This window comes from Paramacrobiotus metropolitanus, unplaced genomic scaffold (genome assembly GCF_019649055.1).
Source record: "Paramacrobiotus metropolitanus isolate TYO unplaced genomic scaffold, Prichtersi_v1.0 Parri_scaffold0000056, whole genome shotgun sequence".
In the NCBI taxonomy this organism is placed as follows: domain Eukaryota; kingdom Metazoa; phylum Tardigrada; class Eutardigrada; order Parachela; family Macrobiotidae; genus Paramacrobiotus; species Paramacrobiotus metropolitanus.
The window spans coordinates 117,925-187,355 of record NW_026570276.1 but is presented as its reverse complement, the minus strand read 5'-3'; the positions used below and the strand labels follow the sequence as shown (position 1 = coordinate 187,355).

Below are 69,431 nucleotides of genomic sequence, written 5' to 3'. Positions count from 1 at the left end.
TTTAACTTATTTAACTACTTTTTTTAGCTACCCATTTTCGTCCGCTAGAGCGGTAGCGGAGGATCGGATTTATGGTATCGGAAATTTTGGTATCGGCAATTTTGGTATCGGCTTACCGATGCCAGCACAGACAAGGAGGCCGATGATTATTTGAACACAATGTTCGCGCCATGTCCATTCACCGCCAATCGGACTAGACGGGTGAGCTGCTGTCACGGTATCCTTTGGCTCCTTTTGAGAACGATCAGATTGTTTTGCATATCCTTCTTCATGGTTTTCCGTTCCCGTAGATAACATTGTATTTGCATCTGTAGTAAAAACTGCTGCAGTGAAATTTAAATTTTCGAACCATGAATTTAATACTACAACCACGGGGACGGGGTATAAGGGATATACATTGTACACCATACACCTTGCTGCAACCGTTCAACGACAATTTCTCAGCGGGCACCAGTGAAGTGGTTTATGTAATCCACCTGTACCACAATAAAGCGATGTTTGATGGTTCGTCGGTGACCGTTGCTGAATTTCCTGACCGCTATCTCGATCTTGCTGACTTAAACGTGATGACGACTTATTGTTGACCGACAAAATGTTTACCCGACATTTCGATAAAACGATGATCCGATGATCGACAGGTTGTTAAACGACAGTTTACTGAACCCTGGCAATTTGCTGACGACAATCTGCTGACTTAATAAAACATGAGAAATCGTAACCAAACATAAGAAAACCTTAAGCATACACAAGAAAGTATAAGAAACATAAAAAATAAAAAAAGACCCATCCTGAGGACATCTTCTGGATGGAGAAAGCATGAACATTTTTTTTCTCGAATGGAACCGGCTACTACTTACCTGTATTTTTGTTAAAAATGTATGGATTTTGTCAGAAATTTCTATAGTGATTATGTAAAAAACCAAATAAAGAAAATAAAGCGTTAAATTATTAGTAAATACTTTTTAAAAAATAAGACTAAATTAATTACCCGTGCACGCAGCCAACACCCGTGTTTATCCGCGCACGCAGCCATAATGAAAACATTAACCGATATAGGTAGCGGAACGGAACAAAAGAGGAACATGAGGACCTAAGGCAAGCTAGGAAACCAAGGCGAGCCAAGAAATCCAAGAAAAAACACCCAAAAGGCCAAGAAACCTAGAAACCAGACCGATAGGTAAGCTGTTAGTCAACAAAATAGTTTCAGAAAACTTCGGGCACCAAAGTTTTCGAAAAGCAATTCTTCGCAGGCTGCATTATTCAGAAATACCGGTTTGTCGTTCAGCAAATTGTCGAGCAACAAAACGAGGTCAGAGAACTGACGTGTTATCCAAATTTTGCCTAGTTAAAGGACAAACGTCGGAGCCCTTAGATCAAAAGGCAACAGGGGAAACATCTTGCGCTAAATTCTCACCAAAATCTGTGAAAAGCATTTAAACTATAGTGGGTCGTTGTGCTAAAATGCTTATAGCCACACTCTGCCCAAAGTCGATTTGCAAGAAATTTTTCCAGAAACTGGACACACTTTTAAGAAGCTCTGGAAACGCTGAAACACCCTCCGTAGTCCGTGGTCGTACTATCATCATATATTCATAATTTAAGAATTATCATACGTGCAAAATATCGTTACTCACAATGCTTCCCTTCGCATATTTTCGGGTCCACCTTTTGAAGTCTCTTGCATGCACCCAGTGAGGACATCCCAGACGCGAGCTCCTTCAAAACTGGCACGCTAAACGTCTGATTAAGCGCGTTGATCATGTAATAACACTGCAATATAAAATATAAAAAATGTAAAAACAAGCATATAAAATTAAATACAAAGTAAAAACACTTACGAAAAGATGTTCCTCGGTTAACTCTGCTGCTTTGCAGGCGGCATTCACTTCCTCTTCGATGACGCTATTGGGACTGAAGTGATTATGGATCCCGAGGGTCGGGAGGCGTTTGCTGATCTTTTCCAATATACTCACACATCCTATAAGTTTTAAAGTAAACTCAAAACTGTAAAGCTTTGCACTACATGTTTTGCTACTGAATGAAGCTAACGCTAGTGACTAGCGGCAAGATAATTAAACTACACACCAGACTTTGCCCATCTTTTGGTTGGGCTGAAAATTTTCCCCATCTTTTCCAGCCCATCCCTTTTTTAGATGAAATGGGGATGGGATGAGGACAAGCAGCGGATGGGCTGAGATGGGCTGATAATGTTGGAAGATGGGATGGGATCAAGAAGAACGATTTTTAAATCAATTTTTTAAATTTTCATGATTTTCTTAGCTAAACTCACGGAAATTCATATTTTCAGTCGAAAAAAATAAAAAATTTCCGCGCTTCCGCGCGGATTTTAAGCTGTTTGCGGTTTAACATTCTCAATTCGCCTGGAATTTCTGCGCTACGGGTTGATTTTTACGCGTTAATTTTTTCACTTTGGTTAATCTTCAACAATTTACAGTACTAAAAGTTTTTAAAAAAATGGGCTGAAAATGGGGCCTCAAAGCTGGACAGGGCTGGTGAACTAAGGTGGCTGGAGATGTGCTGGGATGGGAGTTGCGCACGACAGATGGGGATGAAATGGGGATGGGAAAAGTCGAAGATGGGCAAAGTCTGCTACACACTTACATTACCTGAACCATATGTTACCAGATTGGCATTCGCTGAGAAATACCCTCCTACGCTAGAAAATGACAAGCTAAAGGGCACCATATCAGAAAATTTTGTATTCTGAAAGTACTGTACATCAAAGGAAACGCAGCCAGGCCACCTTTTCATGCTCTGATCAGCTTGGCGCGCATTGATTACACGTGGCCCCGTGGGCAGTTGCCAGCTAACTGAAGTTAAAATTTTAAGGTCCATCGACCGGACCGTAGCAAAGGTCTTCTAAATTCAGGACAAATGCAGAAATGTGTCTGTGCCCGTTACCGAAGTAACAGCTATGACGTCACCTGTTACGAACGTCACAGGTATGAAGTCGCTGCAGCCGATATGCATGACGTTATCAATGGCTATTAAGACGTACCGGGAGCCCGGCACGTACGACGTACCGGGAGCCCGGCACGTACGACGTACCGGGAGCCCGGCACGTGCACAAGCGCACTGCAGAAGCTGATCTGTTTTCCTTGCGGAAGGTTGTTACTAAATGACAGCCCAAACGCACCCGTGGAACAAGAGATCCTTTAACATAACTTAGAACACCGTAAGAATGAGTGCGTAACAGAAATTACAGCAGTACTTTCACTGAACTTTACATTATCCTAGTCATAAACAGGTGCATGCAAGTCAGCTGTGAACTCGGCCGGAAAACTTAAATGTTTACGAACACGGATGAGGGAATATGGACTACAGAGCGAGAGAAAATGTCCGTAAGAAATACAGTACAGTAACTAGAAAAATGCACCGACATGGGAACTGGTAGAACGGAGCGCAGATCCTATTAGGGTTAAAAAAGGGAAGATGGCTGAATTGGAAAAATTTGTTTTTCAGTGTGCAGACAACACAAGAAATTCAGTAGGCGGTGACGGCAGGCATAATTTAATCTATTCTTTTTTAAATTTCTGTCAACAAAACTCGCGCAACGGAAGTATCAATACGGTAAAAGACCGCTTGCTCTCCGCAACTTTACCCATGAAGCTTTTTGGCTAAGTAATAATTACGAGTACTTCTATACTTTACTGGCACCGGCGATTACCTAATAAATTTATGATATAAGCGTTTGTCTGCTACGCTTCGCTACGTACCCACCATAAGCGAGTGCTATTTCCTAGTACATCCTTACCTCGGCATTTCCGTTCTTCCTTTTTACTGTGAGCTGACAATACAGTTATAATCAGCAATCCAGCAAGAAAACAGATATTTATAAACGATTTGAAGAGATGCATTATGGCAGAATTGAAGAAGACGTTACACCAATAAATTACTGTGATTATGTGGAACAGCACTCGGTAGTAAAATTTCATTTACTGAGTGAGAACACTTACTCGATGAGTAAATGGCTGTTCCACAGGTGATAAGAGTCACAGAACCACATTAAATAATGAATTAGCGATCAATATACTATATTCGCATATTGATCGCTATTTCCCGTAATTAGTCCCCGCCAGCAATAAGCTCCCATCCCTCAATCTCCCTAAAATTATTCCCCAGGGTAGCGTTAATAAGTGCCAAGCGCAACGATAGCGATCACGATCTGCATACGGAAATCAAATTCTAATTATGGAAACCATTTAAGGTACAAAGTACCGTAAATGGTTTCCATAATTAGAATTTAATTTCCGTATGAAGGTCAGTACTGAACGCGAAGCCCTGACAAATTCGATTGTCACCCAGTATGTCACGTACGTAATTACAGCATGTCAAGCAAAGAACGGATCAGCTAGATAAGCCGATCAATAAAATATAGGAGGGAATATAGGAGGGAGCCGCCAGCAGCTCATGCCTCATGTACCGAGCCGCGTAGCTTGCACGGCACGTCCCCACGCCAGAGGGATCCGGTTGCCACCGTGCCCGTAGTTAAGCACCACTTCCAAAGATTTATCGGATTCCAGCGGAAGACTGTCGTTCTCCAGTTACCGGGCCGCCACGGCCGCAGACCGACCCATTCTTACACAACATAAACATCCTAAAACAGACAGCAAAAGTCGCACAATCGGTATGTATATTCCCGACACAACTTTCACCGACGATACAGTAATATAGGGGGGAAAACCATGTCAGTCGAACCAATTCACGGCACTGCTGCCGTCACCCAGCTGGAGTGTGACGTTACGGCAGTACATACCGTTTAGCCACAACGTAACGTACGCACCATGTTTAGCCACAACGTAAAACTCCAGCCGGCTGACGGCAGCAGTACAGGAGAATGGTTCGAGTAGACTGCTTTTTCCCCCTATATCTCCGACGGAGAAAAGTATGAAAATCAAATCCGTACGGTATGTTAATTAGTATAATACTTCGATGATTTTCGCAGTAGAAACGCTTTCAAATTTGACTAGATTATGAGAAACACTCAGCTGCATTAGTATTTATTAGTCCCTCTCTGTAGCGTTCGGCAACTTGAACAACAGCTGAGCAGTTGTATGTGTAGGTCATACATTTCATATTCAAGCGTTATATTTTACTGTACTTTTGCACTTACTCAAAAAGCTGAGCTTTCTGCAGAGTTGCTGTAAAACATTATCCCATGGAAAATTATTTTTCTCTTGGGTGAACGTGGAAATCATCACGGCGGGTGCTTTTTCATCGATCCTTGACAAAGTCATACAGCAAAAGCTTTCCCAGTGCAATATCCTTCTTATATAAATGACTGTATATAAATGGACTGCACTTTTAGCGATGGTCTTCCTGTTTACCTGTAGTGAGGGAACCGCCGCACAGCAGCGCTTCTTAATGGCCACCGTCTCTTCCGGTCGCACAGCCGTCTCCCAGTCTTCCGGTTGGCGGTGCCACCCAGGACCACCGTCTCGCGGTTAGGGTAGATGTACGTGCTGCTCTCGACCATGTAGAATTCTTTCACCCACGGGGCATCCACCCGCACCAGTTGTCCGCGCACCGGAATAACGGTCTCATCTTCCACCAGGGCGCGGGCGCCCAGTCAGCTGCAGTTGACCACCACGTCGTAGTCGTGCTCGGACAAGCCGCTTAAATGCAGTAAGGACAGGTTGTCCAGCGTGCCGCCCTTCTCCAGGAACTAGGTTTGGTCAGATAGCGCAGGTACAGGGAGGTTTCGACGATCAGCGTGCCGTGGAAGGAGCCGTAGCGCCAAGGACCACCGTGGCGGTCCAGTTCGGCTACGAGGTCACGGTACTGGGCGGCGCCCGGCACATCGGGGTCGTTGTTGAAGAAAATATAAGCTGAAACCGTAATACTGTAAATTAAACTAAAAATTCATCCACGTTGAAACTGAAATTTTTACTCAACATTTCTAAAAAACATTCAGTTAAAAAAATTCAGTTATTTCTAAAAAGACATTCAGTCTCTATTTCTAAAAAACATCTAGTAAATTTATAATAAAAGAATTTATCTGGTGACATATTTTTGCAAGAATCAATAATAAAAATCGCGATAACTGTAAAAAATAAAATACAAGACTTTCGTTTGCCGCCCGATTGTACATGTACAGAGTATATACAGAGTATTCGTACAAATTTTATCAACAAACAGGTGCACCTTATCATTCTGCTGATGCTGTTTAAATTCGAATATTCTTCCTTCTGGAGACGACAAGACCGATTTTTTCTCGGTAAAAAAGTTGTTTGATAAATACATTGTTCAAAACGCCGACTTTGTTGATCGTCTGGGGTAGGGATTTCGTTCTGATACGTCATATTAATAGTGATCTGATGGACGCATTAGGCGCGTTTAGCCGAACAAAGGGAGACTCGAATGACCGCGGATGGCTGAACAAATGGACGTACAACGATCACAAAAATGGATTTGTACGATTGTCGAACTTTCAGTTGTACAAACACGCTCCATGTCAGAGATTTGCCACTGACGTCAGCGATTGAGGAGCCGCACCAGCGGCGCATGCATTCTGTTCTGACTAGCGCTGATCGGTTTGATGTGACATTAATGACAGGATTTACAATGTCGCTTAATGGTGTGTTAATGGGGTCGATCGGGAGAATGTATTACGGTACTATGTCAAGCATACCGCTTAACGGGAAGATGCCGGTCTGGGCGGCATGATCGCTGACGGATAATTCGGCGTAATGCTTCCACGAGGCTTCGATCCATTTGCCGGTATCCGCTGGGATGTCCGCGGTATATAATTTTGTACGGCGGAATAGGCAGGGCGGGCAGGCGCTCGTTATGTTGGACAGTTGGGGAACACGTGCTCCGAAAAAATTGCCGGTGGGCGGTGGCATGCGTTCATTTAATTAAAATTTGTCATTTAGTATAATAATTTCATTAACTACACGAAATACAACGTAGACTGCATTGTGCAAGCGAATGCATTTATTTCTATATGCATAATTTATTATACAATAAGTTTACCACATAAAACGCGAGCATATACCAAATATAAAGTAACGAGGACAACTTGATTCCTATGTTATAGGGAAAATATGTAAATTGCAATTTTAGAAGCACAATAAATAACAGTTCAATGGGATAACTTAATGACAGTAATAAAAAAGAGATGAAATTTAAAATGAAATTGAAATAACATCATTCAAACTTAAAATGTAACAAAAGAATTTCCCGTAAATGCCGCTTGTGCTTTGCTCAGTGCTCAGTTCCCGGGGAGGCATATCCATAAACGGAAATTAATGTACGCTGTATTTATTCAATATTATTGGTAATGGCATCGACTGCGGATTCAGTTATTCAGAGAAAATTTGATTCAAAAATTAAGAAAAAAGTCATACAAAAGCTTCGCCATTGTTACCTGGTAATCCGACTGTTCATTCTACTTAATTGCGGACCGCCGCCATGAGCCCGGCGAACGCCACCGCTACGTACCGTTAGCATGGTAAATCACGCAGCTAATATGTCTCAGCAGCGTGTGTAATTAACAGTGTGTTATTTTCTTCGGTTGGCTTGTGAAACATTTGCTGCTTGGTGCAACGCGTCTGCTAATTTGTTGAAGATGGCCTGCAAAAAGCTGTATAACCGAACGGGAGAAAGCCGCTCCAGTTGTTTTCTCTTTCAGTGTTTCAGTTTGGAGATTCTACGTGATTATACGGTAAATGCAAATGCTCAGTGTTTTGGGAACTGTGGGTTGGTTTTGTGCCTGGCAGATGGAGCAGATTTTTCATTTGGATGTTGTTTATGTTGGGGTAGCCAGTAAGCGTACAGAATAAAGTCATTTGATGTAAGTGTACCTACAAGCCTCCCAGCAGTGGCTTTAATTATGCGAAGCTGGATTCCTTTGTACCGTTATAGAGCGTGAAGCGCCTGCACATTCTGCTGCTTCCGACACGCAGGCGGCTTTGTGATTAGTGTCGTATGTACCTTTATTACGGTATATCAATAAAAAGACGCATGACCCCGTACCCAGATATCCGTACGAATGTGTCAAGTGCACTTGACACAATACCATCAAACCAGGTGCGTCCCATCACATTTTCCATTCCATAAGCAAAGCATGCCCATTCCTGGTTAAAAGTAACTCTGTCTTGACAAAAACACTTAACCATTCCAGTGTAAAAAACAAACTGCTTCAAATTATCCAGAGCAAACGAAATACTAACCAAATGGTTGCTCTAATTAGTTAATAAGGTGCAGATACGCTTCCTGCATGATTTACTAATCAAGACGATCGGCACTTGTACTAATCAAAACGACGCGGAAACAGCACTCGTACAGTCTTTCCATGTGGCGCTATCGATCTTCATCGTCGAACTGCACCGGCCCTGTTCAGCGACGCCGTTCTCAAAACGCCCATACAATCCCCGCCAAGAGGGTCGCGCTGAACCAGTAACGCTGCATCACCACCACATGGCTCGCATTGGAGTGCAGCCATTCGTACAGACGGGTGGCCGCGTAAGTAAAGTTCGGCAGCGACGTGGGAAACGCACCAGAGTTCGGATTGTATAGCTGACCCTGCAGAGTGCGTTCCATCTGATCGTTATCTTTTGCCAAGTTGCAACAATATTTCACGTCCTGCATGGAGCGCTTTTCTGACTATTGTAATATCTGGAATAAAGAAAACCTGCCATCCATTGCGTGCAAGGGCCGCCAGTTCCGGGTGTGGTAAACCTGTTAGTAATGCGGACAGTTAGAACAAGCTTAATTTTTCAAAAATTTGCAGTGTTAAACGGTATTTGGATGATTAAGGCAAGGAAAATTTGGAAAATAATTTAGGTAGCGAAAGCGAACAACAATTCATACTGGTGTAATTCTGTCCCTGCAGATCGGATTAAACCCACGATACGAATCTGACTGTGGAAAGCAAACCATATTGCGGTATACCACATCTAAAGCACAACTTTATAAAGGCGGCAGTAAAGTCGATTATCGACATCAATTTTTCCATAAAATAATTCGGATCGGCGTTTTCTTCAAGTTGTAATTGTGAAGATATGAGAAACGGACTTGCTTTCCGATGTGTATAAAATGTGTTTTCATTGAGGTGGCTTTTGACGATAAATTAAAGTGCACAAAATCCTCGTTACCAACAGCTACCAAAAGCGACTAAATTCGTCTACACGAAACGTTAAAAACCACATTATGTGCGATGTCGCACATGCAATCATTCACATATGGCACGGTTAGTACACGTTTAAGTTTTTTGGGCATGTGTTTTTAGCTGTATCCACAGTATCCCACCGTATTCCACAATATACAGATACTCTGCATATTTTCATGTATCCCCTAAATTTTATAGTTTATACTTTGTCTTGGTTAATGCAGTATCCCACCATATCTCAGCAGTATCCGCATGTGCATACCGAATGTAAGTGTTATCCGGATACTCGATGGATACAGTAAGGATACGTTAAGATACGTTGGGCTACTGCAATTACGGATGATCCTTAAACTTGCATTCAAGTTTTCAACAGGTATCAGGATACATGAAGGATACGTAAAGGATGTGGGATACGGTGGAATACTGGCTACATCACTTAAAATGTATTCTGCACGTAATACAATATTGTTGTTGTGGTCATTCCTTTTAATTAGCGTATCCCACAGTATTCCCACGGTATCCTTGGCGTATCATCCATGGATCCCGTGATTATGATTTCTTAGTATTCTTAGGTTTTTGTAGGTTACTTAGGTTTTTTAATTGGGTTCATGTGGGATATATAGAGGATACTGCAGAGATACGGAAGGATAAGGCAGCAATCGAACAGAAGTCAAAAAATTGTAAGGATACATTAGGGATACGCAGAGGATACCGCGGGATACAGCGGGAGACTGTGGGTACAAGCAAAAAAACATGCCTCGAAAAATATAACGTGCACTGAGTCGTCCATATCTAAATCATTTAGATGCCAAACCGTAGAAAAGAGCTGCCTGTCCTTCTGGAATGGAATTTTCACCTGTCCTTCAAATTTTAAACTACCAGTACCGCATCAAAACTTTTGAAAAAAATAGTTTTAAGTTCATTAAATTATTGTTATTTTATGATATGAATTTCAACGTCGACAAAAAATTTCTGGGTACCTCGGCAATTGCCAGGTTAACCCGGTAAATCAGATCACTGCGAAAGTATGCTGCTTATTTTCAGCGGAACCTGCACGACTATGCAGTCTGCATGTGCGCAGGCCGTCTTGCAGCATGGATCCAAACAGATCGGGCAATATTAATGTCATCAAATGTCCCATATTTACCTTGTGCGTGTTCTTAATGTCGTTGAAGCGCAGCGTCACCACATACTCGCTCCCGTGGAAGTACTGGCATCCGTACAGTCCCGTTGCCGCGTATGTAAAGTTCGGCAGCAGGATGGAAAACGCACCCTCGACCAGATTGATCATTTCGCCTTGAATCTTAAATTCCCCCGGACTGCAATCTTTCGTCCAGCTGCAACCGTAATTTGCGTCCTGGAACCGCTCCATGTCCACCTCGATACCATGAATAACGAGAACCGGCCATCCGTTACGTGCGAACGCCGGCAGATTCCGGATGTTGTAAGCCTATTAGTAATGCAGCAGTTAAAGCATGCTGTATTTTTTGGCTCGCAATCGTTATTAGGATGATTAGAGCTAAGAAAATCTGATTCGGGAAACCAAATTAATACGAACACCTAAAGGGCAACTTTGCTAGATTTGCTAGATTCTGAATTGCTAGATTTGCCATAACTAAACCGACGGTGCGAATCTGACTGTGGAAAGCAAACCAACTTGTTCACCAGGCAAGCGACATAATACATTAAAATTGCTCTATTACTACCAAGCACAACGAATGGTAAACAAAGAGCACAGAAGAGGGGACAGCAAGGTAATCAAGTATTCACTGTGTCAGCAACCAATTTCTTGCCACACTGTACCAAGTATTAATCAAGAATCACAATTTCTTGCGTGAAACTGGACTATACTCCTATTATCCATAACGAATGACGGTTTAAACCGGTAAATCGGCTTATTGCGTAAGTATTCTGCTTATTTTCAGCCGACTCTGCATGCGCGCCCGCCGTCTTGCGGTATGAAGTAACACAAATCGGGCAATATTAAAGCCTTCAAATGTCCCACACACCTTAGGCATGTTATTAAGGTTGTTGTCGCAGGGCATCAACAGCGTGCCACCATCTGGCGCTCGAATGACCTCAGTCCCTGCCGGCCATTCCGCGATCGAATATCCCGGAAGCGGGTCCTGCAGATGCATGGTTCTGCTCCCGTTACGTTGTTTCGTTCCATTCAGAACCTCGTTCACTGCGCGCAGAAACTAGGTTCAACGGAAAAAAAACGAGCGCAGCAAGTGACAACTGCAGACTTACGATTCTCCAGACCGCTTTGAGCCGGACAACTGACAATGCCTTGTACGCAGAGGGCAAGCACAACCACGGGAAAAACAGCGAAAGTATGACCCATTTCTACTCTAACTAATCTTCACTGGCCAGTCTTTCCTCGTAAGATTTTTAAAGCGATGCAAATTTGTGCATAATCTAGCGTAGCTGAAACAACTACTAAAAACCTTAATTTTGCCGACAGAGCTGCACACAGCATTAACGTACAATTTAGAACAGTTTATAATAACGGTCGCACACTCCCATACCATTCAGTACGCATGCGGCGCAACGCACTTGTACGGGATATTTTGATTAAGCCGTTCTGACAAAAGAAGGTGGAGACGAAAGGCCTCTCATGGAAAGATAACCAAAGGCCGGATGTAATCACACTCGTACCATGGAAACGGCTCCCCGTTTCCATGGTACGATAGTCGCTGGCTATGGACGTGACCTGCGTGGACATCGGACTCCCTCGCCGCCTCATACATCGATTGCACCTCGGTTAACGTCGGGAGCCGCAGCGGAGCACGCCGAAAGAAGGCAACTGACGAAACACAGCTGGCTTCAACCTCGGTATAACTTTATGGCGGCATCATTGGGAATTTACGGACCGTGGGGAGACATAACAAAAAAGCTTGTGGATAAGATTGGAAGCAGTATCGCCAACACTACAGGCCAAAAACGTGCGAAGGAGTTTTTTAGACAGCAACTCTCGATCCAGATACAACGGCGGAATGTGATCTGTGTAATGGGTGCAGTACATTTCCCGATCAGGATAGCACTGAGAAAATGTTTCTATTATAAATTTTTTCTAGTACTAACAATTGTAAGTTTTATTGGTTCCATTACTTCCATGATACCATAAACTTACTACAGAGAAGGTAGGCGAAAAAAACAAAATAAAATTTCCATTTCGCCGTTATAGAAAGCAAATTGGAGCCACCATTTAGCGTGGCCCTACAAATCTTTAACGGCAAGCAGCTCCTGTACCAGCCGCGTAGCGTGCACGGCACAGCCCCACGCCAGAGAGATCCCGTTGCCGCCGTGCCCGTAATTATGTACCACTTCCAGAGATCTGTCGGACTCCAGCGGAAGACTGTCGTTCTCCAGTCGGATACTGGGCCGCCACGGTCGCAGACCAGCCCATTCCTCCACAATATGAGCATCCTGTAATAAAACAACAAAGGTCAGATAATCGCTTTGCACATTCCCAGCGCAACTTTTGCCGGCGAGATAACGGTATAGCCAATGCAGATTAAGAGTTTGCAAATTAAATGTATTCAGTATACATGAAGTATCCGTATAATGTTACGAAGTTTTTCGTTGTAGAAACGCTTTCAAGTTTCACCGTATTGTGAGAAAAACTCGCCATTAGCTAAATTACGAGTATTAGACCATCTGCTGCAGTGGTTACAGTTCAGGCCTTTTATGTTCACGCATTAATTTACTGTAAGTTTCTGAAAGTATATTTAAAGGTTACTGTAAAGTATTAGCCCATAAAAAATTAATTATTTTTCTTGCGAGTAAACGGGGAAATCATTGTCGAGGGTGCAATTCTACATCAAACTTTGTCGAAGTCATATAGCAAAAGGGTTTCCAGTGCAATATCCTTTCTAATATATATGGTTGCATTTAACGATGGTTTTCCTGTTTACTTGTAATGAGGGAACCACCGCACAGCAGTGCTTCTTAATAGCCACCGTCTCTTCCGGTCGCACGGCCGTCTCCCAGTCTTCCGGTTGGCGTGTGCCACCTAGCACGATCGTCTCGCGGTTAGGGTAGATGTACGTGCTGCTCTCGGCCATGTAGAACTCCTTCACCCACGGGGCATCCACCCGCACCAGTTGCCCGCGCACCGGAATAACCGTCTCGTCCTCCACCAGGGCGCGGGCGCCCAGACCGCTGCAGTTGACCACCACGTCGTAGTCGTGCTCGGATAAGCCGCTTAAATGCAATAAGGACAGGTTGTCCAGGGTGCCACCCTTCTCCAGGAACTGTTTGGTCAGGTAGCGCAGGTATAGGGAGGGCTCGACGATCAGCGTGCTGTGGAAGGAGCCGTAGCGCCACGGACCACCGTGGCGGTCCAGTTCGGCGCCGGACAGCTGGCGGAAGTTTGGTACGAGGTCACGGTATTGGGCGGCGGCCGGTAGATCGGGGTCATCGCTGGATAAAATATAACCTGAAACCGTAATTAATTACATTAAAAATAAATCAAAATTGAAATGTTTGTGCAGAATTTCTGAAAAACAAACAGTAAAATTATAAAAGTAAGAGCTTATTTATTGAAATGTTTCTGTAAGGATCACTAACAAATTCCGATAATTACCTACAAAAAAAATACAATATTTTCGCTTGCCGCCTGATTATACAAGTGTATATAGATTGTAGCAGCGAACACGCGCCTTTTACCATTCATTTAGCCACTTTTCTACAAATCACTACTTGTAGCTGTTTAAAATAGAATATTATTCCCTTCCGAAGACCAGACCGACTTTTTTCCTCGATAAAACCGAATTTGTTTGATAAATACATTAAAAGCTGATTTTTGTTATTATTATATTAAAATTAAGTACTTAACTGTTCTAAACAAAAAATCCGTCAACTGAATTATATCGACTATCGAGTCTACTAGTAGGGAATTCGTTCTAATAGTGATCTGAATGGACGCAAGCATGTGTGACCGAACAACGGGGAACGGGGAACTCGAATAATCGCGGATGACTGAACAACTGGACGTACAACGATCTCAAAAATGGATGTTTACCATTGTTTAACTTACAGTTATACAAACACGCTCCATGTCAGAGATTTACCACTGACGTCAGCGATTAAGGAGCCGCACCAGCGGCGCATGTACAGCATTCGGTTCTGACTAGCGCTGATCGGTTTGATGTGACATTAATGACAGGATTTACAATGTCGCTTAATGGTGTGTTAATGGGGTCGATCGGGAGAATGTATTACGGTACTATGTCAAGCATACCGCTTAACGGGAAGATGCCGGTCTGGGCGGCATGATCGCTGACGGATAATTCGGCGTAATGCTTCCACGAGGCTTCAATCCATTTGCCGGCATCCGCCGGGATGTCCGAGGTGATGTTGTACGGGCGGAATAGGCCGGGCGGGCCGGCGCTGGTTATGTTGGGGTAAACATGTTCCGATATCACCGTCACCTTTAAAACGCCGGTTGCACGCGATCAGTTATTAAAATTATCATCGTTTCAACTGTTATTTATTATAGATTACGTAATAAATTAAAACGGATTGCGTAAACCATGCATTTGCATTCATGCATTTTTTATGAATTGTTGAACGCGCTGCATACTAAATAAAAAAAGAAACGAGGATAATCGGATTTGCATACATCAGAAAAAAATAATATATATGCACTGTTACGCAGTTAGCATAAGCAAATTAGATTTGAAAAATTAATTATCTTAATAAAAAAGAACGAAATTTAAAGAAATTAAAATTAATTTAATTTAAAATGAGATTGAAAAATGTAATAAAATATTTCCAGAAACAGCCGCTTCTGCTTTGGCAACCACGGAAGTGCCCGGAAGGCATATCCATAAAACGGAAACTGAATTATGCAGTGTATATTGATATTGCCATCGATTGGATATACAATCAATCGGCGAAAAAATCGTTTTAAAATTTCTAAAAAATTATAATAAAATTCCGCTATTTTTACCTGGCAATCCGGCAATTCCTTCTGAATGCAGACCGCCGCACTGAGCCCGATAACACCGGCCCCCACCACCGCTACCTTGGGCATGGTAAATCGCGCAGCTGTTTGCTGTCAGACGCGCGTGTAAAAACGTTGAGTGTTTGTCGGCAAAACTGACAAACTGAATGTACACTCACTAACACAAAGCCCGCAGCAGCCGTTTACTGCCCGCACCAGCCGGGAATGTCAAATACTGGCAGACGGGAATATTCCCTTACAGGCTTACACCATCAAACAGCAGCAGACTCTGATTACACGCTGTGCCATACTACGCATTATGCACTGTACCACGTCTTTATTTACATCTCCCACACCGCGACCAAGTGTCATAGACACCACATGCGGTCGCCGTGTGTGTTTGTATGGGTAAATATTCGGGAGATAATATTGGAAGAAATACGAGTGGGCTAATCGGAATTCACTGCGGCCGATTAATCGATAAACACACCAGCTTCATTAATCGACATGGAAAGTAATTGCGTGCGATGGGCTGCCAATCACAGCCGCAGACGGCCAGGGTAATTACGGCGCAAGGGGTTGATTCGCGGCAGAGATTGTATGATGTTCTATGGAGCGTCTACTGTTGCGGTGTCGATAAGCGATTATTGATTTGTGGCTCTCCATTCAATCGCGTGTGTGTGCATGTTCAAGAGTCTGTTGTGATCGGCTATATCGACTTGTACGTACGTACGTGCGCCGGCTGTGCACACACCGATAAACACAGCTGATATCAATAGCGGAAACACGGAGGCGGATCTTTGTCCGTTTGAGTGCGATGATCATGCAATAGACGGCGAATGGAGAAATTGTGTTTAATTTTAATTATTGTGTAAGCCAGCCGGCGATGCTGGCGTGAGGAATTGCTGCTTGTTATTGTTGCCGATTACGGCGTTTATATAGATTTCGTGTTCGACTTCCGCTTTCCGTTTCCCGGCACAATTTAATATACAGAGTTGTACACACGCTTTTAAAGGAATTAATTCTCTCTTGAGATCTTGTCAGTTTTGTTTGCCGCACGATAAACTTTGCTTCGGAATTTTCTTTGTGGTAACAATTTCGAAGTTCTAGAATTTTTTCAGTTCTAGATAAATAAAATTCCAAGTAATCCAGTTTTAGGATAATTATTAAAAATATTTTTTGACCGACAATAAAATCGAAAACATGGAAAATTGTTTTAACAAAGTCGAATTAGGTAGCAGCGATAAAATGAATATTCAGTATAAATAAATTGTAAACAAATAGATAATATAAATCAGTATAAATGAATTACTGATCAATTCCGATAATTAATTGCGACCAGTTTTGAAAAACGGTTTCATTACCTACACAAAAACTAAAATCTGATAATACTGCGTAAACTACCAATGGTAGCTATCTGTACGTAACATGGGATGGCGTTCTTTATTTATTTTTTTATTGTATTTGAGCGTTGCATACATTTTGCAAATAAACATTGAACAGAATTACAAAACAAAAGCACCGAACAGATAAAAAACTAATAGTCATTATCTGCATAAATAATTACTGCGCATTGCCAAGGAAGAATAAATCGGAGTGATATAGCCTTGAGTTGGAATAATCGTAGTACTGCGATGTCCTGCAAGACAACAGCAAGCGGTTATGTAACGTAGTTAGTCATTAACCGAATTCCTTCTCTTAATTTAAACATTCATCACGATTGAGAAGGCGGCCGATTCATTTTTGAATTCATTAAGAAAATAAAAGAAGTACTTAATGCAGTTAATAAACATAAATAAGCTATGAATTTTTTGCCCTTGGCCTCGACCGTTTCTGTCAACGCCAGCGTTCGCGGAACCGGTCGTAATCAGGATTCTCTCACGCGAACGACCTTTCACCGGTCTGACCTTCTTATGACCGTCAGCACTGTGTCATACCGATCACCTGTCTCATGGCATACTTTTGTTCGTTTCTTAAACTTGCACAGTTTTCTGCTGATTATAGCTAGCTTTTTACGAAAGCTTTCACCTTTTATTAATCGAAAATAATTCTAACGCAAGCGTAGAGTTAGTGGAATCAAATTCGAACGAATACCGCAAATAATTATTTGCGGTATAATTTTGTGCACTCAACTTATAAGTTGAGTGCACAAAATTATTTACAAATTATTATTATTTAATTATTTTTTTATTTTAAATTAAATATTTTTAGTTATCATAAAATTCAAAAAAACATAAGGCATTTAACAAATTTATCTACAGTTATTTATATTTCTAGAAAATCTACACCGTCAATTAACTGGTTTATATACAGTATGTATAACTCGTAAATATCCAATACTTCGTACATATCGCCGATATGTACGAAGTATTTGATATCGGTATAAAAATTTGTGGTAACAATGTTAAATCTTGTGTTCTTTTTATTAACGCTTGAGTAATTAGACCTTACCTCGAGCAGTCCACGTTGAAATACCAGTCGCACGTTAATGTGATTTGGTTAAAGAGCTGCATGCAAAAAAAGATTAACGTTAAATTTGTTTTCCAGAAACTCGAAACGGAGATACAGTACTATGTAACGATTGTAGACAAATCAGTCAACAGCATATTTTTGCATCAACGGCATATTTTGCAACCATACCGTAGAATTCGGGCACAAGTAATTCCATTTCAGTCCGTTAGCATCGCACCGCCGGATAACCTGGCACTGCGCTTCCGTATCGGCGTAGTAGCCCGGTTGGTTGACGCTTTCACAGGAAAACTTTGTGCTGGGTACGTAGCTGTACGTGGGATAATCGGTGCCGGGAATAGCTCTGGCCAGGATTTCCTGCACTTCACCGGCAGACAGGGTGTCGCGTCCACGCAGTTTGTTCAGTTCATCCCACACATTGCCCTGATTGTTGACCGTGGTCTGGTCTTTCCAGTCAGGATGAAATTGGGTGCCTGAACAGATTATTAAAATTTTGATAACACTATATCGATATTTTCAAAGAAAACTAACAACATTTATTAAAAATTGACACGCAAACTTATAAAATATGAATTCACAAAACGAAACAAATCAATGTAGTATACCATAAAAGTCCATAAAAAAGCACCAACATTAAATGAAATCAAATCAAAAAGGATTAAATAAAAATAATGATTTTATTTTAAAAGTATGTTTTTACTTATGTTGCTTGTTTCGGGTGTTTAAATTTTAATTCATATAATTCAATCTCGAAGCACGTTGTAATATTACTGATGACCTTTAGACCGGGCTCACCTTGCGTGGAATCCTGTTCACCGGCAACGAAAATCGCACCCGGCACCTTATAACTGCTGGGCTTCTTCGCGATGGGGACCGTGACCTTTGCCGGTGCCGGAGCGCTGGCCTGGAGCAGCTGCACGTTGTTCTTGGCTGCTTTGCCTTCACGCTGATTGGGCAGGCTGGATTTGTCATTCTGTGCCGCCCATTGGGAGGCCTTCTTGGCGTTGTAAACGGGACGCGCTGGCGCCACCACCTCCTTGATGGTAGGCAGCGCCTTGACGGGTGGAAGCGCCGCGGTGGATTGGACTGAGGGGCGGAACGGAGCCGGCGCCGGTGTTCCTTTCTGGGAGGCCTCGCTCGTCAGGATTTCCCGTTCGGTACTGGTCGTGATGTCGACGACGGCTTCGGTCGTGGCGGTATCGGCAGTGTTATCGGTCAGGGCGGGGCTAGCGGTGGTGTCTGCGGGTTGGGCACTGTCCGATTTGGAGTTGTCTACAAAAATTTATTTGACGACACACGCTATATTGAAAAATTGGTTGGTGTGCGCAATATATACCTCCGTCGGAAGTGACTGCTGAGGGCGGAGCTAATACACATCCCAATCCCTGACGAGCATTTGCCGGCTGTAAAGGATCAAGCATAGTGTGTCATTGTTTCGGGAGCGAGCACAGTAACAATCAGTTAGGCTGAAATAAAACGATGAGCAATATGTGTAAGGGCAATATTCGGAAACCAAAAGTTTAGATCATGAGTTGGTACCTTCTGTGTTAATTAACTGGTGCATGTGTCGATATAATAGAAAATAAAAATTCTGGGACAAAATTAATACAAACCGTTAATATGAATTATTATCCCTTTGACTTAAACAATGCATACTTGAAAAAATTTTTCGGAAACGAAATTATAATTTTTGTTGATTTTATTTATTTAAATAAATAATAAATTTAGGTGACAAATCAAGCTAGTTTCAAATTCTGTAAATCGACAGTGCGCGATTATTAACGGATATTTATCTAGCTACCGGTATATCGGTCAATACTGACCAAACGCTTGTGTGGTAGCATAAACATAGTTTTTGTGGCACTATGTTAAAACGTGAAACTTCAAACCTGCGAATATGTTGACCAATCATGCTACTTTTAAAACAAGCAAATCCACAACCAAATTAAAATTATGTTGTTTAAATTTTCGATATAAACGCTAGTATAATTTTTTTTAAATTTTAGATGCCTTAGGAAGGTTGTTTTAATCGTATTCGTATTAATGAAAATCGAAATAAAGGTAGCCGATAAGGACGTCATTCTGACCTGTTGGGATTGGGATCGCACGGTGTGCGCTATAAGAACAATCACCGCCAAATATTTATATCCAAACATGATAGGCCAGGGAAATTTGCCTCCGTTTAAAAAACTGCAAAATAACCGCAGCACTTAGTACCAACCACGCTAACGACTATGCACCAAGTAACGAGAAAATCAATCAGCAAATTAAATGACCGGTTATATCATAACGAGGCATCGGAACACCGAATAGCGCTGATTACCCGTTCTTAGCGCCAACGAGATCGCGTTAATACCGCCGTCACACCGGATCAACAGACCAACACGATAATGCAGTAATGTAACCAAATGAAACCACCCGGCACAAATGAACTCAAAAATCAAGCCACCGGCTTTAAATAGCACTGCGTAGAAACGCCGCGGTCACACCCAGTGGCGGCCGATTTAAATAACAATTAAACTGGATGGTTAATATGATTTATATGCGTCGCATTTTCAATGAACTGGATCAGGTGTGCAATAATTTTCAATGCATTCCTGTCAGCGTAAATTGTGATGAATTTCCAAAAATTTGGAACCTGATTTCTTGGAGAAGCGGAACGGTTGGAACGTGTATGCAACCAGAATATCGGTTACGCGGTTTTTCTTGTTGGCAATGAATTGCGGTTTGCCGCTTGGTTGGGCTCGATTACGAAATTTATGTTTTGCCGGTGTGAGAAAAAGATTTTTGAGATGCGGTAATCGTTGCCGGTGTTCTCATCGTGTTGGCATGCAAATCAATGATTTTACAGTCCATTGTTTGGTTGCAGATGTTGTTCTTCGGATTAGCTAGAGTATATTGTACGTATAGCGATCTTCATGAATGTCATGTTTACGTAAAACGGACACACAGGAAGAGAATTCTAATCTGTTATAGCCTTATAGTTAGTAAGAATCGGCACGACAGAGTGTGTCGCACTTTCGCTTGTCAACAGCGACCACAGTGTATTGTTATTTATGTGAACAAATTAGAACAATGTTAGCTGTTTGTTGACCTTGCCGTTATCGTTGTCTAAGATGGTTAATTGCATTTGCAAGAAAACTACACAATGATAAAATCGAGAAATATTCTTTACCAGTGCCGGTAATATTAACTAATACTTGTCACGTTTAATTAAGTGCTTGCAATTTCTGGGTCAGTCAAATACGTTAATTTTACGGCATAGTGTGAATGGCTGATAGATTGTAGTGTAATGACTGCTGCGTGCAGTGCGTGGTCGCTCAAACGAAGCATTATTGGGTTTTGTAAAATGTGTGGAATCTTTACAATAACCGGGTCTTATACCGATACTTTACTGGTACGGATAATCAATCAGTGCGCTCTAATTCTATGGTAATTATCTGTGAACTGTAGGATCTCAGACCAATTTTCGGAAAAGAGTTTGGATCTCAGACTAATTTTCGGAAAAGAGTTCGGAAATAACATGCAGTTTGCCTTTTATAGCGCATCATGTGAATTTCGACGTGAAATAAAGATGTACTCGTCACAACAGACAGCTTTTCAGCGTAAAAACTACACAGATAATTTTATGTAAAGGTCATTGGCTGAAAATGTGATGTTGGCTTAAGATTTGAAAGCAGTAGCAGCGGAGACAAGTCAGATAACAGGTTGTTTTTGACGAAACGCTTTTTAAGCGCAGCCTTCAGTTTTTTTGCGTCCTGGTTCGTCATCTTTTGAACGGCTTTACTAACGAGAAAAGGCGTCCATTTCTCGTATGTCGTTTCAAAAGCTTTACTCCTAGTTCATGTTAAACGTTAAACTGGGCTGAATTAAGCACTTTACAGCCACTCTGGGATACGTTGTCGGTTGTCGTGTTTGACAATTCCAGAAAGTTTACAAAAACATCCAACCAGCATGTTTTGTACCACTACCAACGACCAAGAAAAACACGGCACTTGATTGCTGACGACAGGAAATGCCAAGCGGAACAGTACAAAGGGATATTATTTTTTTTTGTTAACGATTCATTGTTTTGAAATATTTATGGTTGCCACCGGCCAGGTTCGCTTCTGGTCTTGGTTTGGTTTGTCTGTTGCAGTAAATTTCGAAATAAACTATTAATTTTCGGGACCTGGCAAACCGTAATTCCGTAAAAACTAACGCAGCCAAAAGGTCATCAACTTTTACATGGTTTACTTGTCATCATTCTAATACGATACAGTAACCTCATTGTTCGCACAATAACCGGCATCCTTAAACATCTGCACCCAACACCCATAATATTTACAAAAAGCGTTCCGAAAGCGTTTTCCTTAATTTGCTTGTTTTGCCATCAAAAGTGATACGAGCGCATAAATTCTATGTTTTATGTTACATAACATACTCTTAATTATCGAAAGAATCAAAAATTTGAACTGCCGATGAAGGAAGGAAAGAGCTGAACCGATTCCAGTTTGGGCCGTTCACTTTAAAAAAAATAACCACCGTAATTTTTCAAAATTCGCTTGCTTTACTAGCCACTTTTCCCGTCACACCTTCTCAGCCAGCTTTCAATTATAATTAATGATATTGAATGCTAATTGTGTCGTTGAGGTTAGCATAAAATGTTTTCAAACTTTCACAAATTAAAATAACCTTTTGTTTTCGCAAAGACCCGAATTTTCTGGCGCCGCTAAAAGGACTGTAATACAGTTTACTCGAAGTCGGTTCTCAGACCATTTACATTTGTGAGTTCCTTACAGACTTTTGTGACGTTTCCAAATTCCCCGCAGACACCGACGACCGGCTTATGATGTGGCAGGATATTTTTCATACAAATTCCACTGACATAGAAATTTTCTCTGGAATAATAATTAATTCACGAACTTGCATAATTAACTGCGCGTTTATTTTGGATAGATTCCAGCAACGCTATTCCGAATCCTTTCATCGATCAATCAACGAAACAACCAGGAATCTACGAGCATTTTTCAGATTGTTCTGTTGCGACGATCAATAATCTTGTAAATTTTTAATGTATTTTCTGACATGCATATATTATCATTCGGCTACGCAGTGCGATTGAAAAATTTTCGAAACGTTACCAACACGCGAAACAAAACTGGGTGCGGTGTGCGGTACGAGCGGAAGCGTCGCAACGCCGCTGCAGCGTCTGTTGATCTGCATAAATTAAACTTTCTTAACTCGTAAAGTGCAAAACATCAAATGTGTTCTACCGAAATTCAATAATTGCCGTTGTACATTGGTCGCACGTGGGGAAAATACGTTATTAATAATTCTAATAATTCCTTTTTTTAATTCTTAACTGTGCAATGATGGCCGTAGTTAATGGAATTATGACTGTAATGTCGCGATTTGAACTTAATAAAATATACAGTCCGTGAGTTGCAGTATTATTTATAATTCTAACTAATTTAGTATTCTGTATAATTCTGGCCCTTACGTAGTTACGTAGAGCGGTTCGCGCATGACTTTTATTCCTGCTGCTGGTAGATATTCCGTCTGGCTATCCAGTAGCTTTGTCAACAAAAGTGCGAAATCTCTGCGCACCAAATAATATCAGCATTGCATGCAGGATAGGATGATTTCTCAAGTCCATTAAGATTTAAGGGTCAAGTTTGTTATTCCCGTATCCTTCACTGTCTGGTAAGCGGAGCGAATGATCGTATTCGTGACGTAATATTCTTGCAGATTTCTTCTCCAAGTGAACCTAAGCGTTTAAAAAAACTAAACTAAAAAAATCAGGCAGAAGTATTTTTCATGCCGTATTTTTTTCTGATCTTTAGTAATGGCAATTTTCTTCTTGTTTTAAGATCTTCCCGCGCTCCTCCCTGTCAGATATGGACGTGTATCTCGTGACGCAGTATATTCTGGACGCTTTATTTTCCAGCTAAATCTGCGCTTTATGATGAACGTTATACAAAAATTAAAATGAAGCTTATCAGTATATCAGCATTTCAACGTAAGGTGCGTCATTCTATCTCTTTTTTAATTTTAAAGTTTATTTAATTAAAGAATCTGCCGCACGCTGAAATGTATGGATACCGTGCCATCCAGTGCAAGGTAACCCTCTGTACCCCTCACTACCTATTACTGTACGAGTACATGTATTATTGAATAACGCGGTCAGCATCACATCTCCTGCTTGCTTCACAAATGATGGCGGCTTGACTTGACGGCACAATGGATCTAATAATATCGTATTATAACACAAGCGTCACGCTTTCGTCAGCGCTTCCTCGTATACTTAATTGCCGTGCAAGTGAAGAAAATCCTGAATATCATTTCGCTGGAAATGGAGTGCAAACCGTAGGCGTGGGTTGCTTTGGTCACATGTACACTTTACCTACAAGGATAAATAACATATAGTGGAATGCCGCAAGTTAATTACGTAAAGCGACATCACTACACCAATACCATAAGCGACAGGCGTGATTTACGCAGGGCAGTGGTTAAATTAATTAAATGTGTTATGTCAAAAGGCTTCATTAGCATGAAAATTCCATGCCACGATGGCTGCTATGTGTCGGTCGACTAGACGCTTTAATCGAAAGCGGTGTTGATCTCCCACAAGCGCACATGACCTCTCCTCATATCTGTAAATTCTCCTTATGTTACCGACTTCGGTTACTGCAAAAATCGTAGTCCAAGGAAATCCTCGATATCAAGAATTCCTCCACCACCCCCTATCGATTCAAATTCAACGGGACAACGCGGCTTTCAAGAGAAAAACTGCGAAGCAAGTAATTAGAATGCATATCCAGCCTAGAAACAGCATGGTGAAGGGTTGCTCAGGACCAAGGCTGGAGCGGATAATTTATGCAAAATCTTGCTACTGCTAACTTTGTTAGAGCATTTGATTGGTGTGACTCGCCTGTGTTAACAAAATAAAGTCGTATAAAACGAATACTAGATAACCCAACGGGACAGCTTATACCGTTAATTCTCGAGTGAGAAGTTGTTATATTATTGGTGGATTCCGTCTGGGTGAGTGATTTTCTGGCCTTGTAACGCAACACGATGTTCTGGATGCTGACACCATGAACGCTTCGCTAAATTGCACATCATCAAACAGATCACTAGAAGCCAGCACTTCTACGTTGACAGACTGGTTCATTGTCACGACATCCATCGAATTTCTTACGTCTGAATTGATGATTCTCCTCATCAGTGCGATACTACACCGCATTCAGAACCATCGGAATGCCATATCCAGATCATTCACATGCGCCTCATTGATCTGGCCAGCATGGCTACAATCAACCCGATTGTTACCGTGACCATCTATTTTCTCTCCATAGCACTGCCTATAACAAGCTGCCGTGACTTTTATGTTGCCTTCATTATTTTCTCCGGCAGCGAGCACCGGTCGGCGTTTTTGATGTCCGTCAATCGGCTGATAGCTGTTACCTTTCCGCATCAATACTCGCAAATCACCAAACGCAGTGTAACTATTCCGGTGATTCTGATTGGCTGGGCCATTCTAACGGCGTTGACGCTGCCGGTGGTTGTCGGCAGGGGATGGGAGACCGTGCTTGTACCGCCGTGGAATGTCTGCGTGGTCCCACGACAGTGATCAACCGGGAGCTCTTCCGCGTCAACGCCATAGTGGGCGCGTATTTGCCGATATCTGGTTCGATTTGCTGCTACTTGTTCCTTTTTTGTCGCAACTCCGACTATATTCAATCGGACAGCGCAGGCTTAACACCGCTAATCGGGCGCTGTATTTGAAAAGGAAACAACGAATTTTAATTGGCAGAATGCTGTTTGTGTCGTCATTGTGGTATTTGGTCTGTTATTACCTTACATTCTTATTACGACCTTTCACTTACTTATTTTCGTAAAGGATCCGCACCTGCAGATGTGGATGCGAGCGCTTCTTTTCGCTGGCGATCTTGGAACACCGGTAGGTAATCACTTGCGCCATATAAACATAACATTTTGTTCTGGAAATCGGTTGTATTTCCAAGTTCTATATAACAGATAATATTCTTCTTGATTGGAAAAGAATATCGAATTGGATTGAAGAAATTCTTTCATAATTTCCTGCTTCCGAGCTGCGCATCAGTGGCGCCCAAGTTATGCTCAGCCCCGGATACGAAGTGCATCCATGGAGATCCAAAGAAGTGGACATAAGAACAGTTTGTGTGTATTGTGATGATACTTATGCTGATGAAACTATTGAAAAGACGTTTATGTCTGAAAACTGGCTCCCTAATCTTTTGAGACGAAGTTGAATGCCAGCAAAGCAGAGCAGCAGCTTGCGTCTTAAACTGTAGTTCTTTTAAGGAGTGTAAGAGTCTGTGCGTGCAGTTTGTATTTAGATGATTAACGCCTGTGGGAAAGTTCGAAAATCCTAAAGCAGAATGAAAACCGAAAAGAATTTACCATGTTAGATCGCTACGGAGTTGCAAGTTTACGACAGAAGTTAATGCCAATGGGCGATGGCCCCACTTATAGGAATTAGCCAGGAAACTACGCATGGAAAAGGCTTATTTTTACCGAAAATGGATAAGAAATTGTGTGCTGACAAATTTATTTTCGCATTGCCATGCTGCATCCAAGTAAACAACAAGGTGAATTTCACGTTTCACACCATGCATGTCTGGCGGCATGGTTTAGGACTTCCGGAGGAATTTAGGGTTTAGGCGGCATGATAATGATCTGATCATCTTTAACGGAAATGGTGGAAAAACTTGATTAATGAAAAACGCTTCAGCGCTCACTTCGAGGCGTCAGACAAAAATTTGCTCTTGGCTACTAAGACTGCGCTGCGCCCGATGCAAATTAACTAAGTACGCATACACAGAATAGAAAGATGATTAATAGCTGCAAATTGCTGTGGTGCGGAATGCTGTACATTACGCATATGCTGTAGTTTCACGGCCTAGGCCAAATATAGCCGGAAGTGGAAAACGATGCTATCTTTACGTGTACTACGTACGGTATCTTCTCATCATGCCGGTTGCTTCTCCTGTCACTACTGTAAGTTATGCTGGCTTTTATAAACCGCTGACTAGAAAGTAGATAAACTTGCAGCAGATTTTCGGGTGCCGCACGTTAGGTACCATTCTGTAATAGACCTTTCCAGTTCGCCGAGCGGTATCGCGGCGCCCTTTCGATACCTTCAAAATAACATTAGTGTTGCTAATCTGAACACAAAGTCACGGCTATGCTTTCTGTTTGAAAACCTACTACTCTGGTTGAAGTCAGTTAGCAATGAGTTTGTTAAGAACTTTTTGGTCTTGGCTTCAGCATCATTTATTTGGTTTTCCCACGTTGCACCATGAAAATGACCGTTTTTGGCGGTGGTATCGACTGATCGTCTCATTCTCGATTTTCACAGTGATTTGTACGATATTGGACATCCAAAGCGATATCCAGTTTATCGTTAACCTATGGGAAAAACATAAGCGCGTTATCGCACTGGCATGGTTAGTGGGTATTGCAATAGTGCCAGCTCTGCCAGTGATCTTCTCTATAGCACGACGATGTTGCTTTTGGCCAAATAAAGAAGCACTGGATGTCTTCTCGTTTAACTTAGCTTTGGCACGTCGAATGCTAATTAGAGCCGAACGTCTAAGGCTGATAAAAAGAGATGATTCACTTGGAAATTGCATTTCACTTTCGACCATGCAGCGCTTCTGGAAGAATTTCACAAAATGCATTACAAAAGTGTACCCAATATCATTTGCATGCAGGTAATGTCCTATCCGGCGAGTTAGTAACGCAAATGCGCAACGAAGCTGCTATTATTTTTCAGAGCTGTAACATTTTCGTGTTCTTGGACAAGTGATGAGCGCTTTGTGCGCGGCAAAGATGCGCAACCGTACTATCACTATGACAGAAACAACGATATTGACTTTCAAGATCTGCAAATGCAAACTGCGCTTTTGACGGAGATCCAGTATGAATCTTGTCTGCAGCTGTTTTTATTGGTATTTTTGACGGAAATTAACATTATATCGGTTGCCAACACTTGGTGGCCTGCCCTAACGTCATTTTTCTCCATTGCTAAATATTACCCTTTCCGGATGCAACTTCCGCAGATTTGTGCATTTAAAAACAGGATATTTCTCGAAAAGGATTATGTCGATCTTGAGGAAGCGAATCAATTATTGAAACCTAATATTTTGAAGTATCTCAGGACACTGGGGAATTTTTGCTCCATTATACTGCGCTATCTATCCATGGTTGAGTTAGCAGCTTACAATTGGGTAGCATTTCTATTAGTTCTCATTATCTCTGGTCTTGTAGTAATATTTTTTCTATTTTTATCCTTCCTCTGGGTTGAGCGACAGAAACCTAGCAGTCGGTCTGTTCGGAAGAAAAACCGGTATGTTCTGCTGATGCGGGAGATTTTTTCTTTGAGTTGGATGGTCGGGTCGAAACTATGGATCAGAAAACGCTCGTGCAACAGCACACGCGTGCATATAAATGTGACCCAGAGATGCAAACGAGCGTATAAAAAATTAGATGCTGTAGTTAAACAGTCCTCAATCGTTGTTGCCAACTTTCTTTTAATGCCAATTTTTACCGCTAAAACTAAATCTGGCCAGACTCTGCATAATATTGTTGGCTTTTCATTTATTATTACGAACTACATCATAACGCATGTCTGGAAATGGGAGCACCCACTTTATTATTGGCACGATGAGCTCACTTTTGGACCACGACGTTACAATGCGGATGAACACTACTATTCAAGGATCCGTTTAATTGTCGGCTTGGTTTGCTTCTGGTTAATGAACTTGACTTTTTTACTCCAGTTGATTCTCTGCCGTGCCTCATTCTGGCTATGCCATCGCCAACAGGACCGGCGGCGAGCACGGGGCTTACAAATTTGCCAGGAATGTTTAGGTAAAGTACGCAAACGGCACTAAAAGCCATGTCTTGTTACTGTTTATTCTGCATTTAACTGTGGTGTTGCTGCTCTCGTCCAGTTTTCCGGAAACGCTTCTGCAGTTATCGCCCTTGTTGGTTATGTGAATGGGCGTGGTGTGACAGGAACAGGACGGAAATTGCCGTTAGCGAATCAACTGAAAAAAAATCTACTGAACCACTTTATCCAGTACCCTTTTTGGAACTACCTTTGCATAATCAACAGTCTGTAGTGATACTTCGAATGCTAGCGTCCTTCGCAAGAGATAATGATGACGACTTCCTATTATGTGACAATCATGCCAGGCTGTTGAAGTTACGCCCATTGGAACAAAGGACGGAAGAATGTGTTATGGCCGGCATAGGAATGCGGTCTACTATTGTCCGCGGCCAGATGATCATCGAGTTATTCCGCGATTCCGAAAACGTCTTTGTTCTCAATAATTTGCCGGTATCCATGCACTGGTTTTTAAGGAAGCTATACTCGCAGGAGTTCTTGCAAACACAACTACCATACCAGTTGTTCTACAAATCGAGACTCTACGATTACGGTATCCGGGACAAGAAGCGGCAGACCGCTTACTGGTCGGAGCTCAGACGACTCCGTAATGCGCATAGTCACTGCGGAATGGAATGCAAGTTGAACCGCACACAAGACTTTTCGAATGATATGATATTTGTACTAAAACCTGATCGATATGCTAGTATCCAGTGGACGATGAACAAAACCGATGGCGGAGAGAATGTATCTCCCGATCCGGCAGAATACCAGTATTTCAATAATGCCCACGTGCTGCTCTTAGATTCGGTGGACTACTGGGACGACCGCCGGGAACCAGTGCGTAAATGCCCATTTTCAGAAGCCAGAGGTAACAAAAAGCTGTTTCCTGAGCAGTTGATTTCCTTTCTAACTAATGCGTTACTATGTAGGTTCAGATTTTCAGAAACGTTGGAAACGTAATCGCCCTGTTGGTTGTGTGACTGGATATGGTGTGACAAGAACGGCGCGGATATCGCAATTAACGAGACAAGTATCGAAATACTTAGAGAACCACTACAGCCAGTTCCCATTCTGCAATCATATCTGTACCATCGACAGTCTGCAGTAATCCGTCGCATTTTGGCGTCCCATTTTAGAGACAGCGGTGGAGACTTCCTTTTTTGTGACCGCCATGCAAGGGCTACCATGCTGTTAAAGCAGCTTTCATTACAACGGAGAAGTGAGGAATGTATAATGGCCGGTATCGGAATGCGATCAACTGTTGCTCACGACCATACAGTGATCGAGTTGTTTCTTCCTAATGACCGTAATAAGGTCTGTTCTTTCAATAATTTACCGCTATCCATGCACGAGTTCTTGAAGACGCTGTATTCGAGACCGTTTTTGCGAAAGCAGCTACGGTACGAGTTGTTCTACAAATCGAAGCTCTACGATCACGGTATCCAAGATGAGGAGCGGCAGACCATTTATTGGTCGGAACTGAGACGACTTAGAAAAGCGCACACATACTGCGGAACGGGATGCATACTGAATCGCACGGAAGGTTTTTCAGAGGACCTGACATTTATACTCACACCCTATGATCGTCCAAGTATCCAGTGGACTATGAACAAAATGAACAGCGAAGGAAACGTCGTTCCTGATCCAGCAGAATACGAGTATTTCAACAATGCCAATGTGTTGTTGCTAGATTCAGCAGACTTCTGGACCGACAGCCGTGAGCCAGTGCTGAAATGCCCTTTTGCAACAAGGGATACTTAGGCAATTCGATGCGGTTACATTGTACTGGCCACTCATTGTGCAAGAGGTCTTACAACAGATTCCATACCGCACAACCATTATATTACTCGTAGTTTTTATCAGTCCGAAGCATTTCCGACACAAACACTACATTTTCGCACATCAGCGCAGTACCTATCAATCCGCTGTTTTAGAAGCGGTGTTTTTCTAGGGAGTAACGTTTACAAAAGGAAGTACCGTAAGAATAACTACCGTCAAAATACTGTAAATGTACGTGAACAGGCGATCGTTTTTTGTGGTCTTTTTGTGTTTAGCCATGATGAAAGCATTAAAGAATAGTTTTGCCTACAGATATGCTGCAGAAAGCCAAAGCTTTTTATGTTTTTTTTATGTTTTCCGCGTTCTGTACTGTCTTACAAGCGAAGCAACGAAATAATCAGTCAACGAAAAACTAATTCCACGTATGAGCGTAAAATGCACATTGAAAACTGTGCAACAACCACGCAAAGAATGCGGCAGAATACAGTGCTCCTTTTTGCCCACCAGCTGGCACTGAAGGTTTATTGCGTATATTGCGTGGCTACGTTTGTGAAACAATCATGACGACAGAAGAGAGTCCCACGCATCGTTCACGGGAGCGCATTCTTACTGGTTGCGGCACATTCTACTGATTTTGGGTGGCAATCGTTCCTAGCTGTAACTCATTGCCAGGTGACACGAATGGGCTGCACCGACGCAGTGGATTACGAAAAAAATCCTTTAACCCAGTCCGATATTCTGCTCCAATCAGGAAAAAGATCACCTACGCACAAAACGGCATCTCACAGGAACAGGCTATTATAAGAATGCATGCAGAGATTGATGCCCGAAAATGTGTCACTTACCGGTGTTCCAAAATCTCCGCAAGACTCCAGAGCCCACATCAGCAAGATCAGATGCGGATTTTTCGCAAAAACATTGAGATAATTGGCCAGGACAAACTGCGGTAAATAACAAGCTAAATCCCATAACTGTGACGCACACAACATCTTGCCGATTAAAATGCGGCGCTCTAGTGTTGCCTGCATCTTGCGATCGACGGCACCGTCGCGGTTGAACTTTTTTCTGAGCTGCGACAATAAAATCAGCACGTAAAGCACAATTGTCCCAGAAATCGGTACATGAATGCTCAGTATTGCTCTGGCTTGAAAGATTTTCCCGTTGCCGTGTGTCATCGGAAGAACTGCGCAGTTATTCCACGGTGGAACGTTAGTAACGTACCAGCCGCTGCCCACGAAAAAGGGTAGCGAGCACGCAAGCAGAATTAACCAACCAATCAGTATCGTCGCGACTGTCGCACTGCGTTTGTTAAATCTCGCATAATGATGCGGGAAAACAACGGCAATCATCCGGTTGAGGGACAGCATGAACGCTGCCCAGTGTCCGCTGCCGGCGAAAATGTGGTACACGACGTCGAAATTGCGGCAGTTAGTTGAAGACAACTTAACGGATGGGAAATAGATGGTCACCGACGTAGTTTGGTCAAGGATGGAGGTGACGACCAGATAAATAAGGAGCAGGTGGATGATTTGAATATGGGTTTCGGATGGTTTCGTGTGGCGGTATAGAATCGCAATGATGAAGAGAATTATTAACAGTGACGTGAAGAATGCAATTAAGGTCATGGCGATAAACCAGCTTGTCAGCGTAGTTGAATTGATTTCTTGAGTACCGTGAAATCCCGTACCTGTCCTGTTGAGACCCGTAAAATTTATTGATGCGTTCATGCTGAAGTTCAAATAAACACGCTGTGGTACAAAACCAAAAAATTATTATTTGACCAGAATTTTCAGAAACAAAGGCATCAACGTACATCAATGTCCAGAAATCTTCCTGGCGATTTTATAATGAATGCAGTCGGTTTTACAGAGAACTGTAAGCGAGAAGTTTCATAGTGAATGCAGTCGGACATTAAAAATTAACTCTTATACGCCCGCAGTCGTTTTCAGCAAAAGGATTTTAATTTATTAGTCTGATTACTTTCCGCTGATTCCGCCTGCGCATGATATCTTGTTTTTCGTCTTGTGGAAAGAAGATCACGCTCTTGCGTCAGACCCAGAGCCCATTCGGCCGCGTCGCCTTCGATTAAAGACGCGTGACCTTGATTAATATTTAAATCCCAGGAGAAAAGGGGTTAAAACATAGCAGGTCAGCTGATGTTTACCTATAACCTCATCGTTTACCGTCTTCCAAACATTGATAATGGTATTATAATCGTGCCAAACAGCTTGCACGCCATTCGAAAGGTTAGAAGTGAGGAACGCGTAAGAGGAAACCATTGCCCTAGGTGTACTGCGAAAAAACACATAACCCAGATTTCCTGATGCAGTTGCGATGTTATATGTAATTCCTAACTTGCCTTTTGTGTTGCCCTTTGCAGTGGAAGACCATTCTGTTCTCCAGAGCCCATTTACAAACGGACAGTTCGAATCACACATACCATCGGCCGGGCGCAACGTTAATTAGATTAGGATATTCGGGATGCAAACTTCGGTGTAAAATCCACCTCAGGTAGCAAGTTGGCTTGGAGGAAGCCGGCAGGTTTTCTTGTACAGAAGTCCTATACAGAAACATTTACCATCACCAGGCATCGGCAGCTTTCCAGTGATGTGGTTTTGCAGTACGATGTGGTGAGTCGGAAACGGCGGATTCATTCCGGGACAAGTTTGACCGTCATACAGCTACACAGTAAAAAATAAGTTGTACTCGACGTGAGTTATGTGAACAACATCGACATCGTCGACGATAATGGCCTTTGGAGGATCATTGGATCACTTTCGGCTTGTCGAAGCATCACGTGGACAGAGGTGCTTGCCACGATTCCCTGTACTTGTAAGGAAAATGATGTGGCCAGAAGCAGCTGGAATGAATCTATTGGGTGTTGATTGTGAAAAAAATGCACTTACAAAACCGCTGTTCAGACAATATCTTAGAAGTATCTACAGTATATCGTCTCCAGTTTTTGATATTATCAAAAATTGGAGTCGATATACGGTAGATACTAGATACTTCTAAGAAACTTAAATTAAGCCGAATTTGTTTCTGTGCCATCGTCCATCATGCAAGGTATGCATTGCTCGTGCTGATTTTTCCTTTTGCGATTATCATCGCTGAACTTTAATAATGTGTTCAATAATTTTCGGTTAACACAGATCGGGGTTCATACGTACTGTACCATCGAAATTCATTCACGTTAATATAGGAGAGATCAGCAAGACAGCGGTTTAATACGCGGCATAATACCCATGCAACATGCTCAGTCTTCTATCATGTAGTGTTCTACGTACAGAGTATCTGTATATAGATATTAAAGTATTTGCATATTGAGCATTCATAAATGCAGCGACAATTCGGAATAATATTATTTAAGTTAACGCCCGCCTTCATACCTCGGCGCTCCACGCCACACTGTTTATGCGTTCCATGCATTTTGCAGGGTTGGTGGCTAGTGCTTGCCAAAATTAATAAGAATTACAGTTTGGCTTTGCACATTACTGTATCTGTACTTCGAATGCTGCCTTATATGGGCTCCCCTTATATTACTCTCCCTTATCTGGGCTCCCGGCTAGTTAGCAATGCCCGTTAAACTAAATTTATCGGAATTGTAGCACAACCCTTTTCTACTTCTTTCAACCTTAAATTTTTAAGAAACAATAAATTTTAGAAAGATTTTGAATCTGTCGTTGATGCAACCTGAGCACTTTGAAACAAACTAAATGCTACAAAGTACTGGCAAAATAAGTATTTTAAATAAATCAAAATTTTCAGTCAGGCTGACTCAGGCATAATACTGATAACAGCTGCGAAAGTGTGAGTAATAACGTAACCGCCAGTGTAGAGGGTTGCTCATATTGCTCGGGGGCCCAGATAAGGGAAAGTAATATAAGGGGAGCCCATATAAGGCAGCATTCGAAGTAGTGCAGTACAGCAGGTATCGCACTAGGTCCAAGTGCTAACATAGCGCTTATTGCAGACTACCTGTTTCTTTACAGACTATACATGCTCGATATACGTATGTAATCGGGCTTGCACCTGTACGTACTCGTAATGATTACAATGGGTACTCGAAAAATGTGCGCCGAAATTGTACAGTGCAGAGTTAAGATATTAATTAAAGCTTTTGCCAACAAAGGAAACCGGGGTCGCCGAAATACGTAATTCCGGATGCTTTGATTCCGGTTTATATTAATTGAAGTTTGTATGAAAATGAGTGCATCAGGCAACAGAACAACACAGAACAACAAAAACCGTAAGAAAAAGCAATTTCTGACTGTCTATTATGTCGGTAACGCTTGCAACGATAAGTATAAACAGCCTGCATGAATGCATGTCTCTCGTTTTTGTTACGTGATTAAGAATTAGACACAAACATTCTTGTTACTCATGAAAATTACATTTTTTGTAGTATTGTTGAGAAAACATAATAATATTTATGTTGTGCAGACTGCGTGTTGTAATATCGCATTCGAATCCAGTAGTTTCTGTTAATAGCACAATGTAAACAAAATGTACTCATACTAGTCATACCTGTGTTTTTCGCCAAAGAACGCGAAACAAGCAAAACAACAAAACAACAAAACCGGTTTTCGTTATAAAACAAGGCAACGATACTGCAGTTTTATGAACTTTTATCAAGTAACAATATTTTTTCCGTAAATGCATTATGCAGTTGCAACTGGGAAATAGACTTTTATCGGTACACATAATATCTGTATACTGTATAGTTAACTTCATACGAATCACGAAACGGTATCAACCATGTCGCTAATTACCAATTTTTTGCTTATTTCGCTCCTGTGCTGTCTTGTGCTGTGGAGCTGATGTCAGGTGTAAAGAAATGCTACGCTCGGCTCAAATGGCAAAATACTAACCTGGCTGGCAAATGTTCCTGTGCTGGCTAAGCACAGTAAGGCCGGAGAACTAAAATTAGACCTGTATTAATATTAAATATCATATTTAAAATATTTTTGCTTCCGAACTCTGTTTTCATTTTATGGTGAAAATATTTTCAAATTTATGCGACGTTTATGCTGCCTCCTACAATATTAGTGAAATTTCAGGTACGCAAATTATTTATCGTTAATACATCGTGACGGTTTTTCTCATAACGTTAACGCATACCAGCAATTTGCGCTTAAACAGTTCCGTGTTATTGCAGTGGCTCTCTCGATAAATTTTACAAATAAAAGTCTGCTTTTATAAGATCTGATACATTATCGGTTTTAAGTGTGCGAATTGTAAAACCTTGGGAAAAGTGTAAGGGGCGACAGTATGCAGGCGCTTTTCCCCCCAAAATCCTAAATGGTTTAGGTTTTCTAGTTTAATATTTTTCATTTTTGTTTTTCAGTATTGCATTTTTATGAAATTTTACAGCACGCTAGAATATGTGTATTTTCTAGTTTCGGACCAGTTTAACCCTGCTTGCGAGAAGTCGGGCGCCTTCAAAGCCGAACAGCTAACCATGGTCGGTGGTTTCTGTGTGGATACCAAAACAGGCGACCAAAATAGTGAACCGAAAACAAATCACAACTTCAAGTGCTAGAGCTGATCACAACTTCGTTTCCATTTCTGGATTATCTGACACCCGGTTATTTCGTCAATTGCAGTCAGATGAAGATGTAATTCTTCTCCAGAGGAAGTATGCTTCCCCTAAGAAATTGTGATCCCTGAATAAGTTGAACGTAAGGTCCAAATCAAAATGTCTGTTTCCGGCTTTTCCGTTTTCGACGTGTATGTTCACTAATAACTCAAAAAAATGAGTTATTATGCGCCAAATTCATCAGGGCATTTATTGCAAGTTATCCAAATAAACACTAAATAGGTTGCGATTATATATATATATATATATATATATATATATATATATGACCCTTGCGCCCGGCCATAAAACCAATTACGATCGTTCAGTGACGTCATGAATTTCTTAACTTTTGGCTAAAAATATCTGATCTCGGGCAGCATGAACCGTGTTTTTGCTTCCGGTCCAATGCATAAAATTCGCACGGGAAATTTCGTTTTCGCCACCCTGCAGCTAACAGTAAGACTCTACGAGTACGATTACATACAGATCTGACTGACTGCAGCGTCTACCGCCTGCAGAGGGGCTTACAGCCTTTCAGAGTGTTTCATTGCGGTGTATGCATGGACTGGTTTATGGTAGGCTGCATGATTTGCATCGCTCTTTTTGCATCGCTCATTTTTGCGTTTTGTTCATGCGAGAATAAGCAAGAACGCTGGATATACAGGACATCACTCTATTGTTCTCGCTAAATCAATCCACCTTTTAGTCCAGTTACGAGCGAATGGACAGCATGTCCGCTGCTTCTCCTGCCTGGCCTGGTCATTCACATTTCACATGCACAGAGAGACAATGCGAGCCGGCGCGCACCACAAGCGCACCTTTCCAAAAAATGTTGTTGTTGGCACATTGCTCTCTGGAGATAACTGTAGCCATAAAACTGCATAAAAAACCGCTTTCGAATGATGTGAAACAATTTACAATAACTGCTACCACTGATTAACAAACCCGATATTAGCCACTTTTATACGCTAAAGGTGGCTAGATTGTTCCAAGAGGCTCGCCACAGTCGATGCTATCAAACGGTATTTTAGCGTTTCCTGGCAATCGCTGATCTTTTCGCGTTGTATCTGCCGTCTTTAAACTGCAATATACTCCGTCATCGTTCTTTTATTTTAACGTGACATGGTACAGTAGCACCGAATTCCCATTTATCTGCCTGATCGTGTTGTTTTCTCGCGAACTCTTGCGTGCATTGAAAGTCACTATCCTATGCCATGAACGCGACGTCATTGTACTTTCGTAAGTTGTTCTCGGGTTCGCGCGAGTTGAACTACGGGAACACTGTGCTGGTGCAGCGGGAAAACAGTCAGTGGTGGTTAGGATACGTTCAGGATATTGATGGCCCTAACTTCTACATCGATTTCGATGCCAGCAGCATGAGTGCCCGATGGATTCATTCCAGTCGTCTCTGGCCGCACCGTTTCCTCACTCACGAGCCACTACCTGTGGGCTCCTCTGTGCAGATAGCACTACGGCGTACCCATGCAGATCCGATGGTTTTCTTGTCGGGTGCCATCGTGGACGATGAGAAGACCCATCCATGCTGCATTGTACGTCTGAATGTTGACAGTTCCGACGGGATACAACGACAACACATCGTGCACAGAAATCACTGCACCCAGATTCTGCCAGTGCCCGATGATGGGGGTAGCTTCTCCGAACGCGCGACAGGGTTCCTGTACAGGAAACACGTCATCAGCTTCTCCTGCACCCACATGTTGCCGGACGTGGACTTCATCTCGCCTTTCCTGGCCCATACATGCCGATTGGTGTTAAGTAATCGTAATAATGTGTGTGATTCCCGCTGTCACTTTGATCGGTTACCAAGGGTGGACGAGATGTATTTCACATGCAAAGCACGGGCACACAAGCAGGCGGTTGGATCTTATCCGTTTAATATCGGTCTTCGAATGTTCGTGCGAGTGGGACTGGATACACTCACTTTTATCTGTGCCGAAATGCAGGCTGAAGAAGACGGTTGCAGCATGTTGTGGGATGAAGATTCTCTCACAAAAGCTAGCGATGATTACTTCCTAGAGAAATTACGATTACAGCCACTGGAGTATATGGATACGACTTCGTGGAACACTCTCCGGCATGGTAAGCGTTACAGTGTGGCCCTGTGTGGGATGATCAGTTAGTTACTGATCAATAAGTTTCTCGGTGCTAAATTTTTCTCGTCAGCCTTCCCTAAGGGAAACCCTGTTGTTCCTCCAAAGGAGGAACCCATTTTGAAAAATTTTAGAGGGGATCGAGGGGAGGGCTTTATTGAGGAATTTTGGCACTAATCAATGAAATCCTTCTCATTTTAAGTACTTTAAATTACATGGTTTCCTTCCCGTCCTTTGGAACTCGTGAACTTTGTTTTCTACAGATGCGGAAGAAATGTCCATCACCGAAGTTACGCATCCGATCATGGCTACTGTACTTCACTATCTTCACTATCTGGATGTTAATTCCCAGGCGCAAACGAGCAGGCAAGTAACTACGTTTCAAATTTTTGTACTGGTTCTACAGATTTATGTGCTGGTCTGTGTTACTAAATTAAAGAAACAGTTTATTTATTTATTTGTTGTAACTGTAACACTAGGGTAATGTTTAACAGGGTTTGTGCGCTGTGGAGAGCACTTGTCTGCCAGTTCGTGGACCGGCACATCCTGCTCGATCTTAGCACAACATACGGAAGAAAAGCACCTGACTTACCACAGCAGTATGCTCACGCTGTTTATCTTGAACCGAAACGAGAGCACAGTGAATATCTCAGATACAAACTGGTCACTACGCTGGATCGCATAATTCCTGCGCGTACACAGATACTGGCGCTGATGAATAATGAGGATCATTTCTGTGGCGGCGTCGGGCTCACCGAAAAACTGATAATTATTGAAACCGTATTAGACGTTAAAGGCATTCGTCTGCCGATAATAAGTGTGAAGAACGGTCTGGATTCAGACTTCGACATTAGGCGCTTGCTGGGCGTCGAACGAAACCCCCGCAGTGGAGGGTGGGAATGCACCGGGTTGCCGAAGGTAATGGCGGTGTGTGACCAGTTGGTGCTGATTAACGTCACCGCGCGGACATTAATCACCGGAGCAGCATGCACGGTGTTGGCATTAGATAATGCAACGGCCTTGCCGCAGCATGAGAAAGCGTTCATGCGCCGGTACGGTACGGACATTATGCGGTATGCGGTAACCATTCCCCGCGTACGCTTTCGCTCCGTGGAAACAGCCGCCGAACACACCCGCATTGTTCTGGGCGCGGCTAACGACCAGTGCCCGGCCGTCAGTCAGCGGGTGCACGAAAAGGTGAAAGCCATGCATGCGCGCTGGATGCGAACGTTGGCTTATCCGGATGAGTGGTTCGGTATTCGCGTTTTTCTGCAACTGTAAGTCTGTATGGTGTAAGGAAGCCTAATCTCAAGCAGCACGTCTAGTGTCTGGTTGTAGACATCAGAATCGTGAAATATGTAGGCTTTGTCCATCAAAGTCTGTATGTAAGTTGCATATATTATGTAAATAATAAATAAAGTACGTACAACTAGTAGAATAGCCCATGAACGGTAAGTGACAAAATAAGTGTCTTTTAATGGGAAATTTTACACAATTGTATGATGAATGATATCTCCGTCCCAAGTTGTAGATATACTTGTGCTTGCCAAACGGTTTCTTCTTTCTTTTTTTGGTGAGGTAGTGGCAAGCATATGTGGTAAACCCCTGTTGATTAGGTTTAATAATCTTCGCCCTACTGACACCCCACAGCGATGGGATGCGATGGATCTCCGCCAACTTGATATTGCTGCTTTGACCCCTGTCACCTTCGCAGCACTGGACGGACTTTACAAAGACTAAAGCATGGCCACGGGGACGTGGTTTCCGCTTTGTTTTCATCCAGGTGCTTCGGCATTTTCAATAGTTGTATTTGCCCTGTCCGCCGCGGCGGGCCTGAACTGAGAACACTGACTAGTAGGACAACCGTGTCAATAGTTCTCGCTTTATTGGAATGGTATTTGAGAACATTTATTTTTATTTTTACCATAGTGGAATGAAATCATGCTTGTAGCAGCCAAACCGTACAGTTAACTTCTATAACAAATTTGTTGCGCGGTATACAATTTTATATCAAAATACGGGTATCGTCGAGATGGATAACTGGCTCCGGTCTGGCAGCGCAACATTACTTCGTTGCTCATTATTTTATAATTAATTATGCATTGCGATGTCGCGTTAAGGTTCACATAATAAGCCAGTATCAATGATTTTTTTTATTGTGCAATGTGTGTTAGCTACATATGCAGTGCAGTGATTACAGTCACTGTAGTGTGGACGACGCGTAATAATGTCCTGGAAACCATTTCGACGCTGATGATATACACCGACAGACTACAGTAAACGCGCACTGCGCAGTTTCCGTTTGTATTTTCGCAACTATGGATGGAAAATAATAACATCGCGCAACCCCAGAAGACGGCCAATCCGTAATCACGCCCCCACGATGAACACGGGCATGGATTTAAAGGATCAGTTAACAATAGCCAAGCGCGTCATTCTATTATGAGCATATTTGACCAAGCAAGCAATAGGAAAACTTAATTAGCGTAGGACACTTTGCTTGGGAGAAATTATGTGGAAAAGGATGATCATACAATTCGATGTGGAACCTCTGCCAGCAAAATGTCCTTAACACGAACTGCCTTGCTCATTGCGTAGAAACTAATTTTCCAACTGCAAACCCAGCAACCACTCCGAAGTGCTTTGGAGATATCCTATAATATCTGGATGGTACAATTGCTTGTTAATTATTAATATTGTCAGGGACCGTTTCTTTGGTTTTTTTGACATACCTTTAATTTTTCGTCTATTTTCGGTGTTTTTATTTGAAAAACTGACACAATGAACGTATCGCTGAACCATGCAGCATCCAATAGATCGGTGGAAGCCTCTACCACTACGCTAACCGCTTGGTTCATCGTGACCTGCTTCATTGAATTACTGACATCCTCTTTGATAATTCTCCTAATTATTGCCATTGTGCACCGGCACAGACGACCCTCCGAATCCCATGTCAAAATCGTCCATATGCTCCTCGTCGATCTGCTGATCATGGCCATTATCAATCCGACCCTAACCTTCCCTAGCTATTTCCCGTCGCTAACGCTATCATTAACAAATTGTCGTAACTTTTCCGTCGCGTACACCATTTGTGCCGGCAGCGAACACTGGACGGCGTTCATGCTGGCCGTCGACCGATTAATTGCAATTGTTTTTCCGCATCACTATTCAAAATTGAAAAAAAACGCAGCGTGACCATAGTGGTGGTTCTGATTGGCTGGACCATTAATTTGGCGTGTTCACTGCCGGTGGTCGTCGGCAGCGGCTGGGACATTACACTAGTTCCGCCTTGGCGTATCTGTTCGGTCCGTCCTATGACACAAACCAATTGGGACATTGTTCGCGTCAGCAGAATTCTGGGCGCGTATTTACCTATAACTGAGGCAGTGTGCAGTTACTTAGTGATTTTGTTGTCGCAACTCCGATTCAATTTGTCTAATAATCGCATCCGTGACGCAGCTGATCGGAGGACGCATATAAAAGTACAACGCCGAATTTTAATAGGCAGAATGTTGTTCGCGTCGTCCTTGTGGTACTTAGCCTGTTACCTACCTCATATTATCATAGTGACCTTTCACTACGACGTGTACGTCAGAAACCCGCATCTGCAAATGTGGATATGGGCACTGTATTATTCCGGCTACCTCGGAACTCCTGTAAGTAATTGTTTCCGGCAACATCCCGCTGCTGTAGACACTGAGTGCTGTCGTGATGTAGCATTTTACACAGGTAATATTCTTGCTGACTGGAAAAGAATGCCGAATGGGTTTGAAAGGGTTTTTCACAATTTACGGGGCCAGGCCAACGTGCCAGTGACACTACAAATAGAGTTACGATCAGCCACATTCACTTCGCGGAAACGGTAAAAAGCTCAACATGCTGGATCAACCGTCAGCGGAGCGAATTCCCCCGCTGCACTCCCAGCACCACAAACTTCGTACGATCACGAATACGGTTTAGTATCGTAACGGTGTTAGATAACGTTGAATGTAGGTGTATTCGACGCGCGACGCTTATTATTACTATCCAAATGGCAACCACGGTAGCCAACTCCTTTTATTTAATGAGAATGTCTTACCAGAATGTTGGAAGCTTTTTGGTAAAATTGTATGTATTCAGAAAATTTTTCTATTTTTTGGTTTGGCTTAGAAGATAAAAGTTGCCCAACCTACGAGTAGGAATCGAACCCGGGACACACAATCTCAGTCTCTCAAAGCCTGCCACCATGATATGGGCACTTAACTTATGCGCGTATAAGTGGATGATTTTTATGAATCACGAGACCTTACGACTCCGGCCACCTCCAAGACTCCTACATAAATAAATCATATAATGGGTCTGCACGCCCTTGACAGTTGACACTTGACATACGCTTGTGGATGTGCTTTTTGCGACAAATGGGTTTACCAGTGAGTGTCTCGGTCCCTTGAAAAATAAAAATATGACCACTCGGTTCACAACCTGTCATAACGTTTCACTCTGTGCAAAACCTTCTGCACATTATTTCATTCCGTTTACTACCTTTTGCGCGCACTATCTTGTAAACCGTTCACTCCGTTCGCCTTTCACGTAGTCACATGTGCAGAAGTGAAAGAAAACTTCGCCATTTATTTCCTGCGAATTTCAAAAGGATTACATAACAGACATTTTAAAATACCTGGATTTGGTGCCTATGAATTGATTTTGGAGACATCATAAATGGCATTTTGTGCGCTGTTTACTGAAAGCAGCAGCATCATTTTACGAAACAATCGGAGCTGTGGCGGAAATTAATTAAATTTTAGAAAAAAATCCATTTCGCTCCTAGAAGCAAACTTATCTGTAAGTATTGGACATACAGATACAGGCCGTGCCGGAAAAGGTTGCGCACGGAATAACAGGTGGTGGTAAAAGATTGTGAGTCGAGTAAAAGGTTACGAAAGGTTGTAGGGTCACCATAATAAAGGCAGCGCATAAGCCTAGTTACAGCGTTCGCACGGTAACAGCGCCTACACCCTAATGGTTATAGCAATAAGGATAAAGCCGTTCAAAACTCCGAATGAGTTCATTTCTGATTTCGGTTGTTTCGAAAAATTTAACATTTTTACTTTATCGGTGCAACAGTACTGACAAGAAAAACAGCATCCGACTGGCATTGCAAACAAAATTCAAAAGTGCGATCGCACTGCTTTACCCTGCCGGCTAAATTATGCAGGTCGCATGAAAGAAAGTAACCCTGCAGCGCCCGATGTATCCAGAAATTTTTAGGCAAGCTGAAATAGTGAAATTCACACCAAAGAAAGTTACCGTATGCTACCGCGTTCAAACGCGTGAAATCTTTTTTCAGGCATAATTTGCCGACCTAAACGGATTTTCCCTAATGTATACACTATACAGTACAAATCAGTTGGCCATGCAACCGGTTCCAAAAGCCGCTTTTAGGATTATTGTTTGAGATCAGAATCGCGTTCCTGTTTTGTTAGTGCTCCTCGGCTCTTAGGGCTGAAGTCGGAGAATTTGCGTCTTCGTCATTTGTGGTAAAAATCTTACGGATTCCCGTGACACTGCAGCAACATGTTTACGACATAAAAATGTTTACGGTGGGTGGCGTATTAGCGAAAGTTTCCATGCATGTCAGATGTACAGAGTACACGAGTCTACTGTAACATCTATAGTAACATCTACCAAGTCACTTCTCTGAAGCCTTCATGTGTTTGTATTACGGAAATTTCGTAGTACTGAATCGAATTTCATTGGAAAAAATTTAATGCGAACCAATGTCGACGCATTTGATATACAGCCGACAAACAGAAAATGGTAAAAATGGTAAAATATTTTAAGTGTGATTAAACTTATAAACGGTTATAACAACCAAATTACGGTTCCACTTCCAGTTCCGTGTTGCCGATGTGGCACTAGAAAGGGTATTGCTAGTGGCAGCAATGGGTCGCTTCAAACTGAAATCGGATTAGCCATAATTCGTTGTCGATACTGAATAGTGAATACAAAAATTAGTTGTAGTTGGATAGGATACTAGTTGTAAAAACGCGAAAAACCGGAGAAAAAAGAGCGGATGTATCATCGCGTTGCATTATTCATTCCGGGTGTCGCGTTTCTTCTTATGCAACGTGTGTGCTTAACAGTTGAAGAAGCAGTGCAGTGTGTTTGACGCACTGTATTTACGGACGCCTGAAATGATCTGAAAGCCATTTTGATGCTGAATGGAAAATACCGACAGACGACAGTAAATGCGCATTCCGCGGCTTACACGTTTTGTTATTTTGATGAGGTATTGCCGGTTGAAAGGTCATTTTCGCCACTAGGGATGGAAAACACTGACATCGCACAACCCCACAAGAAGACGTCAGCCCGTAATCATGCCTTACAATAAATACAAGCTGAATTTAAAAGATCGCAGAATAATAGCCAAGAGCATCATTCTATTACCCCCATTGAACATTCCATTGCACACATTGACTACGCACGCGAAAGGGCGGCGTAGCGTAAGATAACAATTTGTTGTTATACTTGACAGCGATTATGTCGAAGGAAACTACGTATAATACGCATACAACTGAATGTGGATCCTCCGCCGTCTTCGACAAGAACTGCGTTGCTCGATGCAAAGCAAAAATTACTTTTTCTCCTAGCAATCCCACTGAAGGACTTTAGGATACTTATACAAATCTGGACAGTGTAATTGTTTATTCATGCTCCAGAGGGCCATTTCTTTGTAAAAGTGTTCTTGAACAAATCGCCAGTTATTACCCTGGTCATTTCTCGCCGGCGTTTTATTTGACACACCGACACAATGAACGCATCTCTGAACCATACTTTACCATCCAATAAATCGCTCGAAGCCGGTACCACTACGCTGACCGCCTGGTTCATCACGACCTTCTTAATTGAGCTAATAACAGCGTCATTGATAGTTCTCTTAATTATTGCCATTATATCCCGGCACTCTAGGCCTTCCGAGTCCCATATCCAAATCATTCATATGCTTCTCGTCAGTCTGCTGATCATGACCGTCTTCAATCCGGCTCTAACTGTGTCAGTATACTTCCCCTCACTGATTCTATCATTAACAAACTGCCGTAACTTCTACGCCGCATATGTATACCATTTGTGCCGATTGCGAACACTGGACGCTGTTCATGCTGTCTATCAACCGATTGGTTGCCATTGTTTTTCCGCATCACTATTCAAAATTAAAAAAGCGCAGCGTGACGATAGCGGCGATTCTGATTTGCTGGGCTATCAATCTGGCGTGTTCGCTGCCGGTGGCTGTCGGCAGTGGCTGGGACGCGACATTAATTTTGCCCTGGCATATCTGTACGGTCCGCCCTATGACACAAACCAACTGGGATAACGTTCGTGCTATCAGAATTCTAGGCGTTTATGTACCAATAACCGGGGCGATGTGCTGTTATTTAGTGATTTTATTGTCGCAGTTGCGAGTCAGCTTCTCTAATAATCGCATTCGGGATGCCGCTGATCGAGCGATGCATTTGAAAGTAAAACGCCGAATTTTAATAGGCAGAATATTGTTTGCGTCGTCGTTGTGATATTTGGCGTGTTATCTACCTCATATTATCATTTTGACTTTTCATTTTACTGTAAGTAATCGACTTGTACAAATGTGGATCTGGGTACTTTATTATTCTGGCTATCTTGGAACTCCGGTAAGTAACTGTTTTCGTTGACATCTCATTTCGGCTTTCCTAAATGTTGACTATTCTTTTAATGCGTCGTGTTAAACAGATTATATTCTTCATAACTGGAAAAGCATACCGGATGGGTTTAAAAGTCTTTTTTCATCGTCTGCTGCGCCCGGACAACGCAGCGGAGACGCAAGGGATGCGGTCGGCCACAAATACTTCCCAAAAACGATAAAAAGGTCAACACGCTTTGAGTACCGGAAAGAGGCTAAGGTGTTTTCTTGCTAAAAGGGAAAACAGGTGTGTTCGCGTCGTTGACAGCCGCATGAGGAGATGCAGCTAACGCTACATGCGGTTTCCGATGCGTTGGTCTCTCAGACAATAAATATTCCCAAATGTAAACAGTTTCTTTTTTTAAGCTTGATAAAGCGTTTTGATAAACAACCTAATGTTCGAAACGCTTGTTTCTGTTTAAAAACTCGCTAATCCACTAAAGAACCCGTTTATCAAAACAGCAGAGTCCACTAGAATGTTATGACAAACGGAGCCGGACGGGAAAAATGGTTTGCCGATATTTGATAGAAAAAACAGATTGCAGCTCTGGTTTGCTAAAATATAACAAAGGATGTTCTCCCTTTAGTTACAAGATAAACATTGTTGACATCTCCGGAACCAATTGCTAGTCGCATCAATTTGTCATGGGTTGCTTTTGACAAAGTTGTTATGAAATTTGAACTCGAGCAATAATTGTGTAACATACGGTAGTTCTTTGTTTCTTGGACTCACACAAACATTTGATAGAACAAACACTGTCCTAAAAGTGCTGTTTGTTGACAAAATTTCACCGATACATCCTCAAGGCAAACAATCTGTATGCTACGAAGTTAAAAACAACACACATGTACACAGCATTTCATTTAACAACCGCTTCAATTTTTTCCTCCTAACACGTTAAAATTAACTTATGTTAAAAATAAGATAGCGTACAAGGTAGTGATAATATAAATCTTGTGACGTTTCCAGACATTTTATTTTCCATAATTGTGTGACTTGTGGTACATTATGGGTTTATTACCGCAGTTGGCACTCATTTCTGGCTAGAATGGCATCCTGGGTTGCCGTTTTTCTTGCAGCAGCCTGAATATCGTTTATTACAGGCGTCATCCTTTTCGCTAGTTGATCCGGTGACATGGTAGATCGTACCGCACCTTATCGCGTCTTTTCGGCTTTTGCTGATGTCTTGTGTGTAGCAGTAAAACCAATCATCAGTACGTTTTTGTAGGGAAAGGCTGACGTCATCCTCGACCTGGAAGCGAGGCATATTTTGGTGGATGCAATCATGCAGCAGTTTTCATCAAATGCATTATGACTTCATGAATTCGTTAAACCATTTAACCGTTTCTACTGAAACGTCCTTGCATTACGAGCAGCGCAGTTGCTAGTATTTACAACGAAGTTTCTCAAAAATGAGGGCTTGCAAAGGTGGCTTGTAAAATTAAATTTCACAGCGCGCTGTGGTTCGCACTAGCAGATACAATATTCAAAGCGAAGTGTTGTGCTCTGCTTACCGTACTGCTGGCAACCGCTGAATGCCGAGCCACAGTCAATGCCAACAAAGCAACGAGGAGAAGTTGCGGAAAAACGGCCATGTTGACACAACATAGATTATGATGATTTCGGATCGTTAATTATGGCTCAAGCTGCAGCGTGTGTAGTATCGTGTAAAGTGCTGACTGCTGGAGAACCAAACCACATAATTATACCGCTTTTTATACATTTACCGCTTCTTTTCCGGATGCATGCAAACCGGATTAGAACGGGTGCTATCGCAGAATGTGGTAAACGAGAAGTTATATCCAACGGCGATGTTCGCGTGTATTTTAGTTTACATTGATACATACAGAAGGTTATCCAGCCAAGTGTCGGTGGACACTTCGAAAAAAAAATCCTTATAAGTTTAATTTAGAATAATGGTGCAACTGTATAAGCATCTCAATATAAAGAACAACTAGTCCGAATGCTTTTTGCAAATTTTGGTGCGAATACAACGTAACATGCACGCCATTTTGTCTGCTGACCGAAAGACTCCGATTTTACCCCTTGACCAGGAAAAATTTGGCTCGCGATCATCTGGCATTAGCAGGAACGTCTGTTTCTCAAATCATTCTCAGATCATCTGCCATTAACAGGAACGTCTGTTTCTCACGTCCGTTTTAATTATAAAAAATGACGATCCGAATTATTTTTGTGGCGAAAACGTCTGTACGTTAGTTATATACATTATGTACTTCACAAAGCCGCATTTTTTGCCTCTCGCCGTCAGATACAGGACGAATTATCAGGGAGAAGCAAAAGAAAATGGAAAAGACGGTTATTTAACACAAATAATATTATCGTTCTGTTTTACAGGATAATCAATGGTATTGGTAAGTGATATTGTACTACCACAAACTTTATTCTTGAATAGTCATTCTATGAATGATAAAATCAATATCAATAACATTACACGGTTTAATGCTCGCCGGCATGCAAGCCAGTACTGTACAATATACGTGTACCAATCAGTTGCGTGACTTGTGTTTGCCGTCTGCAAATATCAACATGTACCCATCGAAGCACTTATGCGGAACATACCGCATGATACACCAGTAACACCACCACCAATCAGGACTGGATGTACTCACAAGCACTTTACCAGCGATCCATCGTCTGGATGCATGCAAAACACCAAGGTGTCGCCATTCTATTGGCTACACTGATCGCGTGTAATCTGCAGTTTAATTTGTTTTGACTCATAATCCAGCGAATAAAACGTGATTTGAAACAGATTAAAATGACTTATTTTGCTTTATTCGTTTACGGTTCCTAGGCGCTATTTTCTTGTTTGGAACTTCTAAAATGTCCCATTTTGTGGTTTTGTTACTCGTTTTCTCATTCGCTGTCCATGGTCTACCATACAAATCGTACAGTAAGTACACAAGCCGTTCAACCCGATTAAAGTAAGTCATGGCTCTTTTCAGTTGTACGTAAATGCGGGGAAACCATCTTAATCGACTGTCCTTTCGTTGCGTCAGCTAGTGCAGGCACAATCGAGTTTCTGCCACCCCTTACCATAAATGAGTCGCTATCTGAAGGTCGAATCGTTTATACTTTGAGAATGCTTACGGAAAGTTGTGCCCCCACGATGAGCCATGTAAATTGACTGTAAAAACACGCGGCGAATGCGGAAACCCGGAGGATGCCTTCGCCATCTATCTCAACGTCAGGTGCTAACGGGCCTCGCAAAATTTATGCAACAGTTTTGCGGAGCTTGTTTTATCTTGCGTTTTCATAGAACCTTTGAGCTTTCAAGACCGGCCCGTTTGGAGATCTATGACGCAACTGGAATAAGGGAGCCGCTTTTACGAAAATCATGGATTGGCGGAAGTGGTTATCAGCATTACAATCCCACCTCCCGCGGCCAAGTGCTCTCGGAGTACGCCAGGCAACCTGTGTTTTCTTTGAAATACCTTCACCAGAAAGCTGACTGTGAAGCTCTTCGGAAAGCGGTCTTCGATTATACCATTGTTGAAGGTACAATAGGGCAATTATGGCCGCAAATATTTAGCTTTGCAGCGGTAAAAGTTCATTCATTCCTATTGTTTTAGCGCTGAGTACGGTTAACAATACGTACTGCACTGCTCTGGGTGGTTACGTCAACAGCGCGTATATTTGTGACAAATCAGAAGGTCGTGTTAACTGCCCAGAAAGGTTATCGGATGGAGCGGATACGCAGAGTATGGTGGCTGCGTACGACTGGCAGTACTGCCGTGAGTTACGCACTGGTCATTATTTCATATCTATAATAATTTATGATTATTTATCTATATATTCTTTTAAGTGTACAGTGTACCACTGCACATGCAATCTCGCGCATGAACGCTGCTCTATCCAGTGATTGTATTGCTTCTAATCAGCACTAATAAATGCTCGACATAACCGATTTAATGAGTCAATTATGCCGTTTGCAGCACCCAGTTACTGGTTTATCGGCGAAATTATGGCTGCGTTAGCCACTGGCCTGGTGGTGCTAATAGTCATGATGGTAGTCTGCCGTCGCCGTCCATGAGTCCATCGTCCGGGCAAAATTTGCAACTGATCCAGGCAGCGCAATTGCAACTTTTCCAGCCCCTTCTGTTCATGTACAAGTGACAGGAAGGAAGTATCAGACTCGCTCTCGAGGAAAAACGATCCACATGAGGACTAGCCGGCCCTCAAAATGGCTTGTGCTGGCTGCACCTTATGGATGTTTTTGTACGAGCCATCATTTACGATTCATTGACCTACCGGTATCACTGTAATTGGAATTAATAACCTTGCCTATCGTTTGCAATCTACATAGACTTGTTGAATCAGTGAAATTTTGTTTTACCGTTGGTTATAGTGACCGTTATACGATGTAGTAAAGCTGCTAATGCCGGGGAACATCTACCTACATCTACCGATACATCTACCGATACAAGAAACATCTACCGATACAAGAAACGCACAGGCTACGGAAGAAAGAGCAGTCAGATTAACTGTAGATATAGCGTGGCGAACTTGGATAAAATTAGTTTGTATAGTCATCGTGCTGGCCAAAACCGGTAGTAAACATTATGAACCGATGGGCAAAATTAATTCTGCTTTGGTATTATTAGCTGCACTAAGATTATATAAGCCTTCTTCACGATCCATTCGTCACAGCGATCGTTAATTCGGAGCCAACATTCGTAGCGACCAGCCTGCTTAGCGAACAACCGATCCATCTTCAGTGTGGACTGTGGAGTTGCTCCGACAACCTCTGTCTGTAAAATATTTCCATCATTACTGAGTCAAGTCTGAATCTTGGGGGCGCCGGCGTTGCGTATGAGCCCGTGATGAATCGCAGCAACCGTCGACGTTCAGAGCAGGAGAGAGCGTCTCTGATAACTTAGTCAAGCCAAGCAGCAAGAACGATTCTCATCAGCCGAAGCTTCACCGATAAATTTTGCTCTAACAGGTCATTTCCCATCCACACCAAATCTGGGAATATGATCTGTTTAGAAAGGATCCGCTACAAGAAATGAGTCATTTGCGGGGCTTCTTAAAATGTCCGAAAGATAGCGACTAGACTTTTACACCAGGGAACAATGGTAGTGATTTTTCAGACAGCTCTGAACTTCGGGAAATACTCAGTGACAAAATAGGACATGGTTCTAAAATTGTAAAAGATTATCCCGGAGCGCTCCTTACATCCCATCCAACGAAAAAACGCCGCAAATAAGGTGATTCAGCATCGTCGCGTATTGGGTGTTGTGCAATATGGTATGACACGTTGATAACAGGTGGACCAATCATATTATAATCAATATTCCTATTATGTGAGAGTTTACAGACTTGGCTGCTCGATAAACAATCCATCAATTAATCAACAATAATTAAGTATCATTATTATCGTAAAAACGATTATTCACTAAAGTCTCCGCTGTACAGTGTCCGCTACTGCCACACACGGGAACCAGCTCAACCAAATGGCAAACTGGTTAAAATTGTTCCGTTGAACGTTAACAAAGAAAGGTGTAAAAACTGTTAACAGCTCTGCAAATTTCACTATTGAAGTATGTTTCAAGGCATTAGGCATACAAAAAATACCGTCAGACTGGAATAAACAGAACAGCACAGGAACTGACTGCAGAAATCGAAAACTTCATTCTTTGCTCTCACGATAAAACTGTTCAATACGGCATACCGTGGAAGTTATCATCTTCAGCGCACCCTCGCTTATCTGGGCCTCCTTCGACTCCTTACCAAACAGTACACCCAAAATCCGCATCGCTTCGTTAGCATAATCCAGAACGTAACAGCACGCTTTACCAGACAACGTTGCCAGCTTCAGCTTCGCCGGTTCCGATAGCTTGCAACTACCGTTCAGGATTTGCTTTTCCATCGCTGCGGCGGTAGACATCCCAGCAGAAAGCAGCAGAGTGGCGCGAAAACCCGCATACTTTGGACACACCTTTCTGTAGACCAGCACACTCTTATTAATTACAAATAAAATAAATTGGTAAAATTAATTAACTGATAAAATTAATGAGATCAAACCATTTTTAATCATTATTTCAAAATCTACAGAGTAGAACTTTCTAATTTACCGTGCACAAGTCACAAACTCCTCCACCATCGGCCAGCCATCTTCAAAGCGGCTCTCCTGGTAACACTTTTGCGCTACATCCCATCCGCAGATATATCGAAAATGCGCATCCGGCTGCAGGATACCAGCAGTCTCCATCTCCTTGTACATTTGTAGGATGATGGCCTCGTGCAGTTCACTCGGGTAGCGGTCCTTCAGGGGTTCGTGTTTCAGCGATTCGTGCTGCTGCATAAAACGAAGCAGTTGTGCCAATCGGTCACTATTGAGGGCACCGCATTCCGCGCACGCTGCCAACGCACGGTTGTCGCTGGGAATTCGATTGGGACACCCGACCGTCACACACTGCAGTGGATTAATGTCGGCATCCTGAAAACACAGATTAGAATTCAGCAAAAGCAACGGAATCAGATTAAAGGCGTCGGATACCGTACGTACATATGCTTCCGTGCATTTGCGGCAAGTACACGGACGCTGATGGCGCTTCTCAAACACGGCGCGACGCTCCGCTCTTGTCAGACAGAATGGTTCGCCAATACCACAATAACGCAACTAGGAAAACACAGCCATATTGTATGTGCTCGGGAGATATGATCATATGCATGTGCGACCAATGTCACACTTCACAAATCACACATAATGGTGCAGAGTTCACACAGTTTGCGACTTACATCTCCTAGTCCGGTAAAATGCGGAATATCTTCCGCGGCATGTATAAATAGCCGCCGTCCGCGGTGGCTCAGCACCACATTCATATCAAAGCACACTGGCGTCATCCGTCCCATCGGTGCTTGCGGATACACCGCTCTGCCGATCGGCGTGTGCGGCGCAAACACACTGTAAATTGGCACGCCATTGTAGCGGACAATTTTACAGTACGTCTGGAAATCCATGAAAGGAGCACCGGATATCTGGCGATTTCCCGCAACCGAATCTCTGCAAAACACGATTTACGTACTTGCTGATAGCTGGGATGTCAGCGTTAACAAATGCTCAACTTGGTTCACAATTTTATGCTCAGTTATCATCCTAGCCGCAAATCTACCTGCGAAGGGATATTTAATTCCAATCTACAACTCACTTTCCTAGAATCGCCGGGTCGAGCTCAGGTTGCAGAGGATTTGCTGGCAGCATGAACAGAAGTTCTCTGACAGATTTCCGACCGATTCCCGGGATCTCCATCATCGCGTTCTTCTGGAGAAACATAAGAAGATTTCAACGAGTTGACCATTTCGGAATATCGAGCGACTACTCACATAATAGCGCCTACACTTATACTAAGGATTTTTGTGCAGGTTTTGTGCAAATTATAAATACGAAACACTTGAACGCATCTCCGAACCAGCCCGGGTTCCCCATAACAACCACCTTTTACCTTTATTTTATGGAACAACTTGGTGGTCATGTCAAGGTCGAGACAGACAGTATCTACGGCCATGGTTAAGGGACAGCTGTCCGTCAAAAGCCCCGCAAATGCGCCCTCCAAGGCGACCATTGGGTCGATGTTACCGATCTGCTTTAGGACAGCGCATTCTAGTTTGTGCTCCACTTTCCAGTCCGCGGTCTATTTTCAGCCAATTGTTACACTCAGGAACACGCTTAACAGCTCATGCATATTGAAATTAGGCAGCATCATTCCCGCCTTGGGTACGCTCGAAATTTTGTACAACTTACACCAACGTAACGTCATCACGAGCTGCCATCAATACAGATTTGAATAGTCGCACCTGGCAAGCCGAATTGCAGTAGCGATGCAGTTGGCATCCCGAACAGGTGCGTAATCCCGGGCTTTTCTGGAGACAGTAAGCACAGTGCGTTTTGTATGCGCTCCTTTCCAGAATCCACACCATAGGATCACAGGACATCACCAGCTCCCCAGCCAAAAAACTACGGTGATCAGCGCTCTGTACGTCCTTTTTGGTGTCCATTGTTGCCACGATCGTTAACACGAAAGAATACTCTGAATTGGAGTGGAAAAGAACTGAGGATAGCTAGGTTCGCAATAATCAAAATTTTGGTCTAGACCGTCTAGTCACTAAGTCACAGCGATTGATTGGACCAGCTGGAGTTGAGAGAAGTGAACAGGAATTATGAATGCAATTATTGCAATACGCGTTGCCCGTTGGCGTTACTCGGCCCGCACCGTATGCAAACTTGAACGCGGTCGCAATTTGTGCAACCGCCAACTTGTGTTGATTCATCGAACGGATTCGAACCGGTAGAAGTACGTATGTGAAATATTCGTACGTACTACAAGTACGAGTACAAACCTCATAGGCTCATACACATCCGAAAGCAGTTACGTGAGTCACTACGGCTCCCTGCCATGTTGCTGTACTAAAGCTGCTTAGCTGATATCTTTGATTGAACTTCAGTGGAATTCACATTTTCGCATGATTCCACGCTCTTAGTATCCTGTTAAGTTCGAACGAGTTACCAAAATTTAATGTAATTCAGGATGGAAGCCGCATTATCACAGCCAGCTCTCCGCACTGCCAATGGCACCAGTAGTGGGGGTTTCCCCGTGGACTTTGAAGGCGAAGACGGCCTCCTGTATCGGGGAAAGTTTGTCAGTGGCACGGAGCGGGGTATACGGGTAGAAGTGCAAACCTGCAAAGGCGGTAGAGTAACGCAGCTGCTTCCCTACGGGAGAGTGTATTTCTGCGAGAGGACCGTTCGGCCGGATTTGATGCAGGATATGAGAAAACGTATGGTGCAAACACTGCACATTCCCAATGGTTTTGCTTACCATTAGTGTGCGTTGGTAATGCTAATGTTTGAATTTAAATGGTGCTCTGTACAAGCTAAATAATAAAAAGCCAGGCAAAAACATAACATGTACTACCTATGTGTTTCTTATTTTCCAGAGAAGTCCCGAATGACGGTGGAGGTGTTGGTGCGACTGGATCACGATCAGCCATTACGATGGTGGCCAGCAGTTCTACTGGGATTTGATAACGGACGAGGCACATTTGGATTTGCCAGTATCATCCAGCCTAGCTCAACTATAAATGTGGTTGTTCCTGCGCACCGGATCCGAACACATTGCTCGGAGTGGGTTGCTGTGACACAGGAGGATTGTCGCAAATTAGAAGAGGAATCGCACAAGGTACGTAATTGCAGTTTTCATACAACATTTCTTCTGCCATATAGCGGAGCGGAGTAATGAAGAATGAAGCGGCTGATCCAATGAGTGCAACCAGAAAAATCACCGAAGTAGCTTAGAGGAATTTATAGAAAAATGAAAAGAATTTATTGAAGTCTGATTTTCTTGTTTATAACAGAAACAACTCTATTCCGAACATGAATTCGTATTTTAATTTACAAATTTTATTTTGTTTCAAACCATTTCAAAAATAGCCCAGAACTACTTGAATTTCTAGGCCCTAAAAGACTGAGTCTGCCTGCTGAAATTCTGACTGCAGATAGAATACGTTGGACGTTATCGTATAATTATTTTCTTAACGCTTTTCGTTTTTCTTGTTATTCTTAAGCTTTTTATTCTTAAGTTATTATCTCGCAAAGAGCACATAGAATAAGACAGCATAAGAAACATAAACAACAAGAAAAAATGAATGAGGTAAGACAACATAAGAAATAACATAAGAATGCCAGAAAATCTACGAAAACGTAAAACTAAAAAAGTGAGGGAATTTAAAAAATTTATGTTATGTCTACCACTTGATATGGTTAATACAGTAATAGTATTAGAAACTTTTTGCGTTTAATAACAAAAAAATTTTCGTACTCAGACGCAATTTAGCAGTCAGACTCATCCCTTCAGCGCGGAACGCGGGCTGAATTATAACCCTTTCACAGGAACCCTTGGTACCCACGACGGCCCCGGCCGTTCGCACTTTTAAATCACCAGAAGCTCAACAACAGCATCCCATTGGTGGAAAGGATGACGGTGGCCGCCCTGCTAAGCGCCTGCGATATGATCGCGATGATGCAGAAAAAAGCGATATCCACTTGTTGCCCGCCATCATCTTGGCTGAAATCTTTGAATGCCTGGACACTCCGGTCCGATGTCGATATCGCAACGTTTGCAGCTACTGGAATGATGTGCTAACCATGCCGCGTATCCGCAGCCAGCTGCGTCTAAATTATGCAGGGCGCGTCAATTCGGCCGAGGAGGTGAAGCAAGGGTTCCCGGAAGAGGAATACCTGAATGCTGTCTGTGCTAGCGAATGCTGGGCTCAAACCATTGTCATCACCGGCCCCCCGGGGTACATCAAACCGATGTTTTCGTCAGTGTCTGTGGTCATTTTTTCCGTGGAAGCATTCGGACTGTGTCCGCCGCGTACTCTACTTGTTTCGGATTGGCACTGCCACATTGGCTATGTATCGACCAATATTAAGGAACTGACATCGCTGTGTCAGGTGCTGGTACTTCGTAACGTCTATATTGCCGTTCCATTCACGCGGAGTCGGAATATCGGTGAATGTATATCGATGAAAGTATTCAAAGTTCGTATTACCAACGGTCGTGTGGTACCACGCCTCGATTGGTGGCACACGATTGAGAATTGTCTGCCGGCATTAACCGAGATTGAATTGGCCCGTGTTTTGGATTGGTTGGCCGAAACGCACCAGGATGACGATGGAAGAGTCGAATGGGAGGATGTTAAGCAGGTACTTCAAACTCTACTGGTCGAACTTTACTGCATCAGATGTTTAAGCTTGTATATGTTTTGGTCGGTTGGCAGGATTTGTTAAAATGGCGGAAGGAAGTCCAGGATAGTGATATTTGGCGGAGCACTTCAGAAAGTTCCCGAAAACTGCATAATCCCACCGCTGAAGACTTGGTCCGATGGGAGGTGCAAAGACTGCCAAAGATCTTGCAGCATGATTTGAGAGCACAATCCATTTCATCGGAACGTTTGGAAGTGGCCATATCCTGGTAAAATGATACCATACCAACTGTAGTTCAGCGAAATAATGTGAACATCGATTTATTGTATGATCGCTACGATTAACTGGAGCTTGGCTCCATCTCATTCTTATTTCATGTTAAGTTTTTATTAGAAGAAACATTTTGCGTAGAGGTGACTGTTATACTTTCCCAGAGGGGACTGCTGTTGCGTGCTGCACAAATTGTCGTTTCACCTTTTATTCGCTGCTGTTGAGGCGGGTCTGCCTGATAAGAATTAAATTTGTTTATCCCTACTGCAGATTTATGGTATTAAAAGGCGTTTGTGCGTTCCTGAAGTTATGCCTGATTGAATATCTCCCATTCAGCCTGGAATCTGTTCTTTAGTATAGAACCACACACAGGCCATGTCGACATCCGCTCCCGCTAAGGGGCTCAGTAAAGTAATATAAAGTTATTGGTACGGTTGAAAATGTTGCTTTCTTCAACCGAAACCGATTCTTGATATTGTTATCGCGGTTTTGGAAAAAAAATACTATGAACATGTAAAAAACACTTAGTACCTTTAAAATGGCTGCAATTACTGGAATAGTAACTTTATTTTGTTAGGAGATGATGCATTAATTTACGTATGTTATTGTGTCAATGCTCCTACCGTTGGCTGTCTCTACAGTACTACTTGTAGTACACGCATAATCCGCATACACTGTATAATAAAGTTTTCAACGAAGGAAAAGCACAATAATGATAGTGATAAGTCATATTTCGCATATTATTTTGTGATTTCCTCGAAGTTATCGTTTATCTGTACCGTTCAAGGATTGCCTTCCTCGACAATTCTGCACATTCCGAAAGCGCATCTGAACATACTGCATGTACATACCATACCTCACGATCAGATGATACCTGTGCAGCTATTTTATTTTAACTCAATGCAAGCTCGGTATTTTCGATTGACTGAGTCATGATCCACAACGTTACCCTGAAGCGAAGCTTACTAGTCAAAAAGCTTAACTGGAAGTGGGAGGTAACTATAAAAAACAACCGATATTTTACATGGTAGCGTAACTCGCGGTACAACTGAAACTTCGTTTAAAGGCTTACGTAAATAACACAGTCAAAAACATGCGTAAATAACATTTACTTGCTCGATCCTTGTGCCTAACCTTGTAACTAACCCTAGCGGTTGGGTATTACGAGTAGTCTAATCTAGTACAGATATAAGCATAATGCAGTGTCATTAGGTGAATTAGGCTTATGGTACTAGTGAGAACAACCAACCGCCTCCAGATTTATGATGAAATCCGCATAAAGGTACTGTAGGTAGTTGTCTGTGGTTTTTTCTAAAGCCTTAAAAGTCCAAAGCATAGTTTACTCCCGGGTGTTTGCGTGACACTGAATAAATACTGGGGATCAATATATTGAAATTGTATAATATTATTTTGATTTCAGCAACTACAGCGCAGTGAACCAATAAGAAAGCGATACAAGCCAAAAAAAGCGATTATAAAATGCAACAAAGAGTAAAAAAAAAATCGCAAATCGTAGCCATAATTGTGATTACAGCGCTGGCTGTTACTGATAAGTTAATAACTACAACCACGTGAGGAGACAGATCGTGTGGAATGGGCTGTGGAGACAAAAAAGACAAAATTTAATACCCAAGCTTCATATCGGAATTTCTTATAGCTTAGATCGAATCGGCCAGGCTTTATTGTAATTATCCTAACCAAAGATCGCCCAAGCTTTAATTGGAATTTGTTGTAACTTTGTGAAGTGGCACTACTGATCGGCATCAGTATCATTTTTGAATTCATAATTTGCGAACGTTTTTACGAAGCAATTTATAGCAAAAAATATACTCGTAACTCGTAAGTATACTTCTTCGATAATTGCTGAGCACTTAATGGGATAGTGGTAATGCCAGCATTTGACGTATGAGGTAACATATACGGTTCCAGAATATTGATTTTTTTGAATTGGTTCTGAAAGCGGATACGTGACACTCTGTAATAATACGTAGTGACTCTTCAGCAAGATAGTACTTGCATTCTGAGTGTGATGGAAGTGTTGCTTCTCGTGTTTTTGTTCACGATGCATTCTGCCGGCCGCTGTCGGCACAGTACAATGGTAAGAAAAGCCTGCACGAAGACTTTCTTAAACCTTGCATGTTTGAAATGTTTATTCTAGCATAAAACTTTCTACTGAATATTTAGCGCGAGCTACAATTTATGAGGGTAAAAAATTTATATTCGATTATATCAAAATGTACGCGTGTCCGCAGAATTCGCATGTACATATTTCGTCTTCATTCTGCAATACAGTTTAAGCCAGCGCGAACGAAACATTCTGATTACCTCTGCGTAGCATTTTCGACGAGTAATGGTGCTGTACTTATTTTCGGTTCCGTACTTGCCCTTTTCCCAGAGCAAAACAGCATTGTCGTTCAAGGAACAAACAGCAGGTTCAACAAACTCTTCGTTACTCCCTTTTGAAAGCTATAAAATTATGCATTCTTCCGCCCTCCTTGCAGAAGCGCAGTTAATGGGAGAAAAACAGATTATACATTATCAGGATTCCAAATTCATTTCAATTCCGTGTCACAGCGCACGCAGTAACCCGGTGTCAATAATTTTCTTGTGCATTCGCAAATTATTACGTACACGTGAAAATGTCCTGGAAGCCATTTCAACGCTGATGGTACACACGGAGTATAGTATGCGTTTTCCTTAGTAAACTGGCACTAGGGAGTCTTAAATAATGAAATATCGTGCAGAGTCAAGGCGACTAATCCGTAATCACTCCCCCATGATGATTGCGAGCTGAAATCAGGGGATTACATATCTGTATGTACTGGTTGATACAACGAGACAGGCGCGTCATTTCAATATATAATATTCAACAGACGCCTGGTCCTGGAATCGAAAGAGTGACTTCGCGGAAAATATTTTGCCTGACAGAGATTTCCTTATCCACAAGGAAACAATTAAGCCCGATGCCGAACCTCATAAAAACACATCACTGTGACTGGAATCCGTTGCCTGCAGTCCTCTCCCAAAAGGTCATCACCATTTTCCAGGCTACACAACCCGATGCGGATCACCTTGAACTAATGGCGAACTGAGTCACTGTTGCTCCTGACGACTATTTCTTTGACTGGATCCTTGGAATTCATTTATTTTGCCGGCATTCGTAAGCGACGCCATGAACGCATCCTCGAACTACACCGTATCGAATAAACCACTGGGAGCCGGAACCACGACACTAACTGCTTGGTTCATCGTGACAACCTTCATTGAATTCCTTACGTCATTATCGATAATTCTCCTAATTATTGCCATTCTGTATCGGCACTGGAGACCATCGGAATCCCACATTCAGATCATCCATATGCTCTTAACTAGCCTGCTGATTACAGCCGTCGTCAATCCGGCCATGACATTGTCCATTTATTTCCCCTCGGTGACACTGTCATTAACCAATTGTCGTAACCTTTACGTCGCTTACATCATTTGTGCCGGCAGCGAACAGTGGGCGTCGTTCATGCTGTCGATCAACCGGCTAATTGCCGTTGTTTTTCCGTATCATTATTCAAAATTCAACAACCGCGTCGTAACCGTTGCGGCGATGCTGATTGGCTGGGTCATTTTGTTGGCGTTTGCGCTACCAATGGTCGTGGGCAGCGGTTGGGACACGGCTTTAGTGCCGCCGTGGAATATCTGCGTGTTTCGTCCAACGACTCAAGCCAACTGGGAAATCTTCCGCATCAGCGGTATTGTGGGCGCTTATTTACCAATTACCGGGACGCTTTTCTGCTATTTGATAATCTTATTGTCGCAGCTCCGCCTTAAGCGGTCTAAACATCGCCACCGTGACCCCGCTGAGCAGTCGATGCATTTGAAAATGAAACGCCGCATTTTAATCGGAAAAATGTTGTTTGCGTCGTCGCTGTGGTATTTAGCCTGTTATCTACCGCATATTGTCATTACGACTTATCATTTTTATATTTACGTTAGAAATCCACATCTGCAGATGTGGATGCGAGCGCTCTATTATTCCGGCTACCTTGGAACACCGGTAAGCAGTATTTTCTGTCTGCAGCACAATGCCGTTTCCCTGCATCAAATATGCCTGTTGAATTATTAACCATATTTTTTAGGTTATTTTCTTTCTTATTGGGAAAGAATATCGGATGGGAGTGAAAGGATGTTTCCACCGTCTACTTCGTCGAGGCAACGCGCTGGTAACCCCCGAATCACGCTCTGGCACTAACACGTCCCGAAAACGATGAAAATAAGCCACGCAAGCTGCGCTTAATTATTTATCCGGATAATTTAAAATTTTAATTTCCTCGTATGTGCCGTTGCAGGATTAGCTTCGGTTTTATGATTAAAATTACTTGAATAAAATCTACAAGAAACGGAGCGTGATCAGTTAGTGGGATTAGTCTTTGACAAATCCTTGCGCGTGGTTTTGTAGTTTTTTTAGAAACATGTTGATGACTGACTGTCAGCTAAAACTAAAAGTAAGCAAGAATATAATTTTCATTCTATGACTAGTGCTTCTACAGAAAGCAACTTCGGTTATTTGGTAACCCTTACATAGAATGTTATTTGCTACACTACACAAGCCGCATGATATTAAAATAGAAAATGTAAGCCAGTCGGCACAGCTAATTACATTATGTGTTTAATTCCACACTCGTAATGTACACAGTAACCAGAAAATCTGCTTCACTATGTATATTCCGATAAGTAAAATGCAGTGGTCAAAGAGCATAGCTCGCAAATAGTCAACAGTGTTGCTAAAAGCTGTCGCTTTTAGTTATCCTTGTCTGCATTGGCCTTGGTAAGCAACTCCGACCCCTGAAAATGCACGTTAAGATTACGAAATTTTACTCTAAGGAAAAACACTACCAAGGTACATATGGTGAAGTCAGTTACTCCACTAACGCTGATTTTACTGGTATGGTGCAATTTTTACTCCTGTAAGAAAGGCACCGGTGGTAATTTGGAAACAATTACCAAAAAAACAGGTACGTACTCAAAACGTGTATATTACTACTTGTACCTTGACACCCGGCCTGGCAAGAGTTGGAGTATGTGACACCGTTTGTTCCACACACCGGCTTGTATATTGCTGGGCACATACAGCCTCCACCGATCCCGCCTCCTTGCGCATTGCTGGTGGCTGTGGGTGTTGAAACGTCAGCTTATTAAGTAATTAGTGTTATCAGACAAATATGTTTTGCGTGGAAGTATTGTAAGTTACCTGCCGACGCGAGCATCAAAAGAGCTGTAAGAAGCAAGATCTTCATTTTAACAGCAAAATAAAACTGCTGTATGTAATTAGCTTTTCGCTATAGAAGTGCACACAGATCTCGCGAGAAGAGCTTATAAAGTTTGCGGGATATTTAGTATTTCAACGTATTCATGAGCCGGAAAACTTTACTGACGATTGTGCACATAATAATGTTATGTTAATCATTCATGTAACATGTGCTTAAATACATTTTACTTCAAAAATTTTTATGAGGTGTAAAGTGCCGCAACAGCCTTCGTGTTATTATTTGCCGGATGTTTTACGGAAATGCCGTCGATATTTCAGCTGCACTGTCAAGTCGAACAAAAGCCTATCGCTTTATTTATTTACATAGACACTGCGGTCTCACCAGGACTTACCTCATCAATCTCCTTCCGGTTTGCATTCAAGCGCTAGTTTATCAGAAAAGGGCGGTAATAAGGCGCAAACAACTTGATAGCTCACTGTGTAGTTTCTGTTTTGTTTACAGTGCTGACTGTTGAGTGCTCGTATTTCAACATTTGCGCAAACAATACTTTTTAACCAAACATGTTTCGAACTGTTTCGATGCATTTCCTAGAAAAGTTGCCGGACTGTATGAAGCTTTTAAAAGTGCTCGTATTAATGTATGTGCAGAAATTTACTGATTTACATTAATGTAAGTGTAAATGATACACCAACAGCTACAGTATTTCGGCTGTATAAAGTCACCACCATTCTACACTACGCAGCCACATTAATTTATGTGTCGCATAAACGCATTTCGGAAGAGCGTTCTGTTTTCGGCAGTTCCTCCTGCAACCTGCACAACGGAAGCAGAAAGGATGCCGAATACGGAAAACCTTCAAGAATTGTGAACAAAAGTGGTATATCATCTGTACAACAACGCCAAGCATTTGAGTAACAAAGTAAGCGGACCGAAAATGTTATTACATTTCCATCCAAATATAAAACTGATATCTACAGATACAGAAAAGCTTCCACTAAATGTCTCGTGGGAAAAAACTTACAATAGATGCAGTCTTCGATTGTTTGTCATGTTTGTTTCATACCACTTTTTGCAGATGGAGTTCGTAGCAACGCGAAACATGTTCCATCTGGAACATAAGGTTACCGTGTGATGTGCGCGATGAGTGACGACGGACAAACGATGTCTCCACGTTCAACACTAATTACTTATATATAAACCTGAGCAATACTACTATATAAACATAATAGACAGGGCTTTACAGTAGTTTAATGAGACTGCCTGTTGTGACGGGATAGAGATTGCTTTCGACAAGGCAAAAATTTTAGAAAAGCGCGAATGTCCGCACGCAGCATGTTCACCCTGATCAGAGCAAAATAAGAAGAAATATTGATCGACATATCCCGATTATTCGTGTTCCTTCAAGACCAAATTTAAATCCTGTAGTGTAGTGGCTACGCGCCATATTAGCGCGTAGCAACCCGCATGGCTGTGTTGACCTGTAGAGGACGCATTTTTATGTGGTACTACGAGTATTTCATGATTCAGTATCTATCCGGCCAGAGTGGCACAATAAACATCTGTGCCAAGACGTGACAAATCCTGATGATCAGCGATTTTTAGTAGGGTGTCTGGAATACGGGGCCCAGAAAACAAAGATATTTTAGCGCATAGTACACATATTTTAGCGCATAGTACACATATTTTAGCGCATAGCCGAAACACGAACTGGAGAGGCGCCTGGCAGTTGAGTAACATTCGTGAATTATGAGACTCACCACCACTCACCACTGACACCGCATATTCGATAACGTGACGGCATGGAAATTACTTCGAGCGATATATAATCGACACGACTCGCCAGGATTCAGAAAATGAGCGAGAAATCAGAGCAAACCCCGAGAACGTTTCGATGAGGCTGCCACTTTCAACTCTCAGCAACGATGGCCGTTAATGGTTATGTTTGTCCGGTAGGTGGATATATTAAGGGCCGGTTGGAAGTGTTGATTACCTTAAAAATGTCATCATTAGCATTTAGCAAAATTCTTGTTAAGTGTTCTTGAGGATTAGTGAAACTGTGACCATTAGGCAGCAAGCTTTTTATCGCCTCATGGTGCCTAAAAGAACTTACACATCGACTGATACGAGTAAATAAAAGATAAATGTCACGATACTACGTCGTCAGGCAATTACTGCCTTCGGCACAGATTTTACCGAGCGAGAAAAAGTAACCACACTTTCATTTTTGCATTGTACCTCGCACAATGCCGGACAACTGTCCGGGTTGGTCAGCAGAAACTTTGGGTTTGAAGTGGCGAACCTGTGTGCAGTATTCGTACCACAGATGCTCGCTCCATCCGATGAAAAAAATATAAAAATACTTTATTTTTATTATATTTTCTTATTATATTCAACATCCTTTACAGGGTTTTTTTGCTGTAACATCATATTTATATTTAATTATAGAATACTTGCATAAATAAATACAGCCACAGAAAAAAGCCAATCAATAAGGTGGCGGTCGACGGACTATATCGTAAACGGGGGCCGCGCATACTGATGTTCCCCATAGACCAATGTGCTGACAACCAACGCTCATTTTTCGTATACTTTGGAACTGTTTGACTAATGTACTCGTAGCAAAAAGATTACAAACGCAAAGGGCACTGGAAATTTACCACATCTTGACCAACAGCTTTGAACTGCTCCTTCCAGCGATAGACATTAAGCATAATATTGACACAATCATTCGCAGCGTCATTTGGGGTACTTGCCGTACAGTGGGCATGCGGTTGTGCATTTTGATGTTAATACTCTGAAGCAGCCGGGTAATCTGCATGAGATGCAAGGTGATCTCGGGAATATGACTGGAGACGCAAAATCTTAGTAATCTTGATGTAGATTACAAGTGCCAAACTGGTAATCGTGCCTTTCTATTACATGGCTGGAAGCTCTCGACACTGTACACTTTCAGGAGTTTTGCACAACGGTATGTTATTCTTTAATACGTTTTGAAATAAACATATTGAGTTACAAAAATATTTCTGTACTCCCATTTCAGCAAAAATTTCGCGGACACATCTTTCTCTGTTCGCACCCAGTGCTGGCGATTATTAGAGATGTTGCATGTCATTTCATAACGGACCTTTAATTTTTAACCGCTTACGGATTTGACTGATTCCTCTTTGTTCCTTTTTACCCTAAAGGTCACTGTCACTAACAGTACAGCCTCCATGAAAATATCAATCGTTTTTTTTAGTTGCCTACGGTTACAATAGCAGCGGCAATTGCTCTGCTCAAGACTGGTATCAGTTTGTCGAGCAATTAAAATTGGTGAGCAAACGCACGCAGGTTTTTTATCAACTGGCTCTCGACGGTTGATGCAAACCAATACAGATGGTGCGTTCGATCATCGAACCAACAGGAATTTTTCCAACAGGTTTTTCACTAACAGATTACAGATCTGCACCAGCACTTGCAGGTTTTTCGGACTTACAACAACAGATTTTTCGTGCTGACGCAGAAAATATTTACACCAAGGAAATCTTCACGTTTTCAGAGAATCCTTAACCGCGATGCACTGCAAAGCGAGCTTGTTATAATGCGGCATAAGCGAAATCGTGCAGCACTTAGCTACTGATAATGCAGGACGGATTCAATCTGAAATTAAGTATGTCAACAAGCAAAGTTTGTGGCTACTTTAATCATAAATTTATATTATTATAGTTATAATAATTATAACAAATTTATATTATAAAAATATTAGTAATAATTCCATGGGTACACATTTGGAAATATATTACCCTAGAGGTGTTAAAACTGACAAAACGTTGAATGACATTAAATTAATAATTCAAATAAAAATATTTTAAATTATATTAATAATAATCTGAACAGTAATAACCTGACTGCACATTTAAAAATATATTTTTCTGCAAATGTTCAAACTAACAAATCGTTTATGAAAATTACAGAGAAATGATGCTCCACGTGTTGCCAAACTGAAAAATGTCAGTGTCATTCATGCTTCTCCGGAGCATGTACAAAGCAGATACTAGATATCCACTACCATGTCAGTTCGGTCTTCTTGTAACCTTTTAAAATACTATAATACAGTATTTTGCTTTTAAAAATTTATCCAAAAACTTTACCTCCTGGACACCCCCAGCCGAAAATATTCAAACGTTATTAAATCAATGGAAGCCAATAGGAATAAAGCGGGAGAATTTCCGTGCACCGAAAGAAATAATCATTGAAGTTAATCATTGAAGTCAACTTGGAAGCAGCAAAGTATAGTATGACATAAGATGCGTAACACTTTGAATTAATGGCTTTTTTAACCGACTAAATTTTTTATTGCTAGCTGTACGATTGACGGAGTCAGCTCAAATATTGGAGAATTTCTGTCTTTCGACATAGCAGACCAAAGTGCCAAAATTCGTGGTGTTATGTTCCAGGACTTGATTGCAGACTAAATGCAAGTTTTCAAAGAAGCCAATAAGCTACGCATAATTAATCCACGAATTTTGGGAAAAAATTTTGAATTTTGCTACATCAGATTATGAAAACAAATTGTGAGCTACATATAAGGGGCGAAAGTACGAGTAAACGCGTTCCAACTTCCACGTTCCAGTAAAGTTTTTTTATTAACCAAATTATACGTACAATAACCTCATGGTACGCAGATAACGTGAGCTATATATTATCCCTCACCCTCTAATATTAATAATGCGGGTAATTGATGCTGAAATGACTAAAAAAAGCTTGCATCTTCATGTAACAAGCAACTCCAGTACACATATGTCGAGCGATCCCTTGTACCAGTTATATGTAATTACAAGTGTCGGTCGCCCTAGCGCGCGACCAGTTGTGTTTGGCCACCCCGCATACCGCCGCCTAAAATGCTTCAGCCTCACCCACCTCCTTCGACACGTCCGCTGTCATCGCCAGCTGATGCAGTAGAACCGTGTTCCAGCGGCGTCCAGCGGCGTACTTCCACCAGCCATCTACGGGACGGTCTCGGTAGACTACCGCCCGCGACGGTCTCGGTAAACTCGTGCAAAACAGGCGCGCCGCGCGCCAGTCGCTTCTGGAGTGCGAAGTCAACTTTGGACATCCCGGGGCATCACAGTCAACTACCCGGGCTGTTTTCCCAGAAATCATTGTCCAGCCACGGCCGTAAGTGATTAGAGATGATTAGGGTAGAGAAGCATCCATAAATTACGTGCTGCTAATTTAAATGCACTGAAATTAACGCCCCTTGTAGTTTTAAACGTCCCTTTCCGTGGCCCGAAATAATAATAAGTAAACTCCAACGCCCCCCGTAACAAATGCCCTCTGCGATTTTAGGCTTCCCCTCTCGAAACTCTCGAAAAAAAGGCAGAGTGCGCTATATTTGGGATTTACATTCTGTAATTACAGTAGTGGCAGTCGCAGTGCCACGCGGTGGCGTGGCTGGCTGCGATGCCGGATGCGGATCACCGATGCGCTCGCCGACCCCGCCTTCAGTGCCCAGCTTTCGCAGCGCAAGCGTGGCATCTAGCCGCATTTGTGTGCCATTAAAAGAGATAACAGGCCCCACTCGGAGAGTGCAGCCCCAGCGCCAGCAAAGAAGCCATACGCCGGTTCAAGTCACCCGTCCACGAAGGGTCGCCAAAGCGACGAGGGCAGAACGGCCTGTTCATTAAGCACAGAGGCATTAGGCAGAACGAGGCAGAACGGCCTGTTCTTAGAGTACGGTCATGAACATGAGCATAATTATGAGCATGACTTTGAAGGTGGGTATGGTTATGATTATAAGAACTTTGAGCACAAAATTAATATGATTATGACTATGACGAACCGTATGATTATGATTATGAACACTACAGTATTAGTATAAGAACGATTATGAGTATGAGACTTCTACTTAGCCGTCCCTTGTCTCACGTCGACATATACCAACAACTCCCCATTGTTTTTTTATTTCGTTCGACAGCAGCTTACCTCGATTACATTCCTTACACATAACGCTGATTCATCGGCGTACCGACATTTCGGCATAGGGACATTTCGGCATTGGACACTTCGGCATAAGACATTTCGGCATAAGGACATTTCGGCATATGGACATTTCGGCATACGGACTTTTCGGCATAAAATCTAGTATACTGATAATTCCTAATCATGACGGAAGGAGCGGAGAAATTTTGTTACTCAATGTTAATGTTAATTTTGTTACTGTACTAGTAATGCATAAGTTTTACAACAAAAACAGTACTGTAATACTGTTTTTGTTGTAAAACTCATGCATGGTAACTGGCTTGTGTTACTAAAGTGATGACCCTGGTAAGAAAAATACATGCCAATGAAATTTACCCAATCTAAGAAAGAAGAAAAAACGCATAGAATTAAAAAAAACTGAGAACGTAAAAATCCTAAAACCTAGCAAACCTAAAACATGCCAAACCTGAAACCTAAGAAAACTAAGAAACCTAAGAAAGCCTAAGATGCAAAGCCTAAGAAACTAAGAAACCTAAGAAAGCCTCAGATGCAAATGATTTTTTGATGCCTACAAAAAAAATTTTTAAAAATACAAAGATTTAATAAGAATACATAAGAAAACGTTAGAAAACAACAGTATTCAGCAGAAATGTCCGTATGCCGAAATGTCCACATGCCGAAACGTCCTCATGCCGAAATGTCCTCATGCCGAAATGTCTTATGCCGAAATGTCCTATGCCGAAATGTCACTATGCCGAAATGGTCGGACACGGATTCATCGGTTTCAACTGTCATACCATTTCCTCCAGTTTTTGATTCTGGCAGAACTTTTAACATTTTTGCCTCACACAAACTTCTTCACTAACTCCCTAACGGAACAAATTTTCTGCTAATTAAACATCTCGTGTGCCCAAAAATACAGTTTATCAGCTGAATTGTTTTGTGTAACGCTAAATGCGATCCTTCGAAAAATGTTTCAAATTTCACAGAAAACGAGCATAAGGTGGCTGACAACATCTAAATATCCACGGAAATAATGAACGTTTCATCTTTTTATATGCACTGTTTCTTCATTACGTATCAGGCGCACAATTTCTGACCTAAAAAGACCTCCACCGCTCGTTTTGTCCATCGTACGTTACTACGTTTTGTCAATCATACACGGTAAGCGTATTGCAATGCTAATCGAATTCCTTGACGTGATACATTGCGTCAACGAGTTCAATTTAACTGCGGCACACAGCGTACACTGGATCACATTTGCAACGATAGTGCTCTAGTGCCTTAAAGGCTTAAACCATCTGATGCCTTAAAGCCTTCTTCTTACAACCAGCCAATAACTTAAAAAATAAGAAAACATAACAAGACATAGAATACAAAAAAAGACATAAGGAGACCTAAGAAAACATCAGGAAGCTGAAAAATCAAAACAATAGATCAGTACAATTTCAGTGTAGTAAAAGCAGTCAAACTGGATGACACGCATTAGGTGAATAATAACGAAATGAATGGTGGACAAAATAAATGGTGGACAAAATAAACGGTGTACAAAATGATTAGACACGGTCTGGCAGT

General features: G+C 42.2%; 8 protein-coding genes, 1 long non-coding RNA gene and 1 pseudogene across 13 annotated transcripts in view; 4 read left to right on the top strand and 6 right to left on the bottom strand.

Annotated features, from left to right (window-relative positions):
• LOC129592871 (uncharacterized) overlaps window positions 1-4,137 on the bottom strand; it is a 6,616-nt gene extending 2,479 nt beyond the window's left edge. Inside the window, exons 1-5 of one of the 3 annotated variants that reach the window (XR_008691016.1) lie at window positions 3,978-4,137; window positions 3,776-3,808; window positions 1,839-1,978; window positions 1,635-1,770; window positions 117-308 (exon numbers count right to left, since the gene is read on the bottom strand). Coding sequence is in view for 2 of the 3 variants with exons in the window: in XM_055489012.1 (XP_055344987.1) it covers window positions 70-308; window positions 1,635-1,770; window positions 1,839-1,978; window positions 3,776-3,878 (618 nt within the window). In the remaining variant the exon portion in view is untranslated. Of the gene's footprint in view, window positions 1-31; window positions 309-1,634; window positions 1,771-1,838; window positions 1,979-3,775; window positions 3,889-3,977 lie in introns of those variants that run through there. The other 2 variants (XM_055489011.1, XM_055489012.1) reach the window with 2 other exon arrangements.
• Window positions 4,138-4,356: 219 nt separating this feature from the next.
• Window positions 4,357-6,866, bottom strand: LOC129592821 (D-aspartate oxidase-like; annotated as a pseudogene).
• Window positions 6,867-12,216: 5,350 nt separating this feature from the next.
• On the bottom strand, window positions 12,217-15,633 carry LOC129592807 (D-aspartate oxidase-like). The gene is made up of 4 exons (XM_055488926.1): window positions 15,090-15,633; window positions 14,379-14,568; window positions 13,051-13,574; window positions 12,217-12,562 (listed from the first exon to the last, which is right to left on the bottom strand). Exons 1-4 carry the CDS (start codon window positions 15,171-15,173, stop codon window positions 12,353-12,355), a joined length of 1,008 nt encoding a protein of 335 aa, XP_055344901.1. The 5' UTR covers window positions 15,174-15,633; the 3' UTR covers window positions 12,217-12,352.
• An 898-nt stretch (window positions 15,634-16,531) lies between these two features.
• On the bottom strand, window positions 16,532-20,093 carry LOC129592840 (uncharacterized). Its single transcript, XM_055488968.1, has 7 exons — window positions 19,876-20,093; window positions 19,640-19,742; window positions 18,889-18,955; window positions 18,348-18,824; window positions 17,724-18,025; window positions 17,535-17,590; window positions 16,532-16,722 (listed from the first exon to the last, which is right to left on the bottom strand). Exons 2-7 carry the CDS (start codon window positions 19,706-19,708, stop codon window positions 16,647-16,649), a joined length of 1,047 nt encoding a protein of 348 aa, XP_055344943.1. The 5' UTR covers window positions 19,709-19,742; window positions 19,876-20,093; the 3' UTR covers window positions 16,532-16,646.
• A 6,576-nt stretch (window positions 20,094-26,669) lies between these two features.
• On the top strand, window positions 26,670-30,532 carry LOC129592818 (uncharacterized). 2 transcript variants are annotated; one of them, XM_055488944.1, is made up of 4 exons: window positions 26,670-27,292; window positions 27,355-28,451; window positions 28,535-29,341; window positions 29,403-30,532. In XM_055488944.1, the coding sequence occupies exons 1-4, from the start codon at window positions 26,811-26,813 to the stop codon at window positions 29,579-29,581; spliced, it is 2,565 nt and encodes an 854-aa protein (XP_055344919.1). In that variant the 5' UTR covers window positions 26,670-26,810; the 3' UTR covers window positions 29,582-30,532. The 2 variants fall into 2 exon arrangements, with proteins under 2 accessions (XP_055344919.1, XP_055344920.1); XM_055488945.1 differs by having other exon boundaries at window positions 26,670-28,451.
• A 440-nt stretch (window positions 30,533-30,972) lies between these two features.
• Window positions 30,973-31,877, bottom strand: LOC129592820 (prostaglandin E2 receptor EP3 subtype-like). The gene is made up of 2 exons (XM_055488947.1): window positions 31,098-31,877; window positions 30,973-30,990 (listed from the first exon to the last, which is right to left on the bottom strand). Exons 1-2 carry the CDS (start codon window positions 31,875-31,877, stop codon window positions 30,973-30,975), a joined length of 798 nt encoding a protein of 265 aa, XP_055344922.1.
• Window positions 31,878-48,442: 16,565 nt separating this feature from the next.
• On the top strand, window positions 48,443-49,903 carry LOC129592872 (uncharacterized). The gene is made up of 5 exons (XR_008691017.1): window positions 48,443-48,552; window positions 48,605-48,850; window positions 48,919-49,157; window positions 49,232-49,393; window positions 49,595-49,903. It is a non-coding gene; the product is annotated as an uncharacterized LOC129592872 (long non-coding RNA).
• Window positions 49,904-51,141: 1,238 nt separating this feature from the next.
• On the bottom strand, window positions 51,142-53,826 carry LOC129592864 (uncharacterized). Its single transcript, XM_055489007.1, has 7 exons — window positions 53,460-53,826; window positions 53,108-53,296; window positions 52,814-52,926; window positions 52,404-52,668; window positions 52,171-52,284; window positions 51,737-52,101; window positions 51,142-51,604 (listed from the first exon to the last, which is right to left on the bottom strand). Exons 1-7 carry the CDS (start codon window positions 53,658-53,660, stop codon window positions 51,292-51,294), a joined length of 1,560 nt encoding a protein of 519 aa, XP_055344982.1. The 5' UTR covers window positions 53,661-53,826; the 3' UTR covers window positions 51,142-51,291.
• A 75-nt stretch (window positions 53,827-53,901) lies between these two features.
• LOC129592855 (uncharacterized) lies at window positions 53,902-56,845 on the top strand. Of its 2 annotated transcripts, XM_055488992.1 has the most exons (5): window positions 53,902-53,956; window positions 54,190-54,440; window positions 54,600-54,841; window positions 55,552-56,367; window positions 56,442-56,845. In XM_055488992.1, exons 2-5 carry the CDS (start codon window positions 54,191-54,193, stop codon window positions 56,637-56,639), a joined length of 1,506 nt encoding a protein of 501 aa, XP_055344967.1. In that variant the 5' UTR covers window positions 53,902-53,956; window position 54,190; the 3' UTR covers window positions 56,640-56,845. The 2 variants fall into 2 exon arrangements, with proteins under 2 accessions (XP_055344967.1, XP_055344968.1); XM_055488993.1 differs by lacking the exon at window positions 53,902-53,956 and having other exon boundaries at window positions 54,351-54,488.
• A 2,964-nt stretch (window positions 56,846-59,809) lies between these two features.
• Window positions 59,810-62,806, top strand: LOC129592819 (uncharacterized). Its single transcript, XM_055488946.1, has 3 exons — window positions 59,810-60,682; window positions 60,765-60,848; window positions 62,696-62,806. The coding sequence occupies exons 1-3, from the start codon at window positions 59,810-59,812 to the stop codon at window positions 62,804-62,806; spliced, it is 1,068 nt and encodes a 355-aa protein (XP_055344921.1).
• Window positions 62,807-69,431: the final 6,625 nt, after the last annotated feature.

Coding starts and splice junctions, on each gene's coding strand:
- LOC129592807 (XM_055488926.1), bottom strand. CDS start 15,173: ATGCCCAAGGTAGCGGTGGTGGGGGCCGGTGTTATCGGGCTCAGTGCG. Junction 13,575..14,378: donor CGGCATCTTCCCGTTAAGCG/GTATGCTTGACA, acceptor TTACGGTTTCAG/GTTATATTTTATCCAGCGAT. Junction 12,563..13,050: donor CGGTGGTTCCCTCATTACAA/GTAAACAGGAAA, acceptor GTTTTATTACAG/GATGCTCATATTGTGGAGGA.
- LOC129592840 (XM_055488968.1), bottom strand. CDS start 19,708: ATGTTTGGATATAAATATTTGGCGGTGATTGTTCTTATAGCGCACACC. Junction 18,956..19,639: donor TGCGATCCCAATCCCAACAG/GTCAGAATGACG, acceptor GATCCTTTACAG/CCGGCAAATGCTCGTCAGGG. Junction 18,026..18,347: donor TGAACAGGATTCCACGCAAG/GTGAGCCCGGTC, acceptor TAATCTGTTCAG/GCACCCAATTTCATCCTGAC.
- LOC129592818 (XM_055488944.1), top strand. CDS start 26,811: ATGAGTTTGTTAAGAACTTTTTGGTCTTGGCTTCAGCATCATTTATTT. Junction 27,293..27,354: donor CCAATATCATTTGCATGCAG/GTAATGTCCTAT, acceptor ATTATTTTTCAG/AGCTGTAACATTTTCGTGTT. Junction 29,342..29,402: donor CCCATTTTCAGAAGCCAGAG/GTAACAAAAAGC, acceptor GTTACTATGTAG/GTTCAGATTTTCAGAAACGT.
- LOC129592820 (XM_055488947.1), bottom strand. CDS start 31,877: ATGACCTTAATTGCATTCTTCACGTCACTGTTAATAATTCTCTTCATC.
- LOC129592864 (XM_055489007.1), bottom strand. CDS start 53,660: ATGGACACCAAAAAGGACGTACAGAGCGCTGATCACCGTAGTTTTTTG. Junction 52,927..53,107: donor AGTTGTTCCATAAAATAAAG/GTAAAAGGTGGT, acceptor ATGTTTCTCCAG/AAGAACGCGATGATGGAGAT. Junction 52,285..52,403: donor ATTTTACCGGACTAGGAGAT/GTAAGTCGCAAA, acceptor GTGTTTTCCTAG/TTGCGTTATTGTGGTATTGG.
- LOC129592855 (XM_055488992.1), top strand. CDS start 54,191: ATGGAAGCCGCATTATCACAGCCAGCTCTCCGCACTGCCAATGGCACC. Junction 54,441..54,599: donor GATGCAGGATATGAGAAAAC/GTATGGTGCAAA, acceptor CTTATTTTCCAG/AGAAGTCCCGAATGACGGTG. Junction 54,842..55,551: donor TAGAAGAGGAATCGCACAAG/GTACGTAATTGC, acceptor ACCCTTTCACAG/GAACCCTTGGTACCCACGAC.
- LOC129592819 (XM_055488946.1), top strand. CDS start 59,810: ATGAACGCATCCTCGAACTACACCGTATCGAATAAACCACTGGGAGCC. Junction 60,683..60,764: donor CCGGCTACCTTGGAACACCG/GTAAGCAGTATT, acceptor CATATTTTTTAG/GTTATTTTCTTTCTTATTGG. Junction 60,849..62,695: donor TTCGTCGAGGCAACGCGCTG/GTAACCCCCGAA, acceptor TGTTTTCGGCAG/TTCCTCCTGCAACCTGCACA.